Genomic DNA, 72089 nt, shown 5'->3' on the forward strand with positions numbered 1-72089 from the left:
TTTCTGAATCTCGTTCACTCTGAAGACAGGTGCTGTGTACAGCAATGCAGCCCCTGCCTGGGATTTCACATGCCTGCACTGCAAGATGATGAATGCCTGTGTGCCAATAAGCTTTGTGTCTGTTTGCTTTCTAACCTAGGACTCCTGCAGTGGATAAACACTGGAGTGGCACAAGTCGTTCTGCTTGAAGTCCATGAACAGTCCTGAACTCTTGTGTTTGCTATCAAATCCCCACTTCATTAATTTCCTGCTCCCTCCTTGTATTACTAGGATTCCTCTACTCTTTGGCTCCTTTTTTTTTTTTTTTGTTGTTGTTGTTATTATCCTTACTTTTAAAACAAGTCAGAATATTTCTCAATACAATGTTGTCTTTGAACCTCCAATCATCACAACTAATCGCTTAATTGTGGGTTAGTTTGGGATACCAAGCATTCCAAATAAGCTTTTCCAGGTACCAGGCAATCAAAGCTGCCAGATTTCCCAAACGCACTTGGCTCTGTGCAGAGAATCCAAGTGGGTTTGGCAAGTCAGCTGCTCCTACCACCTACACACGCACACCTACAGGTGTTTTATTCGCTGAGCAACTCTTTCTTCTCCCCCTCGTCCCACCTGCCACGGCTGCTTGGCCTGGAGGGGAATCTCTAGTTCGGTAGTTCAAAGGAAAGCTCATTCATCCTGCACCAAAAACCGTGGCTGGGGCACAGCTGACCTGTTCTGACTTGTCAGGAACGTCCCAGGACTGAGCTCCCAAAGGAAAGGAAACGTAGAAGTCCTTCTGCTGTCATGCCAAACAGTTTCTGGCACTGAAGGGCTCCAGCTTTGCTTTATTTCCTTTATCTACACCTATGAAGAAAACTGAATGAAAACAAAAGTTAGTATTTCTGGAGGACCAAAAAAACCATCTTTTTTCTTCCAGTCTCCCAGCTACCGTAAAGCAGCAATCAGGTGTGAAAATGTTATTTTCTGAAGATCTGCTGACACTATTTACTGATTTGGTGCACAGAGATGATTTAGCCTGATAAAGTTGCATTTATTTTTTCACCTAACAGTGCAGTGCTCATTTCAGGAAGAAAAAGGTGTTTTTCAAAAGGAGCAGGGCAAAAATTGTAGAAAAAAATATACTGAATATTGCATTTCTTCAGAGACCACAAAGAGTAAAAAGGCTGCATAAGTGAGGCAAATTCAACGTTTCAGATGGTAGTTAGACAAAGTGCAACTCAAGGAAAAGGTGATGTCCAGATCCCAAAGTCACTTGTGCCGTTTTCCCTATAAGGTGCAGGTATTATTCTAAGTTTAGGCACATCCTATACGAAACAAACAGAAGAAAATCAGTCTTGCGTTCTGCCATCTCGCTCACTCTGGCTTTGAACTAAATGCAATCGAAACTAAGGGTCACAGCCAATTTAACTTTGTTGCAAGGCTGCAGTGCGGGCTTGTGCCTGGCATACCCTGATCTTTCGCTGTTTTCCACAAAGGGCACTTTCCTACAGCTTCTTTACTGACCTGTGGGATAAACGGAGGCCCATGGACAATGATGAATCCGACTGAAGCAAGATTGGGTTTCACAAATCCTCATCTCACCTCCTGCCTTATCTGTGATTGGTATTTGTAAAAGGCTTTGAACTTTCTCTTACCTGAACAGAAACACTTACCGTGCCCCCCCTGGATGTAAGCAGTTGAAACCGTCTCCTGGAGGGCTCTAAGCTAGAAAATGTGAAGAAACTCAACTTGCTTATCATTTTTGTTTTGCTATATTAAACATGAGTATAGTCATACACTTATTTCAGATTTAATATTAATGTTGGTTTTTCTGGTCAACCAGCTAAGTTTGTTCTGTTCTGGCTCAGATCAGGCTGTGACTTTCCAAAGTGACTGACCAAGTTTTTTTCAATAGTTTGTTTCCATAATGACTCAAATGATAACTACAGGTCCATGTAACATGAAAACTTCAGGGAGGAATGAGGAAGGGCTCGTGCACCCAAAACAGTATGAGGTAGTGGTGTCAAAGTATGAGCTATTTGGCTAGTTTGACTCACCTGTATATCTATGAATTCCCTTCCATGAAGAATGTGAAGTACAAAGACTTTAATTTGTGATAAACAGTTGCACAAAGAAATTGGCTATGGAAATATCCAAAATAATTGAGCCCCAGCCCCCTTCTTCATTTTTTTTATTACTATTATCTCTAATTACAGACATGAAATTCAGGTAATAAGTGGGTTACGTTTTCTGCTAAGAAAACGATGTGTATAATTATAGGCACATGTTCAACTGAGATACTGTGGCATCCAGTGCTTCCACAAAGATGATAATTGTCAACCTTTGCTCTGTAATTAAGTCTAAATGGGAATCCTAATCGTTTTCCAAATGAGCAAACAGTAAGCTTATCATGATTGGCTCTGTTATGGCAATGAATGAAACTGATTTACTCTATGGGTTAATTAAGTTTTATGAAAGCCCATGCCCCCCCATCCTCAAAACTCATATTGTCAGCAAATATTTGAGCTAATTAGTCCTGTATTGTTTCAGTGCTGTGTGATAGCATAACCTACACTATTCTATTAGCAGCCCCAGTTTTCTGCAACCTCCATTCCAGGTTCTCCCTTTGGAGGGGCTACCTTGCCTTTGATGCACCTGTCTTGGGTTCATGGCCTTCTTTTCCCTTTGAAGCTTATGGTTTCAGCACTACTCATGCACAAAAGAGGACACTGTGCACATACGGCACTCAGCTTGCCTTACGAATGCTCTTTATGCCGAATTATGACCTAACATAATCAGTGCAAGTGGTCTTGTCTCACAGACTTTCTCTTCGCTACTGTTCATATGGGATATCTCTTAGTACAAAATGCCAAGACAGTCCAGCAGGCCAAGCATGGACCACACGTAGAGGTCCTTCGTATTGCTGAATTCCATGCAGCATCCAAGGAAAACTACAATTAAACTACATGGGCCAACCAGAAACAACATTACTAGCTTTTACTGTCTTTGATTCCCACACTCAACACAGCATAATCATCCACCACAGCTAAAGAGACCATTTGAATTCAGCTTGATTTGCTCAATTCCCACAAAAACAATGACTGTATTTGTCATGTATGCAGGAGAAGAGTCAGGAAACTGTCCCACATCACTTAACAGTCTAGTGTCCAAAGAAAGTCACACACATTTCTGGAAGGCCCAGAAATGGTTTCAGGTAGTGCCTACTAGGAGCTGCTAAAGGTATGGATGGAGAAAGGGGGACATTTTGGATCTACTTATCAATATCAATCAATATCAATCAGCACAGATATGCTAAGCCAGTACAGATATGTTAACCTATTGCAGGTGAAGCCCAGGTTCACTTCCCCACTACCTCTATTCTCTCTCTACTTTCTCTCCTGGGTTGTTTGCTTAGATGAACATATTTATTTGTCCTTTCATGAATAACTTGGGCTGCAGAATAAATGCAGAGAAAATGCTTACAATGTACTTGCCCAAATATAATGATTTGTGCAATTCTGTGGAAACAGATCACAGAGCTGCAAACATATATGTGCTTCCTGTGGCGAGAACACCTGAAAGGCAATGAAATTCCATTACCTGAAACAAGCCCATAAACGGCATTACAGAGCAGCCACTTGTCAGTGCTAGATGCTATTTGTGGGAAGCCACTAATTGCAGCTTTCATGAAACGGTTTGATTCCCTTCCAGGCTGATGCACAGCATATTCCAAATGGGTGATTTAGAAGCTGCCCTAGCCGCAGGGGAAAGCTGCCGTTTTGTGACTCCGTAAGGAGGACATTCCAATGGAGCAAGACACCGGCCACTTCTTGTCAGCTACTGTCCACCTTCCACGTTGCACAATGTCTGCTCCTTCATCGTAGCCATCCTAAAGATCAGGGACCCACTGGAGCGGGAATGGCACCACACACAACAATGGGCAGACAGTGCCTTTAGCAGATTCCTGGCAGGATGCTATTACATCTAGCTAGGAAAACTAGGAAGAGAGACTTGGATCAAAATCCATTTACCTAAACAGAGACATGTAATGCCATTTGAGGCATACTATTCTAGGGCTCAGGGACCTAGCAGATACAAAGTAGAACCTACAAGAGATCTCCTCTTCTCTCCTGTAATGGCAGCTGGAGGCCAGATGCCCAAATAATTTGTGAAGTCTGTGGATAGGAAACAGAGTCATGTGACTTTCTCATGGTCATAGAGGCAATGGGCAGAAATGGAATCACAGGCAATTCCGCCTGAATGTGGTGGGGAATTTCTTCACTGTGAGAATGACAGCGCACTGGAACAGGTGCCCAGAGAGGCTGTGGAGTCTCCTTCTCTGGAGATATTCAAGGCCTTGTCTAACATGCTCTAGGTGACCCTACTGAGCAGGGAGGTTGGACTAGATGATCTCCAGAGGTCCCTTCCAACCTTACTGATTCTGTGATTCTATGGTGATGCAATGAGCCCACAGCAGAAGTAGTAGTTCTTCCAAGTCTAACTCTTTAGCATAATACCTTTCTTCCTAATTATCTGTCTTACTATGTAACATGATCTCCCATATAGAAAAATTAGGGAAACACAATTTAAGTCAAAATTCTCATCTTCATTCTGAATCCAATCATACATGCTTCATTTCTGACCCTAGGATTGCTTCATATCTCTGCCCAATGATTCTATACGGATGACACAACAGGACATGCTTGATTGGCAGGTGGTAAAATTGGCATGCAGCACTGTGATTGTCTAGTCCTTCCAGAGCACACAGAGAGGACAATCTGCTGATGTTTGGATAGTTTGCATGTTCTTATCTCAATGGAACTTGTTCACACAAGCAGGGTTTGATTTTATGTTATCCTAAGCATTGCCCTATACTTGTCCTAGTAGCTGAAAACAAGCTATTTTAGCTAGAGGCTCCAATATCTTCACTGTTTTTTTAATAAAAATAAACTGATCGGAGAATTGAAAAAAGAAAGAAAGAAAGAAAAATGCAAGCAAAAAAACAGAACAGTATTTTCAGTGGCTCATGAGCTGGAAAATCTACATTTTTTAATACAGAAAAAGAAAGATTAAGGCCACTCAGCAGCTGACAAAGCAAGCACTTATTAAAACAAAATATTTAACGTTCACAGCCATTCAGTGGTTGGAAAAGCATATTCTATTGGCCCTGTTTAATAATGTTTAGAGCCACCCAGTTCCTTAAAATATATTCCAATAAATAACATCCATGTTCAACCCACCTATAGTGAATTAGATTGCCCACTGCTTTTTGAGGGAAAGGGGTTAAAAAACTTAAGGATTCCACTATTTTGAGCCCTAGGGAAGTTAGGAAAAGGTAGCTGGTGTGAAAAGAGGGAAGGAAAATGTTCAGAGTGCTGTAGAAATAAGCTAAGCTCTCTATTATTCTTCCCAGTAAGGAGTATCTGGCATCCAGAGCCTCCCCAGATATGCCCAGATATCAGCAACTGCAGAATGAATATAGATTTTCTATTGCTAAGAAAAAGAGAGGAGACTGTGCCACTGCAATTATCCTCTACATCTTCACAAGTGGAAGGCTCTGGAGATGGTAACTGGAAAAGGAAGCTGGGGCAGACAAAGATCCACGCATCCTGTAACATACAGTATTCTTCTTTAGCTCAAAAATCTAATTGTCTTAACATAACACCATAGATTTATTCAAAAGCTCATTATATTAACACCAAAGATGATATTTGCTGGAGAATGGTCCTATTTCTACTCATCTGCCACTCAGAAATGGCCCATCCATGTTGAAAAACAGTCTTAATTTTGCTTCATCTAAAACAAAAAGTGCTCAAAGCCTAGTCCAGGGAGAGCTGAGGTGTTGTGAATTAGTCCTCTGTGCTACTCAGTAACATGGCTGCCTGGAATTTGAAATAGCACTGCGATTTGTTGTCAATATTTCACATTCCTCTAATTTTCATATATGGGAAGTAAGCGTTTGGAGTCATCTCACCCTGTTGGTGGGGATTCAGAGAGTCATACTGAATCCCTCTGTGCATTTGGAACCTTTCCAGAAACTCATGTAGTACCTGCAAAGCAATTCGTCTTTGCAAAAATATTTTGCCATTCAAAGCCACTAAGAGGCAGGGGAAAGCAAGTCCTGAAAATATATGTTGTGTTTAGGGCTGATTCATAGCTGTACACACTGAGGATTTAAAGTGTAATGCAGTAATCCTTCCCAGAGAAAGTAGTTCCTAGGCTGCTGCTAAGAGTATCCTTTCTACCCAGCAGAAACAAGAGAAATCAATGTATGTTAATCAAGGTATCAGATATAAGAGAAATCCATCAACAAATAGAAATAGGACCAGTCTGCAGGCATGGTGCCAGGCATCTGGCCAAGACTTCATGCAAATAAAGATATAGCATGCTACAGCGAAGGCTTGCAGCACAACAACAAGATGACATTCAACTGCAGTGTTTCAGATCATGTTTGCAGAACTCTGCTCTACTCATCTGGCCCTACATCAATGACCAAGGCAGAGCTGAGACTGTAATTAAGATGATGACAGCAATTGCTCTGAACATTTAACTTCAGCTGATTCAAAGGAACAACTAACATTTCTTGGGTAAAACTGGAGGTTTTGGCTGTTTTTTTTTTCAGAGAATACTCATTTGCGATGTCTCTGCTGGCAGACAATGACCTCCAGCTGAGGGAAAGTCTACATTAATGATATACTAACCCGAATGCTTGCAATGATAAAACTTCAGCCTTCATCTTTAGTGAAATAGTTTTCTATTCAGAGAGAAAAAGTGCTGCCACCATGCTGAAATGCTGGCTTTGCGTTCCTAGCTAAAAGGTAGGTGAAGCTTTGACCAAAGGTGGGATCTGCCAAGGGAGATCAGGTAACACGGATCTAGAGGCCACTTTAGATGCTGTCTGTGGCCTGTAATTGTGTTCTGAAGTATCCTCCAGAAGTATGGAAATCTTCATGCCAGGATTTGGAGTCCTGGAGCTTGGAGCAGAGGGACATCAGGATATAAGCAAGCTTTTTAATCATATGAGAAGATGAATGGAGCTTTTAGAGTGCAACATGCTGGATAATCATAGGTGGAACGATACCAGTCACAAAGCCTAACCCATTTATTAATAGATTGTTTACAGAATCTGTATCTACACCACATGGTTTAATGTAGAGGCACAATACCATGAAAGCTAGCAGACTGCAAAGGTAAGGCAGAATATACGCACAGGATGAGGCTCTGCACCGTAACACGTAAAAGAGTCTCTCCTGAGACAGTAACCTCAGTTTTCTGGTGCAGAGGGAAGATCTTAAGACAACAGGTCCCAGCACTTATGCAGTAGCACGTGGATGCCTGCTTGGTGCCTCATTGCCTCTGCACTGGATGCCTCCATTACTACTTCTACACGGTTATCAGGGTCTCGTGGTTGCAAAGCCATCACACAGAGAGTTCACATCACACCTCTTACCAGCTGCAAACAGCAGAAACCTTCATCAGATACACTACAAATCATTTGTTACTTCCAGACCTGGGTGGCTGGTGTCCCCCGTCGTGTCCTCCTCCCTCACCCCACCTCCACATCATCTGACCTTCTGCCAAAGGATGACATTACTCTGTCTTGGTGGGCTCTGGCCTGTTTCCAGCTCAGCTCACAGTTACTGAATATTCACAGCATGACTAAAAGAAAGAACCATCCCATGCCGCTGACACAGGGCATCTAGCCGCCAGATGGCACTCAGCCAGCTAGTAAACTTGGGTTTCAATTTCACTCAATAAAGACAATTACAATATCTGTGCACCATGCACACTCTGCCTCAGATGCACTGCATCCTCTGTCAGGGAGAAAGCTCTCAGTGACAACATTATAAAGGGGCCATTCTCCCTCCTCAGCATTCAGAGATTGCATTTCTAGGCTGCCTTCTAACTCCTACACCTGCCTTTGTTGCCCATTCTTTTCTGCCATCCTCAAAATACTGATGTCACCTTAAAAAACAGGAGTGCTTTCAACTGCTGAGATCCCTTGCATTCAACTTTTCAAATCTTCTTGGGTACCATGGAATCAAGAAACTCCTTCCTTCCCTTCTAAATTGTTTTTAATTACAGCTGAGATGAAATATGGTCTGATCTTAAAGCATCAGGCTGAGAAGGCTGCAAAAGACAAGCGTGATGAAGATACTGGTTGCTGGAGATCAGCCTAAAAGACGGATCCTAGGAAAAAAAAAATATCATGAAGGACGGAAGATAGCAGTTCAAAGTGACACATCTGTTGCTGCTCCCTGTAACATTCAAGCACTCTAAGAATTTAGTGGTTGCTTCACATTGGACTTTTCCCCATTTTATGCAAACATCCTGACAAAATCCTGCAGCTTAGCGTCCCCAGCAGCTCCTACCACCTGCTCTTTCTAGCCTCCAGCCCTGGGTTTGTCCAAGCTCTGACAGACACTGTGCAGATGAGAGCAGGCTACGAGAATCTTGGGGAGGAAGCACATGTCTTTCTGTATATCGAAAAGGAGGATACCCCGGATCCAGTTTTGTCCTCTTAAGATCGTATGAAACAGGCTCAGAAACACATGCACTGTTTACGCGTGAGGAGGTATTGGGAACCACCTTAAGCCCCGTGACAGGTTGCACAACAGCTGCAGCAATATTAATGCTTTAACTAAGTTAGTATCTTTATTGGTACTAAGTAGTTTTCCATATATTTGCTCTTCCACAGTGGTACTATAGGACATTTACCCACTAGGAATGCTATATGCTAAACAATAAAAGGACCTGATTCTGTTCTCTCCCACACCAATTTTTCAGTCATGAGTCCCACTGAATTTACCGGGATTTATAGTGCAAACAAAGCAGAAGAGAAACAAAACTGCAGATGTGAGGAGCAGAGATGTTAAATTTCAGCACTGAGGAAGGCAGGTAGCATAGAGTGCAGAGCTCTTCAGAGACACCCCAGCATGCTCCTAATGTCTCCTACTCTAGGAAGTTTTCTGGGATGAGAGCTGATGAGTAAATTCTATGAAACAAGTTGAGAAATGTAGAACTGGTGCCAAGAGATGCCAAACAGAGTAAAGCGAAGCTTACACAGTTAAGAGAAATGGAAGGAAATGGAGATGCAGAGACATGGCTACTAATGCAAAAATTGCGCCTCTGGTCTGCACTGGTCTGCGCTTGTCCTGAGCTCCAGAGAGCATTAAAAAGGGTGGAGAAAGGGAAATAGAGTCTCTGCCTGGTGGCAGGTCATTAGAAACGAGTAGGATCCACCTTCTCCTGAGGAACAAGAAAGTAATCAAAACAAAATCAGTAATTAATCCTCTTGCTTCATAGCACAGGCTTGAAATACAATTACTACCATTTCTTTTAGGATTATTATGATTTTTTCATGGGTTCTTCATTTAACAGTTTAAGAGAAAAATAGAAGATCTGTCCATGAAGATAGGCTGAAATGTTTGGTTTCAAAGCCTTTGCCAGCGGAGCTAAGCTGCAGAGATAGAGCTTTCCCTGACAGTGCTGCATTAGCTCTGATCTTTGCAAAAAAACAACAGAAGGGACAGAACTTGCCCAGAGACATTCATGGCAATGGCTTATTCAGCTGTGTTTGTCCTCAAACCGTATCAAGGTCCTCAGCTCCCTGGGGGAGTCAAAATCAAAACTTTTGGGGGAGGGAAAGGGAAATGGGAGAGGGGAATCTTTCAGGAATTTGGGCACAGCTGCTGCTCCAAATTTACTGCCTCACATCTGAAAAAGCCCATGTAAGGCAAAACAGAACAATTGTGCCTTAAAAATATACACCAAGCGTAGCTCGAAGAGCAGCTGTTGAAGTGGACACATTTATAATTGCATTTTAACAGTCCAAAAGCAATGCAACTGCAGCTTCTCCACCATGGCACAGTGTCTTAATGGGATGACTGTAGGTTGGCTGAAGTGGTTTTGGAGCAAAGAGGCCTTTCTCTCTCATTCTCATTTAAATTGGACCAGCAGTGGTGAATTAAATAAGGCAGAGTCCTATGGTGTTAGCTTTTCGTCATAAACCATTTTGGGCACACCTAGGTTTGTGTTCTGAAAAAGATTTAAAAACTATCCAGAAAAAACAAATTAGGTATTTTTGTAAGAACAGGATTGCTATCAGTTGAAGATATCTGAATGGCTCTAGTAACAATACTAGCTAATTTCAGAAAACATTCATTAATTAAAAATGAGGAAATTTTCAAGCTCAAATTACAAGGAACATATTGAGAACTTTATAAACCAGGCTTGGAAGGTGAAGAGGGAAATAATGAGACATTACTTGAACATCAAGATAAAGTATTGAAAATACGTTGCTTTGCTTTTGGGTAAAAGCCAAAAACCTTTGCAGTGAATAGACCAGGCCTTGTATTGGAAAATAGAGGCCTTCAAATCTGCAAGCACTATTGCAGTGCAACAGGGGTTCAAAAGAACATGAGAAGTTTTTATACATATATATATATGTGTGTGTGTGTGTGTGTATACACGTATGTATTTTTTTTTCCTGTGAACAGCTCTACTTTTCTCCTGCTCTGGGAAATAACATGGTTGGACTCCTTGGAACAGCCATTTTCTACCATCCTCGTCATCTGTTTTCCAAATTACCCAGATGTTAAGTGATTACTTCTTACGATTTCAGCACAAGAGCATCTGGAATTTTCAACAACTCATATCATTTCAGATTTCCCTTCCACCTCCTTTGCATCCTGTCTTCCTCTCTTCTCTCTCCAAACTAATTTCTTCCCTAAACATTCTGACACTCTGGAACTTATGAGATCTCGCAAGTTCTCAATTCGGAGGGTACAGGCATGCACAGCAGAGCAAAGGGCAACGTGTATTCTGCCATCACCCTCGCTATTTTCAGAATCTTATCCTCCTAGTAAAAACTCAAAGGAAAAGGAAACACCATCTGAGCTGCTCACAAAATGACTGATTCTGTATGAGAATTTCTCACAAACCGCATACGACCAGTGCTGAGCCTCCCACTGAAATAAGGACATTGCTGTCCTTTCCTTCCACTGCAGGATCTCCATCGCAATAGCCAAATCCCATGACCTGGCTTTGGAAGGGTGTTTCACTGCTGTCTCACCTGGGGCATATTCCAAAGGTGAATCAATGCCCAAGTAAAAAGCTGACAGGCCCAAAGTGCTCTGTGGTGGAATATTAACCGATAAATGCCTGATCTGAAAGTTAACATGAAACAGCAAGATGGGAAGCATAAAAGCATATGTGACTATAAAAGATCATCCAAAGGAGAGACTGACTGAATATATTAAAGGAATGAAATGTGATGTCCCGGTTTACAGCGTGATGCAATTTATAGACATGTGAATAAACAGAATCTCAAGGCTTTAAATGCAAGCAAGTTATTCTGCTGTTTTGCAACAAAATATTACGTATTCTTTAATCTGCCACCTACTGCCTGTGCTGTGCAATGTGCATCCTAAATGAGGTATCCCTCGCTTTAATTGTGCTTGGTTTCTCTCTCTCTCCAAACCATCAAACTGCTCTGCTCCTCTTGCACACCCTAAAATGATTCATCAGAGGTCAGCTCTGCATTCTCATCTGCAGTGTGGCAATAAAACGGGATTGTGATTTCTCATTTGGTTTTCATGCACGGGTTCCTGGATGGAATACACCAGGGACTCAAAACAAGTTTTATTTGTCTGCCTCCAGGTCTTTTGTGGTGATTGCTTACTCTGTAAAGGTTACAACTGTCAGCACTGTGCTGCTTTAATGTACAAAGACTGCCCCTAAGAGCAGCACGTGCAGGCAACACATAGATGTTTGCATCTCTCTAGCTGTCACAACATCCCTTCCTCCTGATACAGCTAAGGCTAAAAGGGACTCTATCTGGCTAGTCAATCTTTATTCCTGTGAATAAACAGTGATGGATTTTATGGCCTGAGTTGTCTCCTTCCGGTGTGAATGAACAAGGTGGTGTGAGGTACCTAGTAGGAGCAGCAGGTTCAGTGTTACAGGGTTGGGGCCCCTCCCGCAACATGTGCAGGTGTTCACTTGTCGGTCTGCTGAGAAATCTGGCATTTTTGAACCTCTCTGTCTGAGTATGACTGAGAAGGGAAGGTTTGAAAGGAGATGAGTTCAGCCCCTCAGAGTCTGAGACACGTGCAAGGGTCTGGGAGTGCTATCGTATTTTAACTATATCTAACACCAGACACTTCAGCTATACCATCACCATCCCGCGCCGAGGAAGGTGACCCTGCTCAGAGCCAGCACTGGTAGATAATCTGCACAAAATGCTGTACTAGTGCAGCTACACTACTTTTAGGACCTCTGCATGGTAGATGTACTGACTTGCTTCAAACTAGCCTTAGCATCTGTAGCGCAGCATTGGACTGTACTGTGCAGAAAGTCCTTAATGAAAAGGTCTCAGGTCAGCAGTCAGAGGATAGTCTTTTACCATGGACCACTGTAGCCTATAGGTTCATAACCATAAGCTCGTAAGCAACTAAAATGAAATAATAGCAGAGCCCAGCAAGAATCCCGCAATGGAGACTGACTTTGGAAGTATCAGTCAAGCTGACCCATTTAAATCAGACCATGCTGAGTTTGGAAGATAAATTCAGGACTGAAGTTGTGCTGCTTTCTAAAGTACCATGGCTGCTGAACTGGCACCACTGAGATCACTCAATGATACGTTGTATTTTTGTTCCACCTGGATTTTGAACACTCAGCAGCTCCCAGGCTCCACCGCCCTTCCTCACAAGCACATCTATCATGACTGGCATTGATGGATTAGCCAAGGAGTGAACGGACATGAACTAATGAGCACCATTCAGTCAAGACAGACGCATGCTAAAAGGGCAGCATAATAGGAGCTTTCATTTCACAGGATGCATCTGTGCTGGAGAAGCTGTCCGACCACAGCTTTGCCAACTCACCAGCCTCTGATCTGTTTGGGATGCAGAATATTGTACAGCATGTGTCAGCAACTATAAGTGTAAGGAATGTCCTTACCCCTCCTGCATGGCCTCCGCATGGCCCATGGAGCCATAATAGAGTAGCAGCTACTGCAGCTGAGATATCAAACCCTCCCTCCACCCCCCCCCCCCCACACACAGACAGTATGATGGGGTCACGGCATACAGTGAATAGTAGCAAAATACCTTCTGGAATTGACACCTGAACCACAGCTGGGTGGGAGCTATGGTAAGGGCTGCGCAAAGACAGGGCAAAAAAGGCTTCTGTCCCAAAGATAGTCTAAGATGAAGAGAGAACAGGTGGGTAGAGACAGCCTGTAGGCTCACTGGGGAGACTGAGATCCGTAGGATACTCAAATTCTCTCAAAACCAACAGCAGACAGGTGAGTTGACAAGCCTCCAACATAGCAGTCTCCGCAAGGGCAGATCTTTGCCACAGCCTAAGAAGAACTGATTCTCTGATAAGCCCAAAAAAGCTTGGAGTAAGCCAAGGACTGGATATTGACGGACAACGATATTCCATTATCAATGCAGCTATGCCCTAAGACCAAGCTCCCAGTGACCATTCTCAGACTTGACTTACTCCAGTCTTGCCTCACTTCTCATTTTCTATCTTCTCTTCTTGTCCTGTCTTTCTGACAGGTTTTCTGACTTTCATGCTGGCCTCTGTCCCTGCTTCTTCTTTAGACTTTCAGTTCTGAAGAAGCTTTGGTTTCTTCAATTCCTGGCTCATGTTGACTCTCATGCTCTCCTCTCCTCTGAATTCCTTATTCCAAGCTGAATCTATCAGTATATCAGCTATGTTTCCTTTATATAAGATTCTCCAATCCAGAACCTTCCACAGACATTAAATTAAATATTCCTCAGCAACTTCCACACCATCCTCCACAAACCTGCATTCATGGATCAACAGTCTCCCCATGCTACGGTAGAAATCTCCATGCACAAAAATTTCTCTGGACTCAAGTTACCCAGAAATCTCAGAAGCAGTTATTTTTATCTGTGAAAAGCGACAGTCTCTCTCTTCATAGGATGCTCTCCAGAATATTATATTTAACACCCTGGAGTCTTCAGCAACTGTTTCCCATTTGTAGCATCTTCTTTTCCACATGACATGTCTGACCAAAACCCTGATGCAAATACTGTGGAATTGCATATCTTTATGAGTACACACTGTTACATTCTCTTTTGAAGATAACTGGCAGCATACTACATGCAAAGAACAGCTGGAAGTAGAGAAGCAAGAGAGAGAGCAGATGAAGCTGTGAGTAAATACCATAGAGATTTTGTAGTTTTCTGGGAATTTCCCAGCTAATAGCCATACTACACAAATAACAGCAACTTATCTTTAAATTTTATTTACTTACTTATTTAGACCCAAATATCAATTGGCAAAAAGCTACTAGGAGCAAATGGGGATATAACCAATGCAGATTTGATGGCTGGTTGGTTTTTGTCAGAAAGGTACATTTCACACCCATCAAGTATTTAATTAATACTCCTATGGCTTTAGGAATCCACCACAGAGTTTCTCTTCCCAGAGGTTCTGTCTGGGAAAGGCAGCGCCACATAGCACATTGCAGCACATATCTTCCCCAGTGCAACATCTGGCAACAGAATGGTAATTGATGTTGTATAAAAAATAGATCATCTGTGTTCTATTTTCCACCCTCCTCAGGAGGGAACCTTTTAATTGGCTGATAATATCTCCCCTTTAGTCTGTCCTCTGAGAGGATTATATAAATCAAGCATCTAAAAGGTCAAGGGAGTCTCAAGAGAGGTTCCACAAAAAAGAGAAAGTTAATGCCACAGTCGTCTTACTGCCTTCCCCCAAGATACCCAGAAGAACTGCCAACTGTTTGGACTGGTGGGTCCAAACCCATCCCTCCCCTGGCCACAAAGTTCCCATTGGGAGAGACTTCTCACTAATGAACATTTGCTTCTGTCTCACTAGGAAAACCCCAGTGAGCGGCACTGTCCAGGCCACTGAATGAATTTGCAGGGGAGCGGAGCATGAGGATTTTAACATCCACTCTGAGCTACAGCTCACATGACAGCTACCCCCTCTTTGTGGTGAGGGCCATGCTATTTGAAGGGGACTCTCTTGATTTTGTCCTCCTGGCTGATTCACGAGGGACTGCTCTAAGCTACCACTTACCTGTGCCTAAAATGTTGCATAAGAGTTTTACTGAGTGTGTATTTCCTTTGAGCAGTAGGGATCCTGCAGGACCTCACATGAATTTGAAAGTTCTCTTTACCCATGACACACCTATTGCTTTCTGCCACGCCAGAGGTCCATTTCCAGCTGTTGCAGCAAACACGGCTGATCCTCCCCATGTTCTCCCTGTTCGCACAAGCCGGAGCATTTTCTGAGCAAGCACCCCATCAAACATGCTATGTGCTGCATGGCCCTGACGCCTTGCTTGCTGCTGGAGCTGCACTGTAGCAGAGGGATCTAATTAATGCCACAGTGGAAGCTGGTGCCCAAAGGCTGCAAAAGAGGCGAGACTGCCATTTGCAGCATGTCACGATTTCTGCCCGGGTAGGCACCGGCCATGCCATTTGCTATCCTCACCGTTAGAACTGTCAAAAGAACGCAGCAGCCTGGCAGCAATTCACTGCATCGCATTAAATGCTTCAATCTTTTCACTGTTCCACAGTTTGGCCATTCTGGTTTTCTCTGGTTTGCAAATTCATTATGCCAGGGAAAGGGAGAAGGCACGGTCGTCTTCATAAGGGAAGAGAGAGCTGCATGCAAGTGTGGTTTGCTGACCAGCTACTCAAAGGCACAGATCTGAGTATGCACATTAGTAAGGATAATATGGAACAAAATTAATCAGGAGAAGTAAAAGAACATTAGTAACTGCCGTGCTGCAGCATAACTGCACTTCCCGTCATGCAGCTCCAGCCTGAAGGCAGAAGGCAAACTAGCATCCTGCCTGGAGACCAGGTTGTTTCACTACCTCAAATTAGCATCCACACAGGTCCAGGGAACTGTTTACCTAAATAAATAAATCCAAAGTTTGAAGGAGGTAGTTTGCAACCAGCTGCAGCTGACCATGTGACTATTCACTGTGGGTTAATGAGAGAGCCCAGGAGTCAGATCAGTCTTTGCTTCAAAAGGGAAATAAAAGAACGCGAAAAACAAACAAAAAACAAAACAAAACAAAACAAAAGGGCATCTATATGCCTCCATTTCCTGCACTGATGAAGTTGCTTCCAATACTTGCAATTACCCTCTTCTTGAGAAAGGAATTAATTAGCATCACAATGTATCTTCAAAGTTCCAAGAAGAATAAAGGGATCTGGCACAATGTGGGATTCCTGACATGGAAATCAGCCCATCATCTAAACAGCAGGGGCAATTTTATAGGCACATTAGTGAAATACAGGGGGGTGCAGTTCTATCTGCTGCTGGAAGAATTTTGATGAACAAATCAAAATCCCTATCATGTCTAAAAATGCTTGTAGGACAGCTAGTGGTCAAGGAGAATCATTAATCGCTGCACATGGAGAGATGGATCCAGCTGCACTGAAAGCAATGGGAATGTTGTTACTAAGCTAAGGGGGATGCAGATCAGCCACCAAACCTCTGCTTCAAATGCTGCAAATTTCCAGCATTCTCAGCACTAATTCAGGAGCATCTGAGGTGCCGTTGCTAGAAAGACCAATTCAGGTTGAATACAACTATCCACCTTCTCAGCCACTGAACAAACTTCAATCTGCTTTAAATTAGGCAAAGATCATTCATTTATATATTCAGACAATCTCAGCCATCAGCACTACAAATAAAATATTATATTCTTTATGTCTTATTTATTAAGTCATCTTGATAACGTATCTGCCGGCATTCTGTAGACACACCAAAAAAGGCACCCCTGTGTGGACACAGGTAGGAGAAACGAAGGACGACATAACAACAGATGAAAGCACTTCATCATAGATCTGCTGTTTGCAAAATTCGGAAGAGTAATAAACTGACGGGTAGCAAGAGTCACAATCTGCCACACATCTAAACGCCACCATAGTCGTAGCAGCACACTGTAAATCATGGCAGAAGACGACTCGAAGGTGGGATCTGAAGGACAAATAGCCATTGCTTCATCGGCCTCTGACACACAGGCAAGCTACAGCTGTGGTGGGCTGCATCGTTTGGAAAATGATAAGCCAGGTAACGTCAAACCAGAACCGTAAGCCTTACACTCCTCTAACTTGAATTGAAAAGCCTAAAATAAAGTAGATATTGGAAATAAAGAGCAGGTTTTTTGTGTTCTTAAAAACGGCAGCTGGCATCTGCCAGTGTGTTTAATATCCTTCCTTAAGGGTTATTGCTAACATTAAACAAGAGTGCAGATGATTCTCTTTCGATACTTAAAAGAAAGGACGGTGGGAAAGGAAGGAGTGACTTGAAATGCAATTATGTTTTGCAGTCGAGGGTGAGTAGGCAGGTGCAAGTGGTTACTGAGAAACCTGCAGCTTTGGAAAGAGCCATTTGAAATGGCTGCACTTGTTATCTTCAATCTGTTTACAGAGAAGTTAAATGAAAGAAAAGATGTCTGTCAGGCCAAGTGTAACAGTTTGTTCATGCTTTTCTGCCCTTTCAGCGTTGATGCAATGATGGCAGCAGCGATAAAGGAGGAGTACCCACAGGGTGTGAAACCTATCTGATTGGCACCAGGACACGTTGTGGTGGGCACACTGTCAAGCTGGCCACCGCATTAATGTTATTTTTACAGCTTGTGACTCAGTTTGTGCAAGCGCTACGAAGCTGCTCCTGGCTACAGGGACATACACTTGACTAGAGAGGGATTCAGTCTGGATTTTGTGCCAGTCACTGTAGCTGCATCTTAAAAAGGGCAGCCTTGGGAGCAGAGCTCCCAAACCTATCTGCCTGGTTTGCAAAGAAACATCTAGCAGCTAGGGGCATCCTAAGATATGGGGGCTACCGAGTTCAAATCAGATCCCATTAAAAAGGGAGGTTGTGGCATCCTGCTGCCAGTTTAGCTGCTTGTACACAGGCAGCTCAGCACTTCGGAAGGATGGACTCAGAGCAGAAGGAGTCGGGAAGCAGCACTGTTAGTTGTATGCCCAGAATACGCCTGAAAAAGAAGAGTCATGAGCCTCACTTTGCTATATCATCTACTCCAGTTTTTTATAGTTTATCATACAGCACTAAAAGACAGTAATAGGAAAATTCTGCATTAGTTACTATCAAACAAAAATTGGTAGCGAGTGAAATGTGCGATTTTTTTTTCCTTTTTAGATCAAAAACTGTGGTCTGGCCAGACTTCCTAGATTCTCATGCAGATTTCCAGAACAAGACCGACGATGCTCATTTCTGCAAAAATGTGGGCTGACTCAACAAATTTAGTATTGTCACATATAAAAACATAGCGAGAAAAAAGGTATTTATAGGATATAGCTTTTTCACCAATTCACAAGCTTTCCTTTGTAGCTAATGCAGACTGTTAAAATCTAGTTCATAATCCACAAGCCATGTTTTTCCCTTTCAAAAGAAAATGCCAAAGCAATAGAGACAAAGTGTAAGAAAGTGGGCAATAGCAGGTCCAAGTCAAAAGCCTCTGTGCACACAGCTTGGTTGATACTTCTCACTGCAGGAAGAGAAAAACTTTCTATTCCTATTGCATTTCCTTCTGCCCCACGTGCATAAATTACTCATACCATAACCTATCTTGGAGAAGTAATAGGAAAAAAAAACCAAAAAACACAGGATTTTTTTAACATTTTTATAATAGTCAAGGTCAGCTTTAGGGGGTGAGGAAATTTGGTTGAAAGTCCTGGCAAGGCTGTATTCTATCAGAGCTGCTATGTGTATCCATGAACTATATCATGTTCACAGGGCACTGACAGCAAAAGTCAAGTAGGAAAAAAAAAAATCTTGACTCCTAACCTAATACAAAATGCCAGCCATGTAGCAGGAAAGCAAATGAATACTTAGAAAGAGTTGGCATAGAGAGAGTAAAATTCCTGTTATATCTGCAGACTGCTAAATATCACAGTGGACATTTGCTCAATGACATGATTACTGGACAACATCACTCAGAAAATAAAACCTAGAAAGTAGAATTGAATACTGGATGAAATAAGGAAAATTAGACTATTCCATATCCCTACCAGGCTTAGAAGATCAAAGTCAAGCAAAGGAAACTTCAGACAAGGTTGTCATTCATTGCAGCGTTTAATCCATTGCTAAAAGAGTATTTGAAAGATTATTTACTACTTGGAAGAAAAACAACAACTGTAAACATTTGGCATAAGGAGAAGAGGAAAAGGGCTCCCAGGAGAGCTGTTCCTAAAGAAATAAATCCAATAGTACTTCCTGAGAAAAGTAGAGATGTTTGAAATTTAGATCACTGTTCAAATTTCTCCCAGATTTTTGGGATGGTCTTCTCATCAGATTTGATTTTGGGCTTTCTTTGGTAGAAAACAGGTCAAAAGTGAAAAATGCATAGAGAAGAAAAGACACCTCTATTTCTCAGACCTTCTAAGTAAGATTTGTTTAAGGTTGCTTAACAATTCAGACATTCCTGCCACGCACACATGCAAAACGAAACCCACCAGCCATGCTAACCCCAAATCCTATTTATTCTTTTTCACGCTCTTTTGTCCTTCACGTTCCAGCTGGAACCAGCAATGGCCACAGAAAGTAGCCAGGAGAATTGCTGATGCCTTGGTGTTTCTGGAGCAAGGGCTATGAGAAATCTCAGTAGGAACCCTGCACTGCTAAGATTTGTCACCCCTTTTTGAAAACGCAATGTGAAGAACTCAGATAAGGCTCCAAATACATCTGTCCTTTGGGGTGAGCACTTGCAGCAAGAGCACTTGCAGCTGCACAGACCAAGGCCAAAGATTCCCACTGACACAGACAGAAAATGGATAGGGTCCACACCTATGTTTCCTCCCTTCTCCTTTGATGAAATGATGTCTTGTGGTGTCTTAATAAACAAATGATACAAAACACTGCCAAACCTATTACGGTTGATTCTAGAGCTAAGATTTGTGGCTAGCCAGAACCCAAATCCAAACCCACTCCTTGCTCCATCCCAACTGCAAAGCTTGAATCTACATTTTATGTCCCCATTTTTTCTAACGTCGCTTCTTATACAGAGCCTGAAACTAAACTAGCAAACATCCTCACAGTAAGTTTGGTTTCCTTCTTGCCCTGACAGCCGGGAACGGTGAAGCAGAGCACAGAGGGTTGTTTGTCTTTTGCAACCTGTCTTCAGTTCTATAGATCAATCTGTGAAATTAAATTCAAGGCGTGAATAGCCCAGCCACCCAACCTCTCCAAAATCAATTTAGCCCATGCTGTCCGTGCCCTCCACAATATTTATGCCAAAGAGCATAAAAAAAATGCTGCTTCTTCAATATACTCTGACATTCAGCAGGAAAAGAAATGAAGGCAAAGGAGAGGGGGGAGACAGGAAAACAGTCAGTTCCCAGAATGAAAAGAACAGACGTGCGTGTCGAGCGGTTTTGTCTGGGACCAGGTGGTGGGAGGATGCTGCAGTTAAGACGACGCACAGCATTTCTTTCTGCCAGAAGTGCCTGCATAATTGCAATTAGATTGTGCCATGCTGGGCCCCTGCAAGCTTTGCCAAGGCAAAACTCCCTCAGAGGTTAAATTATTTAGCGTGGTGGGAGTGAGGAGTAGAAAATCTGGTTCCAAGTTACTTGCTGAAGGGTATTTCGACAAAGTCAGTCTGAAGGGAAATCAGAATAAATAAAACCCTTGCCCAGATTTTTCTCGAGGTTCAGATACTAACCTCACCTTGGAAGGATATGGACAACCTAGGCAATCAGAGCATCGATGACTTTAATAAGGTTAATTGTAACAGGCATTTTGAAGCTCTGCCCTGCAGGAGCCACATGTCAGGCTCTCTAGGGAGCCCAGAGCCAGCGGTGCAAGGATGCAGGTTAGCACCTGGAAACCAAAGCTGCCACTCGTAGAACAAGGATATGGGACAAATCTTCGCAGTGCCTGCTCTAAATTCACAAATCTGAGACAACATTCAGCACAATATCCAAGGAGGACGGAGAGAGATATTTTTGTTGTATTTCTCATTTACCCACCTACGACTCATCAGCTTTTACCAGGGAGAAGAAATGTCAAAAGCAGTTTCTTTCCCAACCCAGGCAAGAGGCTGAATAAATTCCCTCCTTAGCTTGGTGGCACCGTTATCTGCCTTTTCTCTCTTACCCTCCATTTGCCATCTGGGATATTACAATTCACTTGGATTTTTCAACTATTTCCCCTTTGTTCACCTCTCTTTTGTATTTCCTTTTCTGCAAATACTCCAGCAAATCAGCTCACTGGCAGGAACAAAGGCATCTAAGGCTAATGTTGCTAATCCTGTAGGAAAATGGTTTTCAAATTTATCATCAGGTAAAGAGCTGGGAAATATTTTTCAGACTATATCCACTTTTGCTGATACAGGTCATCAAAAACATTTTACAAGTTTGGGCTGATTAATGTGAAATCGTTTTGGTTAAAAAATGGGAAGGGGTGGAAATAACGTGTCTTTGACATTCAGAGAACAGAATAGTTTTGGCTTTCAGCAGCGCACAGTTTTACATTTACTTCAGTTTTATATAGCAAGTTTTTAAAACCCCAGAAATAACTTAAATATTAATTTGGTCTAAAAAAAAAATCTCTTTTTTATCTGACTTTCATTTTTCTTAAATAACACAAAAACTATTTCTGGTTGAAAGGAGTTATTCTTCCTGTTCTCGTAACAGTTATACGTCATTAATGGCTCATGCAAGGTACATTTTGCCAGTGAGGTAACAGAAATAAACCACGTGATTGGCAAAGACAACTCTAATTAGAAAGACTTCCAACAAATTGACCACAGATGAGATAAAGGCAGGATAAGTAAAAGTGCTTAATAAATTACTTGCCATGAATTATCTACCAGCTCAGACAAACTGACAGTAACAGACCTAGGCAGCATATTCTGTGACCTTTCATTTTAGATCCTGATTTCTCAGTGAAACGATCAGCAGAAATCCTGCTTCGCTCACTAGGGGAAGGCACGAGAAATTTAACTTCTAGCGGGGGCGTTCTGTGCATCAGAGAAGACCTTTGTGTCTCCAGACGCAATCGCAGTCTCCTTGCCTTGTACCTTAAAATTTGCATTCCTGAGAAGATTAGTGCAGTCCCTAGTGGGTCCAGGTTTAGGTCCTGGGCAGCCAGGACCACAGTGAGTACAGCCAAGGCCACAGCCCGCATGTCATCAGGGATGCACATGGGACAGAAGGGAACACCATCTCTTCAGATCATCGCTTGCTGTCATGGCTCTGGCTTGAAAACAAGAAAGGAGAAACATTTTGCCCTGGACTTATCTGGCAGGCAGTTGGGGAGAGTTTCTCCAAAATGATATCCTGGGATAAAGTGTCTTCCTCCAACCTAGGCAGCTTGCATCTTCCTCATGCTTCCCATGAGGGCAGGGTCCATCAGCGCACAGAGCCTCCCCGGGGCTGGGGCACATGACGGGCAGGGAAGGAGCAGCAGCAGCACGGCCTCGACGTGCTGCGCCTGGAGGGAAGGGCTCTGCAACCTCGCCTCCCGCTAGTCTCTACTGCATCCAACTGCCAGCTACCTGCGTCTCTTAATTGTCTGGGGATTTTGGAAAGTATTTTATCAATTTCCAATGCAGCATATAAAAATAAATAAATAAATAAAATCTCTTAAAATTATTGGGAGTCAATTCAGAGAACGACACGTATTGATGTGTCCTTCCAGGCAGACAAAGGCCTGCAGACTGCTGTCAACTGAAAGCACAGCTGAAGTGCAGAATAAGACAGGGGAAGAGTCTTAAAGACTGTTTCCAGGTCTTTGGTTTTCATTTTGCCGAGAACATTTTCTGCACTGGACAGGGGTGCATATAGCATGTTAAGCAAAGCCTCCTAACAGTTATCTAAAGGGATTATATCAGACAGCATAATAAATCATTTCAAATAAAAGTATGAGATGATATCCAGAGACTTCAAGTTTCAATCTAATTAGACTTCTGGGAGCAGGGCTGGAGCTGCTGGATGAGCAGGCAAGGTGTGCAGATCCAGCGTGTTATCTCATGTCCTGCACCTGAGGCACATGAAGACCTCCCATGCTTTTTGAGTATTAGTTTGATGCGGCTGCTGGTAGAACTGGTGATGGTGGTGGCCTCCACGGGAAGGGAGGGAATGGGATAAGCATGCTACCTACCATAAAGTCAGCATACAGCAGAACAAAACCCACTTTGTAATAAGGTTACAGCACCAGGAAGCTTGTACTTCTTCTGGTGACATGTCAAGGCCCATGACATCATGCCTTGGTGTCATGGCCCCACATCATTTTATCATGAGGTAATCAGGTCAGCCCCAGAGAAAGGGCCCTTTAAATCACACGGTAAGTGTCAGGGGCTGTTTCTGATCAAATGACAGCCGTATAAAGAAGGTGCCATTCACAACCTCCAGAATCCTTCTGTCATACAACAGCAGATCTTGGAGGGAAGGGAAAAAAAAAAGAAAGAAAGAAATCAACACCCAGGTGTTTGTAGTTTGTCCTTGCTTGGAGGCAGCCAGATGCTTTAGTGTTTCAGAAAGAAAACAGGAGATGGGGGAAGGGGAGGAGAAAGAAACACCCTCTGGTTTTCACAAGGAGACTGACAGAAACCAGAGGCCACATTAGATGTTAAGAAATTATCCTGCAATATGCCAGGCACACCAGCCCAGCTCCTTATTCCACAGCCGGCAGCTCTGGGCTGAGATACCGCTTTGTACGCATCTGACACACACGCAGACTGCAATATTTTGCAGTAACAACCAGGCTACACAGTGCTCTCCCGTACTGCACAGAACACTTCCTAAGGGTCCACCACCGACAGCACTATGATTTAAGACCAGGGTGAATGTGACCCACAAGGCTAGTTAAAGCACTAAAATAAATTGTCAGAGGCAGCTATGGAATCATCATCATTGGCAATTTTTAATGGCAGGTTCGACATGCTGCCTCCAAGCAGAGGGGTGGAGTATAGAACCTTGCAAAGACCCTTCCAATGTGGTTTTTTTTAATGATTTCATGGTTTAGGGAAGCAGTATTGAGACTCCTGAGCCCCATTCCATATGTTTGCTGCTGACTGATCAGGGAAAAAAAAAAGAACATTAAAATAACCTTTAGACATGGTTTATTTCTATTAATGTTGGCCTATTAAAAGGCCTTCAAATCCCATTTCAGAGGCCTTCCTCCTACACTGCTGCCAACATCCAGTGGCAGGAGGCTCTGCCTCCACTAAGGGAGATTTTTACAGTTGTTGAGGTTTGTGTTGCTTACGGCAACCTTGCGGATTACAGCCTTGTCTGGAGCAAGCAGCCTGGCAAGGGGCTTTGTACGCTTTCTGCCACGTAGACCTGTAAAAGGAACTATGTCCTGATCCACAATCTCTTCCCGCAGCTATTGCCATCTTGGGAATCTCCTCTTCAAAATCTACCGGACACAGAGACAAATCCTGGAAAGCGCTCTTGCCACCTCGCACACAGATTTGATGGTCACCTCAAAGCTTTTCTTCCTGGAGGTAAGTGACTAGGTAACAACCTCAATTGGTAAATTAAAAATGATATTTTTTTTTTTTACCTGTGATTAGAACATCCCCTCCAGACTTCAAAGCCAAAGGCAAACAGCAAGCTGACAGATGTTTGACTTTTTAATCATCTCAGAACTTTTAAGTCACTCTCCTGAGTTTTGCCGGGTGTGTGTACGAGATTTGAAGGCGACCTCAGTCTGGCAGAACTGAACGTGCCAGCTCGGAGCCGGACGGTGCAAGATCCAGAGCGTTTCCCGTGAGGATGCTAGGCCAAGTCACTCAGCTGGTGGGGCCTCACGCTGCCACCGGGGGCACTCGGTGCCTCACGGGGCTGAGTCTGCAGCCCATCAGTTACACCATTTTTACGCAAATGAAGATAATGACATGACAAGCAAAATCAATTTTCATATGGTCTCTAAGCTGAGATTTCTTTCCAGAGGTTAAAGACACAGGGCAATACCCTTCAATGAAGCTAAACAATTTATAGCAGCTGAGGATCCATCCTTCAGAGCTTAGCTGCTAAGAGCAGGGAGAAATTAATTTCTGAATCCAGCGCATGTTCAGCCAGGCTTAAAGTAAATGGGGATTATTATTCTTTTCAGGTGAAAAGCAGATTATAACAATAAATATACACTGTAGGTTTAAAAGAAAGGCTCCAGGGAGACAGCTGGATTCAGAAATAAATTAGTCAGAAAGCAACTTCTGAAAGCACTGAATATTCTTCGTCATTTCCCAATCGATTCTCAACCCCGAAAGCCAGAAAACAGCCAACACTTCTAATAGCTGCTTTTGGAAGTGCAGTCTGCCCAGCAGCATGATTTGTTAGGCCTGCTTGAGTTCCTGGCAGTCGCTACAGATGAATCAGTGGTTTCTTTTTTAGCATCTTCTGTGACAACAGTAATGCAGCGAGGAGAAAAGTTGCTTTCCTGAAATCTTGCTTTGCAAGATTCTGCAGACACTAAAATCCAAAATCCAAGAAGGCCCTAAAGTAGGGAGTAGGTCCTAATAATACCTGCGTAGCAGGTCAATGTCCCCCTTGCTAACATATTTATAAGCCGCCTTTTTTCTACTACTTTTTTTCAGCTGAGTGCTGAGATTCTCAGGCACTGGCCAAATGAATAATGTCATTACTTTACTTCAGATCACTGCAGTTTTAACTCTCTGGTCTCCCTTGCCTGAAAAATAACTGCAGAATGGCTGTATAAGTACAGGCTGACCCAAGGGAGGAAGAGGACCTGGGAATCAGACTGTGAACTGCCTCCCTTTCTGCTCCACATTTTTAATTAAACCGCTGATTTCTCTCCCCCATCTAAAATGGGCAAGCTGTGTCTTGCTATTAAACAGAATGTCATTCCAGGAAAAAAAAAAAAAAAAAAAAAAAAACACTTGTGTAAGATTGGTGCCATGCTGAAAGAGGTTCTCAGAAAAAGGCTTTTTTGGACAGTCTCCTTGTTTCCTCTATTGGAGCTGGTGGACTGGTCCATGGATTTGCCCTGGTAGTGCTGTTCTTTCTCTATCACACCCTACTTAGTACACATGTTCTCTAGTGTGGGGCACCAAGCCAGCAGTCTTCACGTTGCTCAGCCTTCCTGGAGGCTGGTCCACTAATAGCTGCACAATTTGTAGCGTTAAGGCAGCTCATGGTGCAGCACCCAAAAATGTTGATCTGAGACCTCTACGTGTGAATGTTTCCATTTATCTCTTGGGAAGCAGTTCAGGTCAATCCAAACAATCAATCCTCAATCATTCCTAAAAGGCTAATGAAATCTGGCAAGGAAAAGGAAGAAGGGAAAAACAAAACAAAGCCCTTGCCAGTGCACAGGGGAGTTTTCTAGCTCTCTGCATTAGGAGACAAAAGCCTCTCACATGCTCAGCTCAGCTTGACACTATTGACAGCTAAACCCTCATAGCAGATTCCTCTCAGCATGAATTCCTGTCCATGAAGTGGGCTTTATCCCCTATAAACAGCAAACAACACACTAAGTTAGGAAAGGAGTCATTTCAACTCCTGAAGACAGACATTTGAGTATAGGCTTTACCTTCCAATAAACACAAGCAAGGTCCTTTACAAATAGACCATCTGGAGAGTTTTTTTTTTTTTTTAAAAAAAAAAAAAAAAAAAAAAAAAAAAAAAAAAAAAAGCCAAAGCACTAAACACGGCCTTCTTTTCGCCAGTACCACCACTCAACCAGACAGAGTAAAAGGCTGTTTCCCTAGGGCTGGGTATGGATGGTTGAATTAGTGCTTTATAGACAGGTGAAGTACTTGATCAAGCCTCAGGTTTCTCAAGGTGAGGGTAAAAAGGTTGTGCAATAATAGCATGCATCACCACCATTGCTCATGGATAAGTAGGACTGACCAAGCATGTATGTAGAAGCAGCAGCTAACCATTTTTTTCTCTTTAAAATTCTTTGGGGTTTAACTCTTTCTGCAAGGAATCAATAACATTTTCGTATCTTGATGCTTTCTTTAGTTCACCTCTAAAAAATAAAATAAAATAAAATAAAAGAGAAGATTTATCCCCCACACGACTGCTGCATTTGTTTCCGGGGAGTTTGGCCTGAGGGAAATTTGGCCTAGTGCACTTTAAAATTCAAGGGATGGGAAAGTCTCCTCTGATCCTTCTTCATGCACTGAATATGACTCACTTTTGATGTCTCTGAAACCTTTTCTAGTTCCCATCATGAAGAAGTCATGTTAGGTGCTGCCTCCCTGGCCCTAAAAGTCCTTCATGGAGTAAGAGGTTCACACAGTATGTTTCCCCACAGTATCTTAACTTTTAAAACCGAAAATAGAAACCACAGATACTGTGGGACTGACTCCCAAAAGTAATTGTACTTCATCTGACTGGTGCTTTGGTCATTCAGTGCTTCACAGCTGGAGACAAAAGCACTTTGGTGGGATGAACCCAGCCTGATGCCATGGACAGCTGAACCTTTGACTAGCCCCGACTGACGTAAGAGAAGTTTTGGCTTCTCTGTCATTCTGGCCTTTCTTTACATTTCACCTGGGATCTGGGATACTGACAATATTTAAGGTTTCTGAGAGTGAAAACATCTTTGTTTAATTTAGTCTTTGGCTTATGACCAACTGCACTGGCTTATGCTGACCAAAATGTTTCTCTGTACTGCACAAATATATGCGGAGAGGCAGAGGAAGAGCGTGTGCCTCTGCATGCACAGCGAGGTGCCCAGCTCTACTGCCCCGGTCATGTTGATGAGGTGAGTTGGGAACTGGAGAGGCTGTCCTCCAACAGAAAGGAAAAAAATCAGTCCCACTCAGACCTGTTTGAGACAGGATCTTGTCCTCCTTCCCTGCCTTCTTTACTCCCCAGTTTGTCCTATTTCTCCCTCAAGGCACAAGGGGTGAGAGGTGGAAGGGGGGATACTTTTTAGGTATCCAGAACAGTATCTTAGGGTGTGATTCAAGTACCATGTTCAAAATCATAGCAAGAGTTTTGAACCAGGACTAGAAAGGTAAAAACACTACCCCTTCCCTTCATGGGGGACTCCGAGTCATAGGGATCTTGGCAATCCAGACTGTCACTTCTTCACAGACTCTTTGATCTCAGATGCTCACACATCCTCCAGCAGCTTTTCTTCAAGCCACTGTGTTCAAGAGGCTCGGGAAGACTCAGTCACTGAGCCCTTCAACAGAGCTTTGCACAGCGCTTATTTATGTTCCTAAAGGAACATAAGTGAAAGCACAAGTTACAGGAAAGGAGATTCAGAAATGAAAAGGAAGCAACATGACCTGCATCTTGAGCAACTAGCCCGCCCTCCATTGCCTTGCCAGGAAAAGCCGCAGTGAAATCAGTAATGCTCATTCAGCTGAGACTAGCACTTCAGGGCAGAGTGGAGAACAAACTGATCCTTCCTTGAGGAATGACTTTCCTGTGCCTTTCCCTTCCCAACAGTAAAACAGCTTGTGCTTGTTAATGATACCCCTTCTGAACTCAAATGTCCTCCTTTCCCTGCATCATTTGGTGTTCCAGCTGATACTTGGAGAGGATTTCTGCAGACAGGACTCTCCCTGCAAGGTAAGTGCCAGCTACAAGTCGAATGAAATGAGGCATTTTTCCTTTGCCTTCTGGTATATCAGAAGACACCATAGTCCAAGACTCAGTTTCAGTGCTGGAACCATTCTACTGCTCCTAGTCAGGAGCCTTTGATCTCCAGCAGAAAGATTAGAGAACAGTAACAGTAGTAGTAACAGTTCTGAACAGTAGAAAAACATGAGGCCTCAGTGAATCAGCTCAAGGATTTTCCTCTTAACTAGACTAGATAGCAAAGATGGAAAATACAGAGATTAAACTGCATCAAGAACAAACACTGTTCAGTTGTCTGCTTTAGATTTTTACAATGTCTTATTAGGAGCTGATTGACAAAGAAGAAAAGAAATAATAGGAATAATAAATCCATAGCCTGAGTAACAGGAAGAAGGCAAGAATGTGAGGATTTTACAGACCGATGAATTGAAGTGAACACAAACTTCACAGCTCTGACCTTTTAAAGCGTCAGTCATACTGGGAGCATTGGCATGGAACAGTGATTTTGATTTGTGCTATGATCAGAAACACCGAGAGACTCCATTCTGCACTTTGTCACCCCTCTTGCCAGCGCAATTTTGGAAAGCCAGGGATCTGTTCTGCTTCAAGGTAAGAGTGAACGCCTGCCCTCGCTCCCTTTGGTCACTCAGTGAATCCGCATGATGTCTTCAGGTGGTGTACAAAGTGGATGTGACTTTTCCAGCTGCTCCCTATCCTAATCCCAATCTCCCAGGTGTGAGTGAGTATGGCTAGTGTGGGGGATTATTGGCAGGACTACTGCCTTCTGTCAGTCTGCTCCTTATTACAGCCCCTTCAGAAATACCCATCAGTTTAGCAGCCTTTCTGTCATACATAAGCATAACTATTTTCTCTTAAGACCATCTACTTGACCACCTAATGACAAGGACTCACTGGGCCAAGTGCTGTCCAGCTAACCTGCAAAGCTGCCCTCTGCTTGACACCAGAGGTCATTTCTGATGTTTGGAAGAGATTTCATGCTGCCCAAAGTCCGAGGGAGTTTTCCATGAGATCACTCCCTCCAAAATTATCTTCCTCAATGACAGACAGGGCTTGAACAGGCTTGGATATATATTCTTGTCCAAGCCTGAATCTGCACAGTTAAAATCCACAATATGATGTCGATGCTCTCAAGAATCAACCTACACAATGACGCATGGAGCTATCCCAGGTATGACAACAGTAAAAGAGAAACATAACAGAAGTGATATGGTGAAGATAACTTGAGCCCTGGAGTCTTTGGAGGCCTGCCTGTCTTCTTTTGCTTGGCTACAAAAGAATATCACTTTCTACATCAAATTTTTACAAGGATTCAGGAAGAAATTAAATAATATAAGGGAAGAAACTTCAGAAGGTACAACCTCCAGCCCAGAAAGTCACCTATTCTTACACGTCTTTCCTAGCAGCCGTTTGCAAGATCTTGGCATCTTGGCAGAAATTGACATTTAGCCTGTGAATTTATTCTAACCTAGTATGACTGGTTTTAGCTGAAAATACTTTAGATTATTCTCCTGTATGGGTCCAGAAGCAGAAGCTCTATAAAATGGTAGGGAAAGCCGGTATTTCTAACCCTGCAAACAATCAATATGCCTTGGAAACACACAATGAGAGCAGATCTGCAGTCTGATTTTGCCAGTTCATGAACTATGACTCATTTACATAAGCATTGGTTCATTTGGGAAAGCTTTTCTAGGCTGAACAGCAGCTCTGTACCTTCTGAAGCAAGCTAACTCATGATTCCTTTTGATAAGGAAGGCATAGAAAAGTGAAAAGCAGGGTATCTGTGTATAGATTAAACAACATGATTGCTTTCTATTAATATAATATAGCAGAAAGGGAGGGAGTGGGGAGCACAGAAGTACTAGCAAAGGATAATGGCTATTAAGCTAACAGGGAAAGCTGGTACAAGAACATATGAATTATAACTGGCCACAAACTGAAGAGCGGGAATTAGATTAGAGAACACCTCATCATTAGAGCACAAGAGTCTGGAATGGCCATTTGAACAGGCCAGCTTGGACCTTGTGGTCCTAAATTCCCAAGCAACGTATTAAAGCAAGATGGTGTTCTAAAGGATTAAACCACTGATGAGTAGTTTATGAGCTTGCCTGCTTGGGTGTAACTATCATCTGAGGAGGGCAGGGAGAGCTTTTGCAAAGAGCTCATTACATTGAGGGTTACTTTATCAAGAACACAGAAAAAATACCTCCTCCCCAGTCCTACCATCTCTGTCTCAGTTGGCACAAGCCTTCCTCTTGTATCTATATTAAGATGTTGCCAAGATAATAAATGATGAATTAATTTCTCTGAGGACTTTACACATTTATCAGTCTGTAAGATTAATCTTAAATTCAAACTCAAATTTAAGCAAAGGGACTGGCAATGCCTGGAGAACTCTGGAAACATATCATTCAGAACCCTGTTTCAGATCTTTACAGACTTTATGAAGATACACGTCATTTCAAAAGGTCTGAAAGATTCGTTTTTGAAGTGCCGCACAGTGGTCTTTATCTCATAGATTTTCTGTGATCTCTTTCAGATTGCCTAAAAAATGAAATAAAATTGCTCTATTACAGCCTTCCATGGCTCCAAAACTCCCTCTTCCAACCCTTGCCAATAGGACCACATGATTTTCCCCACAGCACTACAAGTAATCTCTTTCTAAATTAAAAGGCAGGTGTGAAACAAAGTTTTCCCCCTTTTTCTGTGCTCTTCAAGTATGAATAAAGAGAAATTCCTGAGCACAAGTAGATAATCCATGAATAATTCATCAGCCCCATGTTATCTTCCAGATGTACAGACCCAGGTGCCGATTCCTGTGCCTTTGAGTCTCCTGAGGGGCTTGGATACGATTGAGATAGACTTCTCTTCTGCTAGGTCTTGTTCCAGCTCTTAGACCTGTGCTAGCAGCATTCTCAGACTGCAAGAAAACTCCCTGATGAATTACAGCTTCCCTTCTTCTTTGTTCTTTTTTCATTGGTTTTGTCCAATATGCCTACACAAAATCACCCCTCACTTCACAATTCTTGCAGAAAGGAATAAAACAGAGAGAAAGGTTTTATATTTGCCCACAGAAACATGTATTTCATCATAGCTGTGTGTTGCCCCAGGTTTAGCTAGGTGGACACATGGTTATTGGACAGAGGAGCATTACCAGATTCTGCTTTGCATTAGTCAGGTCAAAAAAAGTCCAGACTCCTAATTTTATGCAGAGATGTTGGTTTGCATTAAAGGAATGGCAAAACAACACTGATAAAGTATTCCTTCGATTTTTAAGCTGCCTAATATAATAGAGAATATTAATCAAAGCACAAGAGAGACTCTCATGCTTCCCCAGTCACATATGTCATTAGAATTACTCTCCAGCTTTAGAAACTTTCTTCCAAGTTGTATCTTGAATAGCAGTTACTAAATTAGGCTAAAAGTTTTCCATCTATTCTATTTTTCTCCCCAGAAAATAGAGTATTTTAAGTTTAACTCAGAATGATTCTTCTTTTTTTGGAAACAATTTTTGTTTCATTTTCATCCGGGACAAGAGAGAGATTTCTTTTGTATTCAGCCAGCAATATTCAAGTTTGAGTCCTTTTTCACAGTGCCCAAAACTGCGGAAATTTTCAAGGTCTGTTTTTTGCAATGAAATTTTTCTCCGAAGAAAGTTACAACTGCTTCAGCTAGCTCTCAGAGGGAAAGTTTTCAAGTACCAAAAGGGCTCTGTTCACACCTAGCACAGCCAAAGTCAGTCGCCCAAAGATCTCCCTTTGTCACAAAGCTCGAATAGCCAACGGAGACCAGCTTCACCGCTGCAGTGGGGCAGTGCCACGGGGAGGACATGGTACGGTGAGAAAAGCGTAACACAACACAGAGCTCTCAGCTGAACCTTCCTCCAAAACGTCGTTGTGCAATTACAGTCAATCATGTAGTGACTTTTAGGTTACAACGAGAAATTGCTATTGACTTCCAGCTAGAGCAGGATTGGTAATATTGCCTTCCACCCTTTTCAGTGCTTCGAGCATATTGACTAAAAAGATGCTGTTGCCCTGAGTCACAATGTTACATAAACATATTCACTAGAGGGAGCATCTTATTGTTCACTCTTACTTAAATTTTATTCGTTTTTCTTGCTTGAGGACTTGCATTGAAAAAAAAAAAAAAAAAAACTTACTCTATCAAACTTACTCTATCATCCAAGAGAGCAGTGGGACTGCAGAGACAGAAAGCAGAGCAGCTGGTCATGCACAAGGGCCATCAGCCGCAAAAAGAAAAATTGGGGACAGATACAGAAAAATATTTCTCTTCATACTTATTTGTAGTCTTCTTTTGACAGTACCAGGAAAACTAGCATGTGCACAAGAAGTCAGTTGCGTTTGTGACCTTCCCATTGACTCTATCTTGCTAATAACAGCACTCACACCACTACCAAATACTTAGAAGGTTTTAATTTTCTCCTCAGTCTGTGTGGAGGGCTTGCGAGGTCATCAGCTTTCATACAGGAAAAAAAAATCTGAATTCAGCAGGAGGGAATTTTATGATTGACTTCTTTTGAGATCATGCCAGTTAAGGGAAGATAGATCTTGTTTTAAGATGTGTTTATTTGCAGTTCTTCACCTACACACACGTTCAGTTATAAATGCGGGTATCGTAAACAGGGCTCTGTGCATGCCTGTTTCTGTAGGAAGAAACTGAGCAGAAAGGAAATGACAACTTACTCTCTAAAGCCTCCACTATGCTTATAAAATGACTCTTCCAACTGTGAAATAATCCTTCAACTACTGGATACCATAGATAAAAATTTTGGGTGGAAACACATTACCAGAATGCATTTAAGTGTTAGTTTCTGTGTGATGTTAACACCAGCCAACTACCTTTTACTCATTCAGCTTGAACCAGTTTGATGGGTACAGATATCAGGGTGCCTCCACCAACCTGAGCCACCTGTGGTTCTCAATGTGGTTGTCCCCATCGCCCTGTGAGCAAGGGCAGCTTCTAACTTTTGTGCTCAACGTTTGACACCTGGGTACTTGGGCTTATTAGTGGAAAAATTTTGTACTGGATGAGTCAGCCCTACTGAGTGCTTGGGTATATTTAGGTGTATTACACCATGGCCTAAGCCTGCTTGATTAAGACTATATAGCTGCTTATCCGGCCTGGGTATCACTTGGCTGTGAAAGCAGAGATGTTTTTAAGGCTAGCTGTTTGGGTGACTCTTAGGAAAAATAGCTAGAGGTACAAGTAACCAGGCCAATACATAACTCATTCGGCACACTGCAAGTTTTATATAGTATAAAGAGAATTGTTATTTGAGAAAATCAGCAGGACGTCAACAGGTATTCATGGTCTGCCCTCCTTGTGCACTTCTGTAAATCCCATGAGAGCCCCCAGCTGCAATTTTAGGCATCTAATTGCTATAGACACTCCTGGATGACTGTATGAGAATCACATAAAGATATATTTTCCATCCCTCCCTGGATGGGAAATGAAGCAAACACCTGAGCAGCTGAATCAGAAGGTAATAGTAACATGCAAACATTTCTGTGAGTCCATTTTAAAACTCCCTATACCAGCCAGTAAATACAGAATACATTGTGCCTTGCAGTTTTACTAATTTATAGCTATGATATTGTGATTATTAGGTCATCAACATTTTGAAGTGGGATTTAAAGCAAGAGAATTTGAACACAGGAAGGAGAAAGGAAGGAAAGGAAAGGAAAAAATAGAACAAGATAGCACTTCAAAAAGAATGACACCCCAGACAAAGAATATGATATATCTATCACCATCAAATGGGTGATACATCATTTTACAATTAATTTTGAGAGCTAAATACATTCAGTATTGATTCCAATTAGCTCTGATGCCCAATTTACTCTCCATTACTTCCTCACTCCTTGATAAAAAGTCGTGAAGTACATGGATAGTGACTAAGGTAATTTTTTCCTTCATGTGTGTCTGCTACATGTGTTTCTCAAGCTAGGCCCTTGCGCCTTGCAGTTTCAAAAGATTTGGACCAAACCATTCAGAGCTGTAAATCTCCAGTGTTTCACCAACTTCTAGAAAGCACGAGCATCTTTCACCTATTTTCTGCCTCACAGCACTAAACCAAATTGTTAGGCAACTCCTGGTGCTAATTAACTAATAATGTAATTAACAATGATTCAGATGTCTGAATTTTGTATGCAGACTTGTGTTTAAAGAGAAATTGCTTTGGAGTAAAGGGATCCTAATTTGAATTTCTATCTTCTTCAGCTCTTCGCAAAGATGAACCCCAAGGCCCACATCTCACTGCATCCGAATGAACTTTCCCTTTTGAGTACAACAGGGAAGTAAAGCAGATGAGGAAACCCAACAGAAGTTTCCACGTTAGTGGTTCAAGTGCTTAGATGGTTGCTGTTTTCCCAAGACCATCGTTCTCATTATAAACAGTTGACTCAGAAACATTACAACAGATTTCAAACAAAGCGTTCCCTCCCCATCCCCTGCTGCTCTCTTCCCAATACACAGAAATGCTTAAAGCAAACCAGATGTGCTGCACAAGGATATTCTGTGATAAAATCCTCAGACGGTTCTCACTCTCCCAGTCTGTACTCCAGCGTTAGAAGTGGCCAGTTCATTTCCCTAAGCTATTATGCAAAATAGTCTGACAGACTAAGGTGCTGGAGAGATGATTTTCCTTCTCTAATGTGACTTTCACACTCTCCCGATGATATACAACTTTAATAAAAAACATTAGAAGAAAGTTCAGCTAAGTTGGGCATGTGGCACACAACTCAGTCCAATTCTCCCCTCAGGCACTAATTCAAAACATATCCAAAAATGCTGATAATCATCCAGTGTGCTGAGAGCCTGGGGAAAACGCACAGAAGTTCATGTGCTGGAAGGTCATGAACAGGCAATGCCATTTTGGGTAAGAATTCCCAAGCAAACTTCATCTCCAGCACAAAGGTGAGATGCATTTGACTCAGCTGATAAGAAGGCATGAGATAATACCAGTTGGGTCTTCGGTGGAACTCTTCATCCTTTAAACTCTTAGGTAAGCATTCTTTCTGCTGTATTTTATAACTGGGGGAATCCTGAGTGACCTGAGAGATGAAAAGGTCCCTGATACAGCGCAGGGTCAGACACGCTAAACCTCAATCAATGCGTTGTTAGGCACTAACAGATTCAAAACACTGCTGCAAGCCTACCACAAGCTCCTCAGAGGCTTGACCAACCTCCAGCAGGAGCTAAAACTAGCACATGGCTTTTCGCAGACCTCTAGAAAGACCAAGAAGCAGGAGTAGTATATTACAGTTATGCCCTGTCTTCCCCCGAGTACTTCAAGTGCAGGTTCCTCAAGGGGGGCAGTAGGGTATCAGAGGGGATGGAGAAGAGGAGAGGAGAGGGAAGGTAGAAAAGGGAGCATAAGCAAGCAAGCACACACAGTATCTTGTTAAGCCCAAATTATCTGAACTGCCCTTTGGTAAAAGCTACCATTTCCTGGACTCTTCCCTTCCACCACTCCATTATCCAGCTTTAATATTGTTAAATTCTTCATGGATCTCTCTACTCAGTTATAAAAGCCTTTAAGACAAAAGGCTGGGATCGGCATGCTGTCTGCAAGGTTTCTCATTCCCCCCATTACAGCCCCATCTTTAAAATTCACTCATGCAGAAGGCTCCCATTTGTCAGTGTGATTCAAATCGCTCATCAGAATTCAGCCAAATGGTGTTTGCAAAGCGCCATCCCTCCTTTGGGTCATTATTATGTAAGGAAATAAACTGGAAAGAAAGAAAGAAAAAGACCTAGGTGGACGGTCACACAATGGGAAAGCCGGGAAGACAGCAGTGACTCCAGGGTTGCTGTGTGCTTCACGTTTGTCTTGAACACTTCATCTTCTTCCCTGTCTGAACCCAAAGCTCCCATTAATAGACAAAAGCTTAAAAGCTTCCCCACAGGGATAAAAGGAGGAAGGAAACTGTTCCATAAGAGGGAGGCAGACTTTAGCTCCAGCAGTACTAGAAATTCATCATTTTTATGACAGTTACAGGCGTTATAGTGAAGTATGCTGAGGATGTACCACAATCAAATTTCAATTTGGACTTTTGTTATTTGTGGAATTGTAGTCCTAGCCTCAAACAGGACTGCGTTGTGCTAGGCATTATGTAAACACAGGCTGAAAAGATGATCTTTGTCCCTAAGTCTAAGACAAGAGAGAGCAAGTGGACACAGGTGGATGGAGCAAAGACAAATATGAAATCATACTGCTTATCAGTGTAGGCTGCATCTGTGCCATCAAGGCACAGAGCTTGGGACATTCTCTGGCTATCAGATAATAAAAGTCACCCTTATTTTAAGGCACACAACTCTGATAAATTAAGTTGGATGAAGTTATAGATGTTCAAGCTGAGGGGTACAGAGGGTTAAGATCCCAAAGGAATCTTACGCTGTTTCTAGTAACAGTATTTGTCTTTGCTTCACATCCCATTGGATTAAGCAACAAAATATGGAACTAAGACAATTTCCAAGATATTAATTACAATATTTTATTCAATTTTAAAAACATATTTGGTTTGGAATTAAGACTCTGCAGAAAAAAAATCCAAGTTCAGCTAGAGTTCATTTACCCTCCAGAAAAGTATCTGTTCTCCAGAGTCCCTTTCAAAGTGTCACATGAAAACTCTTGACATTTAGGAGGAAAGATATTTAGGGACATAAATGGCATTACTCGCTCACTTCAAAACTGAGAACTCCCAGGTGTGGAGAGTGGCAGCAGATGCTCTCTATTCTTTTTTGTACAGTATCTGTCCCAGGGGGCCATAACAGAGCTTGGAGAGAGGAGGATGGATAAGAACAGAGATGGAGAAGAAGAAATGAGGACACAAGATTAGTGAACGCACCCACCATGGACTGTCTGTCTGTCTCATGGCAGTTCACCAGCCAGCTGCCCAAATCATATTTAAAACCTCAAGCATGACAAACTAGAAATCATGACATTATCTTTGGTATTTGAAAGAGCCAGGGAGCTAAATAAGGATGAAAAATTCACAAGGGGGGAAAAAAGAGTAACAAGCCAAGAGATGTTAATTGTTCCATATATTTGGATCTGCCTTCCAGTACAAAGGGTACAGAAGAGAACCAGCTGATCAAAGGGCCTGCATTTCACACCTTGGGTTTGCTTCCTCAAAAAGCTGAGGAAAGGAGAAAGCGGGCTGACAGCAAAGCTGTCTTATCTCTCTCTCTCTCTCTTCACTTCTCCCTGCCTCCCCCCCACCACCATCCTGAGGCTATGTGGGGACATTTGTATCCAAAAATATACAGGCACATAAAAAAAAAATCCTGAGGATCCAATATCATTCATCAAAGAGACAGCCCATACTCCCCATACTCGTTCTGATGACAATGGTGCTAATCTTATCCCCTGGCTGCTGCCCAGAAGTGACATCATGCTTAGAAATGTGTATTTGTTTTAGAGGCTATTTACTGCAGGAGAAGGGGAGAGATACGAATCCAGGAAATTAACTGGATTTGTGGACACCGCAGAGAGAGGATCTTCAGTCTATTGCAGTCCTGTGTCTATCACACTGCTCTGTGTCACTTTTAAGACCCATCAGTGCAGGGAGCGCTCAGGTCCTTTGAGCGAAAGACCTTTTTAAGCCCTTTCAGCTTCCAAGTATATGGGAGGTTAATACATGCACATGAGCAAGACAACATTTCTCAAGTAGGGAGCAGAGTATCAGCTGGCTACAGTTCCCTTTCCAACGGGTCACAGGTACCGAAGCAATCTCATCTAACAGCAAAGAGATCACCTCTTCTAGTCACCCTTTATTCCATAACTGACTTCTTTTCTTCAGCATGAACTCTGGAATGGTTTAAAGGCAATGGGACCTGCTCTTTAAGCATTCCTATGGAAAGGATAAGTGGTTAACTGGAGAGACATCAGTCTTCATGAACTTCAGTCTAAATTAAGAACACTCCCATCAGAAACCCCCAAAGCAGACAAGCTTATTCATACAAAACAAAGACAGATTCCTAGTAGGCAAATTACTTCAGCACCTCACCAGGTTATTCTATGCCACTATAAACTCTTCATGCTAAATCTAGGCCCCTCATCCATATCTGTGTTGGAGGCAGTTTCATCAAGTCAGCTGTTAGAATCACAGCCAGCTCCAGTTTGCCTCATTTCAGAGCACCTGGGTCCTTGCTGAGGCTGACTTGGGGCTTTCCAAGCAGTCCACTCAGGGCAGGAACTGAATACCTGATGACTTGACACCTTGCTCCAGGGACAGGGGACTTGTGGGACACGCTATCCCACCCACACTCTCCACACTAATGCAATCACAACACAGCGCATCCAGAGAGAATGAGAAAACGCAGTCAGTTCAAAAAAATGGATTTTTTAAGGTTGGTTGTGCTGCTGTCAAACAAAGTATGATGGGTAATCTGTGGCTTCAAGGGCCATCAACCAGGAAATGGGGTTTGCATTATTCATCCTGAAATAAATATACAGGGATTAAGCAATCAAAAACTTCATTGAAAATCACAGTTCTAAATATGCATTTCATGTAGATTTTAATCAGTTCACTGCTTCCTAATTACTACCATGTGAGAATAGAGGAACCTTAACGATAAAATAAATTAATCACCATTACATAATGATTTAAGCTCAAATATGTTTGCAATCAATATGTATTCAGAAAACGCAAAATAATGACCTGATTAGATCTCAAGCAAACACACATTTAAGAACCCTAACTGATGACATTAATGTTAATACCCCTCCTCTCTTGCAATCAGGCCCATATCTTGTGGCAGGAGGCAACTCTGATGGCTAAAGCACATGATCAGGGCACAAGAAAAGCACTATTTTTTTTTCCTGATGCTATCCTAACTCTCTTCTCAGCTTGACTATTTCATTCCTTCATCCTCTCCATGTGAACAATAAAAATAAATAAGTAAATAAATAATAAAAAGAACATACACCAAGGCATGCTAATGATTTCTCACTCCTCCAACCCAGGTTCTTGCACCTTGCTTTGCTAGTTCACTGAAGAAACAGCTATCAGGACTCAACATATTGGACTCTTTCCTACTTCAGGAGGCTGCCAGAGCAGATATTCCCGTAACAAGGCTCACCTTGGTTCTGAGATCTGAGACAGCTTATAAAGTGCTGTGAGACCCTTCAGAGTGATTCTAGCTGAAACCGCACACTTTGTGCTGTACTCCCTGCAAACAGACTATGAGGGAGAATCTCAGCCCTTGAGATCTTGCAGCTAATCAGAAAAAAAAAATAAGGAAGGAAAGGAAAAAAAAAAAAGTTGATGAGAAACAAAGGCAAGGAGAACAGGACACACCAGCACCAAAAAGAGCCCATCACCTTACCCCCAAATTCACCAGGCTGCTGCTCCTCAGTACCTCCATCAGTACTCGAAACATCAGGACACAGCTGAAGACAAAAATTAACCTTGATGATTTCCTAATACTAATCATAGAGGGACAAAGTGCTGGGTTTTATTCTTTTGGGAAAGGTATTTTTCTTTAGAAGCAGCATTTTCCACTACGAATATCATTAGAAAAGCAGAATGAAAGGATGGAAGTCAGCGAGCCAACTTCTTCAGTTATAACCCCGGGAAGATTAATAGCTAGGCTCATTGTCCTAGGCTCCACAAAGAGAAATGGGCTGGATAAGCTCTGACTTATTGCCTTATCCTCCCATTGCCTTTCAGAACAATTTTTCCTGGCTTTGTCCAAATAGACTGATATGACATGGAAAAATTACTTTTTTCTTTGAACGTTTTGTGTAAGATTCTTCAAATCTGGCTTAAAAGCAGAGTAGAGGGGAAAAAAAAAATCCATCCTTCAAAGAATAGAAGTCAATCCCTGAATCCAGCCTGTTCTGGGTACACAGGCTGTAGAAGGTTACAGACGGCCAGCATAATATACAAAATCTCCCTACAACACTAATCTGTGCCTAGCAATTCAATGAGATAAAAATTTGATAACACGTTGGCTGGCTGTGATTGCCCAGGGAAAAACATCTCCTTCATAATAATCTTATTATAGGCTAGTAGAGCTATTTTTGTGCCTATTCTTTGTGCAGAACAATTTATTTTTATGGCTAGTAAAAGGAAATAAATTTCTCGGAAATGGCTCCTCAGTGAATTGGGGTCTGTGTAGCTCATTTTACGTTTATAGATAAGCAAAAGGTCAATTGAATGTTATGTCTTTTATTGCACGGCCTGCTAAGTCCTCACATAACAGGAAGAAATAATACAAACGTTCTGCCGTTCCCCTCCAGGAGTCTTGTTTGAGGGGAGCCTTCTGTTTTGTGAGGTCGCTCTAAGGCACAGAAGATCAATCACTTGTCATGGGGCATTTGTCTGTCTTGTGAGATTTAATAGAGAGCATGAGATTGGAGACAGTAGATACCGCTATTGCGGAGAGCACCTGGGAAGAAACTCACGGGGATCCTCCGGCGTTTTTACCGGTTCTCATCATGTACAGATACACCCAGCAATATTAACTTACTAGATACTTCTCAGTGACTTCAACAGAGTTACCATCAGCAACATGACCAGGAGAAGGTGTAACGCACAGAAATATATATATAATGCATACAGTATATATATTAGATATAAAGCTTAGATTCCTATAGCACCCCTGTTCCAGTTTTATCTAAGACTCACCCTACTGAATTATACCTCACTCCTTTCCCATTTTGCCTTTCTTTGCATTGCACCTTGCAGAACAGGGGCCATGATCTCAGCTGACCTTTAAGAGAAAGTATTAGTGTGAAAACAGTTGATACAGCGACTGTGGCTGCAAAACGGCACAGCATGTTGCTGTTCTTGTGAAAAACATTTTCAGGGAAGAGTGGCTCCTGAGAACACCAAGCAGCACATTCCTGACATTTCCAGCACGTTCGCAGGGCATAATGCCACGCAGAGGGCAGCGAGTGCTGGAGCCTGGTATTTCTCAACAGTACTACATCTTCTTTGTGGACATAAAATAAAAAGTACACCCTAAACAGACCCAAACAGTTTCTTACTGCACACGCCCAGCTCTCCTCCGCTTTCATCCTATCTTCCTTCTAGCAATCTTTCTTGCTAGCCCTCTTCTCTGCCACAGGCTGCCTCCAGGACATCCTTTAGGCTGTCTCCCCTCTTCTGCTTAGAGATCCCTCACCCATGTGATAGAGGAGCAGGGCATAGCCCATTAGCTAATGGGCCCATTAGCACTCACCGAATCCCCTGGCCCAGAGTTTGTCCAAACCCGGTCAGAGAAGCGGCACAGACATAAATAGGTCTCATATTTTTGGAAATTAGTAAACCCATCAGTTCCTGCTTTTCTTTCTGATACTGTTGTAGTATTGGAAGAGCATGACTCAGCCATCTCTTTCAGAGAAAGTTTTGCCAGTTTGATAAATGCAACAGTTCTTTTGGTAACAACAACACTGTTGGAGGAAGACAAGCCTTGTACTTCCACCTTTGGTCTTACAGATTTGACCTGCATGCTCTCAGATCTATAGGGATGCAGAGAAAGCAAATGAACCATGACTAGGCCCTCCATTTTGGAGCAAGTTATACCCTAAGCTCACTTTTGATGTAGTTAAATATTGCAATAAGGTACTCAAAGGTGGTCAGAAAGAGTATTATTCCAATAGCTCTTTAGCACTAATTCTGTGCTAGAACTTCCATTGCATCTGTGTGTATATAGACAGCATAGTTCAGTATCTACACCCTGCCCACTCTCCTTTCTCATTTAGTGTTTGATATCTGAATTATGTGCAAGTTATGCTGCTAAAATGAGCTCTTAGAAACAACCTTTTCCTCATCCACTGAAACAGCTACAATTCCCTGACATAACTCATCTAATCACCACCTCAATGAGCAGGGCTTAATCTAAACGCATGTACTGAGCAACTGCCACATGTACTCTTCATTTGTCTTACACGGCTTTACATTAAAACCTAGCATGGATCTTTGATACATTATAGATGACAATATCAGACTGTACATGGTGTAAATTAGGACCAACTACTCAAAGGACATTATAATTATCTCCTCACAGATACATAGCTTTAATTAAGCTATTGCCATCTTGAGGGATTAACAATCAGATCCTAGCCCATATATGGCAAGGACACGAAATGCAAAGCCCTGATTATTTTGGCACCCTCAGAGCTCTTGAGCTGTAAAAATTAAAATGCCTTGGAAGGAAGAGCATGCTATAGCTGAAAGAATGTATTACCTGCCAATGCAGCTGACTGGATATTCACTGCAGTCAAGAAACAGAACAGAGACAAGCCTGAAATTTTTTTAGCAGGAGGAGCACGGAGTTCATCATTGACTTGGCTAAGTTGAGTGAATTTCACACAAGAAGGAACTGGAAGTTCATATCCCCCCCACCCTCCTTGTCTCTTGCTTTCTAAGATAGTTTCTAAGTGACAGAATTTAGTTTGTCAAATCTTTTTTTTTTCCTAGACATACTACATTCTGCTGTTGAATTACCAAGAAGCATTCATCTCCTTATAGGATAATAATGGTTGATATCTAATGGGTTTGTTTTTCCATGTTTCCCCACTGAGGGAAGAACTCTGGCCAAAATCTCCCCCTGCACCTATAGAAGAGCAGCAGAGTGCATTACAACTCTCCAGTTCTGCTCTTAGAATAATGACCACAACTTGCTGTAACAGGCATCTGGAACACACAGACTTGGGCCATTCTTGGATGCTTTAGCTGAATTTCAGCTAAAAGCCAAGCCTGAAAAGTCTCCAAAAGTTTTTAAAGAAGGCTGTATCCATGCTCAAATCTTTTCACTTGACTCCTTGCCACTGGAGCCATTGTATTTCCAATGGCATGGGACACAGCAGGAGCCCAGATGGTATTTAGACTGCACATTAGCCTGGTAAAGTGACCACATAAACTTAGTATACTATCTTGAATGAGGTGAATATTTGGGGAGTTTTTTCAACTTTAGAGCCCTATTTCCTGTAGGCTCATCGCAATTCAGTTTTCATGGCAACCTATAAGACTCAGAGAGACCATAGTGTTCTGCAAAGGAATTCAGAAACAGGCTCAAAAAAGCAAGAGTTAGGAATAACAAGACATGAACTCAGCCTCAGAGAGATCTCAAAGCCCTGTCCAACTGGGTGTCATTTGAGAAAGGCTCTGATATAGCCTGGATTTTAGCTCAGCCCTTAACAAGCAGACTAGCTCCTTGCAGCTCAGCCTGTGCATGAGATCACTCACTGCCCCACTCCACTCCTATCTGTTTTTCCCCATTCTTCAGAAGTGACAAAGTCAATAAACAGGGTTTTTCCTTTTTTCTTTTTCTTTTTTTTTCCCCCCAAGGTTTAATTTCATGAGACTGCAGCAGACGCATAGAATGTGATAGGAAATGTAATGCAAATATTATGGAAATACCATTCATTAATTCCATGAACTTACTGTGCATAAAAGTCCATAAGAACTACCAACATCAATGCAGTGGACTAAGGAAACTCAAGAGATCTCAAAAAATTAAAGACAGCTCAGGCAATACAGCCAGCTACTACTACAAGATTGAACAAAGAGATACTCATCAGTACTCAACCCAGGACATTTTCAAATGGAAGCAACAGGCTAACTACCTCTTCTCTTGTGAAGCTATTCCAAGCCTATGCTATTAATTCATTGGGAATCATTTTCCAAAACCAGTGTTTTTAATTTTTGCTCATCATCTTCATTTTTTTTCCCTCCACTTTCCTAGATAATTGGCTGCTAAATTATTCAGGCTGTGATGCATACAGAAGTTTCAGAACAAACTATTCCCATCCTCCCCCGAAGCCTACAAAATAAAAGAGGAAGGATGAAGGATGCTCACAGACCAAGCAAGATTTCTTCAAAACTGATTTGCGTAACACTTCAAGTAGATTTCCAGAGAAGTCATTTTACCTCATTGAAAATAGACCTAATATTCTTGGCAGAGGTGACAGACTCTGTTATTCCAAGGTTCGTAACGACCACCCAAACGTTACAGATTCACTTTTACCTAGAAGAATAGCTTTAAAAGGACAGGGGAAAAAAACAGGGGAAAAGAAGGGGGGGGCAAATAGATTTCACCTCCTCTCTCAGCATCACCAGCACCTAAGGCATAGAGCCATAGAATATTGTTTAACACCAAGTCTAAGAGTACCACCCCAAAATGCTGAGCGTGGATCCCTGCGTAACTTGCCCCCAAAAGCCCATCATCAAGTCTGAGTAGCCTAACTCTTGCCTATACCAAAGCCCCTCCTAAATTAAGGATTCCAGTTATTTACTTGCCATGCCCCTGAGTTGTCTTGTTTGATTAGTGCACCAGACTCAACAAAAATATCAGGTATCTCAGACGTATGTTGAGCATGCTAATTCTGGCAGGCCTGAAGGAAGAGGACATCTATCTCAGTTTTAATACATGGTCTCCGAAGTCTCGGCCTTTGCTGAAAGTTAGGAAAGCAGCTTTCTATTCCACCTCCAACCTTCAGGTTTTAAGCTCCCAGCTCCTCCCTCTCCAGGAAGCCCACACAGGAGGGAAGCAGAAGCTGTCAGCTGATTAAACCTGCTGCCAAGCCTGACCAGCTAACTCAGGGACTTCCCTCCGTGGTGCTCCATCAGCCACTGAACCATCTTAATCATGTTTAGCAGCCTGAAGCCCCACCATCCTCCCTACAAGCACAGCGAGGTACATATTCCCTCTTCAAGCACGAGAGCGCCTTTCTTTTATAAGATGAAACCTCAGAGCCTTCTGCCTGTGCCACTACATTCAGATTTGGCCTGTTCCCTCTCTGCGTTGCTCCCTAAACTTCCCTGACAGGTGTTTCACTGGCTGCATCCCCCCTACCCAAGAAACTCCCAAGTGCATTCCCCTTGGCTTGATTCTCCTCTTTTATGGAGACCCCAGTGTCCTTAATGGGACCTTAGTCACATACTGCTTAGTCACACATGTAATGCCTTTTGCTTGGAGATGAGCTGGCTTTGGAACAGAGGTAACAGGGAACCGATCTTCTTAAAGATCTGCCCCAGTCTGTGGTGGCTCTGGGCCTGAAGGCAAGTACTCCTCACCCTTTTCCCCCATATTGAATAGCTAACGAAGTCCACTCGATCACTCACAACAAACAGAAGTGCACGTGCTCTCAGAACATTGCTCGAGGCTGGTTTCTGTTAGAGCTTTTTGGTTCCTTCAGTATAATAAAGGGAAAATAAGACAGCCTTTCATGAGGATGCTGTTTGGAGTGGAGGTGAGACAAAAGCTGAACAGTGAATACGATGCACCTGGAAAAAAAAAAAAAGCTCACTTATTTTGCATACTTAGGCATGCCACAAATTATTAGGACTGGTTTCCAAGGATATTGGAATCTCATTTCCCATAGTCTCCTCTGAAGATCCCAGCCCAAAACATACTACATTTCTGCAAGAGAAGGATCATTATAACAGGGGATACTGTGTTTGCCTGTGAACAAGACAGTCTTGCCAGTGTAAAAGTATATTAAAAGCTGCTCAGCTAAATAATCCCAGTACAGTGTAAGCAACGCATGCCTCTTGGCATTTTGAAAAAAAAAAATGATGGCAAGAGGTAAACAATTTCTTAGTCTTCGGACTAAGACAATGTCTTAGGAAGAGACAAGTAGTAGTGCAGAAGAGCGTGCAAACAGGAAACAAAAACAACTATAGAAAAGAAAGACATTTCCTAACTGTGAATTTCCATGGCCAGCAGAGTTATGTAAATAATGCTGTTCTGATGATCAGCTGTCTCTGTAGCATTGTTAGAAATTAAATGCAACTCCGTGATGCTAATGACTTCTGTTAACTTTCTGTTAATTTACAGTAGCACCAAGACTTGAAAGCTCTCTCACATCAGAGACAAGATGCAACTCTCATCACTGTAAGAACTGGGAATAGACTCCTCCCAGAATAAATGGAGGAGGAGAAAAAACCTGTCCTAAAAATGGTCAGCTCCGCATTGTTCAATACATACATGAATTCAGAAAGGCAACAAATTGGTATCTATTTTTTTTAATTTTCATTTGTAATAAATGCAATATAGAAATCTTTCTTGCCTCACGTAGTATTTTTAATTCCATAAGAGAAGAAACATTAAAAAGGAGGGAAACTGAAGACAAAGCCGTGTTATTTTGAAAAAAAACAGCTATTACACAGATTGCCAAGACTGAGGTCAGCAAATACTATGCATAAACAAGCCGAATACACTTCTACCTTCTGTAAGCAGACATCTGGACACACATCACAGACTTTAGCATCGCCAGATGTGCAGAATTCCATAAACTTAGTGCAGGGTTGGGGATTATTTAAGCTCATTTTCTTTACTTAAAAAGTAGACAAGACGGTTCTGAAAGGTTTCTGAACTAAGGGTTTGTCAAATGCCCAGCATAAATCAAACTTGACAGGGCAATGTGGAGTGGTGATTTCACCCTGCCCACCAGCACTGACTTCTACTCTGATCAATATAAATTTTCAAATGTTCAGAGTAAATGCAAGTAAAATTGTTCCAGTACCATAAACATTCCTTTCATTGTTCCCTCCTCCCCCTTTTGCCCCAGATGCTATTTGGATGGGGCTCTTCAAGCCCTGCTCGGTTTGACACACTGTTTCCCCAAGCAGGCCGTCAGTGTTTGATTAATGGTTCAGATCATGCACACATTTGCCAGAGACATGAAATACTCTGTTCAGCTCTCACTTTGCAAGGCACATACTCTCTCTGATAAGTCGCTTGCAATCCCACAGTGTATTTTCACGCCTCGCTTTCCACGAGACCTGTGAAATTTCTCCCCAGCAGTCAAGCCGCAAGCTGAGGCTTTTCATGGCAGGTGGCCCAACTTTGTTGTTGTTTAAACTGCGTGATGATGTGGATGGAACCACATTGGTCACGTAGGGTACATGAGCGTTATATACATTTAAAAATTTTGTTCTCATGGTTATGGGGTTTCTCTCAAAATTGCACATGCACAATATATGTCTGTGTGTCTAGAACTGCATTTACGCACAGAAAAACAAACAATTGATGTACAAGAAATATCTGGGCTATGTATTTTTATTGCTGCTCAGACTCCAGGGATTTTTGCTTAGGACTTTTCCTTTAGGTAGGAATCTAATAAATGAGGTTAATCAGAATTCTTGAAAACAACAGTTCAGATGGCAGGTAAAGATGTGGATGCTTTCTGAACTTATATTGAGCAGTAACCTAGTTGAGGTTGTCATGAGATACTCCCCTCTCTTGGCCAAGTTAGAATTATAGGGCATAGATAGACCCCCCCCCTTTTTTTTTTTTTTTTTTTAAGGATGCTATAAAGATTCTACTCTTCGCTACATGTAGTTATCTAAAGTATCTCCTATTCCAGGAGTTCAGACAACTTAGTGAGTAAGTTCACTTGGAATAAGCTTTGGAGCTTTTATCAAAACTGTTTGGCATGATATAAAAGCAACTGAAGTGGAAACTCCTCAATTAAAGTTCCAAATGATGAGTACATTAAAACCACTTTAGACCAGACCTTCACCGGGCTGTTGCTGGTAAAGCAGTCACAAAGGGAGGGCCAGTAATAGACATTCATTGGTGATCACTTTATGGCTGTGGAGGGCAAGATTACAGCAAAGAAAAAAGAAAGGAGCCACTGATTTTTTCCTTTTCTTCCTCTTTGATGTCTCTCACAGCTTTAAGGGAAGCAAAAATCTCAAGACCTAATCCTCTGTGCTATAAAGCCAGTTCAAGTGTGAGCATTTTAAAGACAGTGGAGTCACAAACATTTAAAACTAATAAAACTGAGCACAGCTCACACTGTTCAGAAGAGTCTAATTAAATTCCATTCCATGCTCAGTAGCAAACATTAAGTCTCTTGTTGTTCTTTAGCTTTTACTAATTCTTAAGTCTCCTAGGAGCCATCCAAGACAAACACAAGCAGGACCTGATGTCACTGATTCATAAAATAAAGCAGAAGCCAGTGAAAATGGGTACGTGTTATTTACTTCTTTATGATGTACAATGAAGGCTCAGAACATCATGAGTACATTTTACTCACCATTTTAGAAGTAAATAAGAATATAAATGTTTTTGAAAGCTATTTTAGTGGAATACAAGAAGGGTTATTACTGGTTTTCTACAATAAGAAACCTAAAGGTAATTAGATTAATTTATCAGGCAGCAGATTTAACATATATAAGAAGAATGAATTTCCACACAAGTCTTCCCTAAACCGTGGAGCTCACTGACACAGGACATTTTACAGGGCAAAGCACTGAGGTTTGCAACTTTTGGTACTTCACTATAGAACAATTCAGACACTGCTTATTTTCCAAAATGATCCACTGCAGTTTGCATCAGTACTTTGATAGCCTGAACCAATTGAGCCATCTCTGAAAAAAACGATGGGAATGGAATGAGTTTCCAGTTCTCCCCTACCTTTTCCACCCTCCAGTTCTGGAAACTCACCTAGACTAAACGTTTACAGGGTAGAAGAGTTGTCAGACACTTACCCTTCCCATCTGGCGATAATCTGCATCCTCCAAAGCAACCTTTGCTTTAGGAGTTTAGGAGGAAATCCTAAAAATAAACAACAATTTCACCTGGCTTTGAGACCCCATGAGAATTTCTCTGTTACCTGGTTTCATCTTGAAACCATAAATCTTCCCAGATTTGCACCGAGGTTTAGGATTTTGCTAGGACAAACTGAGACCTAACATTTTTCACACCAGCTTCATGTGATCAAGAGCAATGATGAGTTTTTCAGAAGAGAAAAGAGACCTGAAAATCCTAAATTCAGAGAAGAGTTATAGCTTAAATCTGTCTACATATGAACTGCTTCTATTCACCTTCCTTCCTAGGAAGCAGGCTAAGACAAATTAGTGCATGCTCAAGGGCACAGCATGGCAGAAATCTGGACACAGACATATATCCTGGAAGGTAGATTCAAACTCTGGGTGACTTATAATGGGAATGAAAGTGTTACATTGGCTACCAAATCTAAAAGAATTAAAGATTTAATTCTTTAAAGAAAGTTTTTAAATAATAAAATTCTCACAGGAAGGTCAAAACCCTGAAATGACCTCAACAATTTTCCTGTATGTGCCATTTTATTATTCACTAGCATCTGCACTTCCGAGTTCCTTCTGGAGTCCAAACTAGAATACTATAGACCTTTCATAGGGGGTCACTCTTGCTTTGCTAGATGCCTAGTGGTAGCAACATGAGACCCCTTAGAGACACTTATTCTTAAAGAGCTGTTTAGAAAATTAAAACCCAAAGTTTATAGCCTCTTCTTAAGCAAACTGCTGCTTTATAATCTGCCTATCACTCATAGCTACTAGAGTTTACGTGTACTCATTATCAGAAAACCAGCACTGTGAGGAAAAAACACACACTTCAAGTGAGGGTTATTAACATTCACATTCACATCACTTGACATTTGTGCAGAAATGTTGTCCTAAGCTAATAGAACATGATGAAGCTTAACCTTACAATTTTGTGCTTTTAGCAAGTGAACAAGTTTAATGCTTTTAAACCCTTATCAATCCCTGCCTTTAAAACATAATCTCCATCAAATGCTGCTGTAAACATCCTACAAGTGATCTCGAAAGCAATCAGAATATGCAGAGTCCATTTTGGAGACACAACAACTTGTTTTTGTAGTCTCAAAGAAAAGCAGACATCTAAACCAGAAGAGGATTAACTGAGAATGCCTGAGGAGAGGAATTCCACAGTCACCTCCTACTAACCAATTTCTTTGAGAACGTGATATGCTGCAGATTTACACCACTGAAATGAACACCCCATCCTAGATACTTCGAAGGAGAAAGAGCAGTCAGCTGCATAGGTATCAAAGGAAGAATTTTAAGGTGTTTTTCAGGAAACAGGAGCCTCAGAGGGTTAGAAAGCAAACGGAAGTATTTCCCATACAGATTCCTAACTTGCTTATTGAGCAGATTCATATCAATGAAACTTGTCTCCCAGGTTCTGGTAACTCACACAAAATGAATTCAAGAGGTCTCCATCCAGTTTGTTTCTCAGTCGCCAGTAATTAGGCCTACAAACTCTGCTGGCATCTGCTCGTTATCATCCTCAGCAGAAGGAGTAACTGCTGAAATATTTTGGAGCAGTAGGAAAATTGTTCTCCCTCTAGCCTTCACCTCTTCAAGCCTCCATTTATCTTGGAAGGAGGAAAAAGAACTAAAGGTAGAACTTTCTTTTATGTAACTGTCAGCCCACACTTTCTGCTATAGCAAAACCATCAAGAAAACAAAATATAGGCTGTTCTAGTCCTTGTGGATATTAAAGTGTCGATTGTCTTGTGCATTTAATAAAACAAGTTGCTCTATCATAAATACTGTGCCTGAAATTTCTTTCCTAAGATGGACAAAATGGCATCGCAGTCATAAAATAATATGCGAAGATCATGGCAAGGATGTTCTCCATTTTCTTATGGAGCAGGGAAGCATTAAGAAAAATTAACACAGACATTTTAGGGCCATGCTTATCATTTTAAGATGTAGCAGTATATTCTGTTTGTTGTTCTTTAGATGTGGAGTATCATAAATATCATATCTTCTCTCTCCTGTTTAATCACTGAAAAACTGATAGATGGATAGGCATGGGATTTCTGTCATCCTTCGTGGTTTTTTAAGCCAGAACAAACAATTACAGATATCTGTGCTGATCTCTTTCAGAATAGGAGCCAGCAAACTGTAAACAGTAATTTCTCTGTCAAAGTCACAACTTTTGCTCAAGTCAGTGCATCTTTTGCACAGAGAAGGGAAGACCCGCAGTGCACGTACGTTCGTTGTTAGAAATAGCAATGTCCGAATTCAGCCAGGTTTACCTTCCAACCGCTGGATCTTGTTACACGTGCTACTTCCCCTCTCTAGATTAATGGAGCTGTCTACTACCTATTAGTGGATCAAATCACCTCTTAACCTCCTCTTCAATAAACTTAATAGACTGAAGGAGAGGGTCGTTTAGCTTTCTCAAAAGGATGAGGAAGAATATTAGCTCTTCTGCACTCCCAGAATAGGGTGTATGTAGGTGATGTGCTTGGTGACAGTTTCTACTAGTCCCCAGAGGCAATTTATTTAATACAAGTTGGTTGAAAATTAAAAAAGGTGTGTGGGGGGGGTAAAGAAAATTTAAAGTACCCCAATACGGATTCCTTCCTTTCCTAAGCATTCCGAATTAGTTGGCCTCTGATATGACATTGTCTCTTACATTTCCAGGGCTTGAAAGGTTATTCCAGCAAAGGCAGAGAGATGATGTCCTGTTCAAGGCATTTCTCATGCATTTTAAAAAGCAAAAAAGAATAGCAATGCACAGGTGCCATAAAAACAAGAAAAGTGTCTCTATCTTTCCAGGCCATTCCAGTAACTTGTAAAACTATGTCAAGCAATAGGCAATTATTCCATGCACATCATAATAAAGAGGCAATGTTTACGATCCAAAGAGCCTGAAGCAACAGTATCATTTCAGACTCTAGGGGATCAATCTCTGCTCCCTCGCTTGCTGAAATCCCAAACAGTTGGCTGGACTATAAGCCACCTGGGGCTCAGCTGTGCATAAATCTAGTGGTTGCTATTGTGTATTTAGACAAACACATTCAAAAAAAAACTTCAGACCATCTAATGTGAAATCACCTTTCAAAGCAAAGATTACCACAAAGCTTTATCAGTTAGGAGAGCCTACATATTTCATCGTTCTTTTGGATATTGATGAAACCAAGAGGATAGGCTGGTTTCCAAGTATTTTCTCAATTATATTCTATTATTGGCACCACTAAGACCAATTGGCAACTTCAGAACTAACCTCACAGTTTACTTATAAGATTTTGCCACCATTGTGTAAACACAGCTGAGAACCATTATCAAAATTAATAATCAAGTTCCTGATACGTGACTATACGTACAGCTTTCATTGCTTTAACGTCTTAGTCTTCTCTTACTATTCACTGAGCCCCAGAATATTTATCCCAGTAAACATGTTCCCTCAAGTATTTGCAGCAAGTAAAGGGCATGAAGGTTGGGGAAACAGTTTCATTTTTAAAAGAACAAGGAGAAAAAAAATCTGCCTGCTTGCCAAACACTCATCTCACTGTTCAATCTTCCTTCTGCTTCTCCCAAATTATTCACTATGTCTTTTGACTTCTTTGTTACAAGAGAATCTCAAAAGTAGTAGCATCATTGAGAGTAGGAGGGGAGACATGCATTAGGTGAAAAAAGTTCCAGCACCTTAAATTGTTTCACGATAGGATTAATGAGTATGTCCTACTCAAAGATGAGATTCATCATTATTACCTTTAATAACCCCGTTTCCTCAGAAGAGCCCACAGCACCGAGGATGAGGATATGAGCCAGCAGCTTGAATTATTCATGCAGGCTGTTGGAAAACAATCATCCATTCTGGCATTAATGGTCTGTAAAGACTTGCTTTTGACAAAACCATTTAACACTAGCAATAAATAAATAAATTAATGGTGGTAGGTAGTGGCGGGGGCAAGCATAACGATGCTGTGCCGATGTAACGTACCCTGGAAAATACTGTTTTCTTAGATTGCGCATCACAGGCTCTTCATCAGGTCTTTGTCTCACACACCCTCTCTAGGAACAAATACATATGCAATCTGGCTCTGAAACGGTGAAATATTGGAAGGTAGCTTTGGTTCAGAGCTGGGTGAACAGCAAATATTGAAGAGGAAAATGCATGTAGAGAAAAAGGAGAATATTCTAGGTAATAACGTTTTCTGAGTAAAGGAGAAGGAATGGGAATGCTAGAATGGTTTCTGTAAATCATCCTCCTAAAACAGGAAAGAGACTGGAGATGCTGAATGACAGCAAATCTTCCAGCTTCAACTGCATCAGTCTTGCTAGGTTTCTGTGGCTCGATTCTACACGTAAAAATGGTATTTGTTCTCTCCCTCCTAGAATGGGGATAATTATGCTTGCATATCACAATAAGGACTCGAGAATTTAAAGTCTGTGTAAAGACTTTGAGAACGTTAAGTGAAGATTCTTTCATTATGTACTTAGCCAGACTAGATAGCTGAATTGTAGCTGTCAAATCCAGTTCAATGCAATATATAGAAGATGAGATTTTGACAGGGTGGTGTTCTGCAGTGCTTTCTTCTGTCGTATTCCAGCCTATCTTGGAAAGTATGCTTTCTGAACAAAATAATACTTTGCAATGACATTTCAGCCTTTGAGTTTCTCAGCTGTAGTTAAATCTGACATTATTTCCTAATTTCCATTTTCAGCTGCACAAAACATTCTGCAATTGGGAGGCAAGATCACCACAGGATAAAAAATAAATAAATAAAACAAAACATTTGCTTGACTAAAAAGCAAAGCTCCACTTAACATACTGTTCATGTCACATTATTTCCACAAAGACTTCTTTTGTGGAAAGAAAAAGTATCAGAAATATTTGTGTTATTTGTTTAATGATAAAATCATTGGCATGAGACTTGTTCAGATATTTATCAGCTAAACTTTTCCCTGGTTTAGGAACCAAAAGTCAGAGTCTTTCAGAGGCCACCCTGGTCATCCCTACCCCAGAGCAGGAGTGATCGTAACTGTCATTCCACAGAGCCATTTGTCCATCCTGCTCTTAGAGACCTCCAGTGACAAAGGCCCTAGATTCTCCCCAGTTTATCATTCCTCATGTTCGCCTTCCCCAGATTATCTCTACCTGGTCCCATTTTTCAGCAAGCCTGGAACCAGCGTTTCAGCTGAAAGCATACCCAGGCTGAGCAGCAAAGAACTGCATCATCATCCTAAAGGTTGATATATCCATCCCATTTCAGGTTTGCCTTGTTTAAAACCATCCCATCCACGAGCATAATAATTAACACCAAGAATACACGATAGCATTTTTCTCAGGTCAGTTGTACCACTGACTAAATTATAAATGCCCTGGACTTCTACATCCAACTCCAACAGACCTGGATCCAGTAGAGCCTTCCAGCGCAGGCTCCTGTTCATCACCATCCAGCAAAGCAATTGAACACATGCTAAATTTCAAGTGCATACCTAAAAATTGCTGGTTATGGTGGGACCAAAGCATGTATTGTGTTTTGATGAACCAAAACCAAGCAGTTATGCACAGATCCAACTGTAAACATGTAAGCCAGCAGGATTATTCATGTTCTAAAGTCATACACCTGTTAAATGCTTTATTGGACTGAGGGCATAATTAGCACAAAAAGTAGCTATATATATTTAATTACGAGTAGGACTAATGACTAAAAATTATTTTAAAAATAGCAGGATATTTCCAGAGGCCAACTGTGAACTAGTCATACTCCCAAGATCCAATTTTATATCCTCTTTGAATCTGAAGAGAGACAAAAACAAATGCTGTGTTTTTCAGTTCCACAAAAATCATACTTGAATCAAATTATCTTTTGTATTTATCAGCTAAATAATCCTGTCAACTGTCCAACAACTGCAGCAGCCCCAGGAGCTTTTGTAAACTAGCTGATGAATGATTGGTTAAATAAATCTGTTACAATTATTCTGGTAATGAAAAACAAAAACGACAGCATGCCTTCTCCAACACAAGTTAAATCCTATTTGCTGCTTTTTTGGTAATGGGAGATACTGTATTTCTTTAATAGTGAGGATTTATTCGTGCGGGTGATTGCAGAGCCCAAAATAGCTACAGAATCTTTTTCTGAGAAAGGATCTTAAAAAGCCAATATTCATATTGCTGGGACTTATCATAATGTAACATTTCACTTAATGAAACATAAGAATGACTCAAGCATCCTTGAATTTATAGACTCTTTGTACGTTAAGAAACAGACATGAGCTCAGACTTTGACCATAATGAATAGGAGAAAGAGCATGAACAAACAGCTATTTATATGAGGGCAGTGTCTCCGCAAAAAAGCTACAAGGTCTTTGGGTCAAACTCTCAAGAAGCTGATGTAAATACTTCTTTGCATTTTATTAGATTTTTTTTTTTCAAAAAAAAAAAAGTGTCAAAACAGAGCAATGAAACTCATCTCTTCAATAATCCATGGTAACATGTCTCAGCTATTTGTCTGGAAGAGACAGAAAAAGTAGGATGTCTTTAAACTTGCTGTAACAACTCTTTGATAGGATCTAAGCTTAAGAACTAGCTAGTCACCACAAGAAAGTCAAAACCAAGTGCATTCCTACAAATTCAGTATCATAAAATCAGTACCCGGTCATCGGGGCAATGAAGCTCATGTCAGGAAGGGCTGTTTCTCCTCCATCGTCTGGGCTGGATGTCTTGATGTAATTTTTTAATTGTTGAAAAAGAGCAAGGAAAGAAAGAAACCACTTGGGCTGTTGTATGGAGGTGGGTTTTTCCTCATGGAACGGTACATATAAGTGCCCATTTTTTGTGGAATGAAAAGAATAAGTTGTTTGGGCAATTTTTGTGTGTGTGTGCCTTGACTGCTCCAATCTAATTTCCACTGCCATCTTTGTGGTCCTCTGAATCCAGAGGAAAATATAGTCAAGACTGTCTAGGCATATTCTGATGAACACTTTGATTCAGCACTTGCAGCTTGTATTTTGTGTGCTCTGAAAGTGTTTCTCCAGGTTCTGCTGTGTTTGAACAAACAGTGAAAAATAGGCTTCATGGGCCAGACAGGCTTCATTTTAAAATTGAAATCTTTTTATCAGGAAGAGAAAGAGCACTCCTAGAGTTTATAAAATTTGTGCAATAGGAATACAGAAATAAGACATAAGCAACAATTGTTTATTAACTATTGATAAGGGATAGGAAAAATTCCAAACTCCCTATATGAGTAAACAGTCACAGCAAACCTTTGGTAAGCAGGAGAGATTGTCAAATTTGCTCAAAGAAAACATTTGTCTGACAATTGTGGATAGGAAGCAAGCCCAAAAAACTCATGATCTGATCATGGACAATTCATGGAGCAAGAAATCCCTGGATGAATACCAATATCGTCTCAGATAAACATTACTTCCTCATGAACTAAGTAATCTGATCTGTAAAACATCTAGGAAGATTTTAGCTAGCAACCTCACAGTCCTTGAGGAACACATATATATGATTATTTTAAAATAAATCAGACGTTTCTTTATAAATGGACATTTACTTGTATCCAACTCCACAATACCATGGACAGAGCATATATTTTTAAGAAAATGGGGGAGGGGGGTGTTGGAGGGGTGTTGGTCAAAGTCTGAATGACCTAGGCAGTTCTTTCAACACTGTCTGAATTCTGGAAATGTTACTATCATTGGTAAATTTTGAAGCAGTGATATTTTACCATCAGCAAGTCCTGGTCTCAATTAAGCACAGGATAAATTGCTACCGACTTCACTATGGCTAGAACCGATGGGGATTTCTAAGCTGTAGACACAAAAATCCCGAGCTATAAAGAAGAACCAGCAGTTATCAAAGGAGATTCATAGGTAAGATAGACTGAAGCCTCTAAAATTTGTTGTTACAAAGGCTAAGGATCTGACTGAAGTACAACCTCAAAAGGGAGCACATTATCACATGACCTACAGAAGTGTATTTATGTAAAAAAAAAAAATGGAGACTCTTCAAGCAACAAAAAGAACTTAAATTTGAAGACACAGATGCATGGATTTTGTGTGTGTTTTTTTTTGTTTTTGTTTTTTTTTTTTTTGTCTTCCAAAGATGATCAAGGTCAGTGTGCTAGAGCTGGAGAGCTAAATCAAATGCAAATTAAAACATGAACACATAGAACATCATAATATTCCATAAGGTAACTTTGGAAAGGGTATAAGTGAATTAGAGAGTTGAAGACATCATTCATTTTCAAACGATAATGTAAAGTTATGTGGGAAGGAAACGCTTGTGCATTTGCAAAGCACAGAGTAGGCTTAGAATAAGAAACTAGATAGATGATTTAGTAGGTGACACATTCCTTCCTTGAGGTGACTGAATTTCCCTAAGAAACGAACCATTTTTTACACCTGCATATCAGAGCTAGGACACCTTACAGAATGAAATACCCTCTCTGGAAGTTTATCTTTGTTATTACATATGGAAGATTTAAGTCTTAATTATCTGCATAAATAGGACTATCTTCCAAGCAACTGCAGCTTTGTTTCGAGAATAGCATCCCAAGGAAATGGAAAAACAATCTCTATCCGGTCAGGGAGAATAACGTGCCCTCCAGTGACCTCGTGCTGACACACAGTCCATTCAGGAAGGGGGAAAAAAAAAAAAAATCAAAGCACAGCTGTTCCCTCAACAGGAAAGAAGTACCAGTGAGAGGCAAAATGGTGGTGGTATAAAATGATATTTCAAAGAGCTTGGTACTGAATTTCCCCACTATTCTTAAGCAGAGACAAAATGAGCTTGAGGAAAAAAAAAAAAGGATTAGAAAAAAATCTTTCAGAGATAACTTAATGGCACCTGCTAGTAAACAGGTGGAAAATGAGTTTTGTGTGTACATTTGTTTTATGATTGAAGTGAAGGATACAGATCTGTTTCCAATCAGTTTGCAATCTCAGCTCTCTCACTCTCAGTAATCCCACGTATAAAACAGACACCCAATTTCTTAACAATCCTTTATAATATCAGCTGAGAGTGGTGTAACAGAACGGGCAAGAAATAAGTAGTTTTTTTGTATGCATTTTGAGAGCAAAGACACTCATCAATTTTAAAGGCTGTGAGCTTGAACTGCCCATCACTGGCAGTTTGGCTGTTTGGGAATTTTTCCGGTCTATTGAAACAGCAGCTACGCTCAGGTAGCTGTTGGCATCATTGCAGAGAGGACGTTATTCCCCCTTTCGGATGGAACTGAGCACTTCGAGGACGAGCTGCTACATCGCGGCCCCCGCAGCGTAAGCGAGCGGCCGCTCGTTCCCTAGTGGCAGCAGTCCTCGAGTAAGCCACAGTCTCTTTGCTCAGTCACATTGCAAATTTGGTCCTTGTTGGAATGGGTGATTACATAATCTCATGCTAATTCTTGCAGTAACTCCCTTGCACACAGCTTTCATATTTCTGGTTAATTAGAAGAAAATGTAATCCATTCCTAGAGACACATTGCTCTTACATTTCCTTTTCTTTAATAAGGATTTTGCAATTAAACTTCCTTGGCGAACTGCCCAGCTCAGTGACCTTCTGTCTTTTACCTGTAGGATAATAAGCAACAGGAAGGGAGCACAAATAGCTATCAGTATTATGGCCTGCATTTAAATATTTGGAGGAAATTGGAGCTTGTTAGAGCAGGCCTGGCCTTCATGAACCCTCCACTGCTGCTGTCCCCAGCCTTCTGCTATTTAACATGTATCATGAACAACATCACCTCTTCTTCTCTCCTCTGCCACTCAGCCATAATTTAATTGCCCACATCAGAGTGCATTAAACATTGCAGGTTTGTATGATTTGCTAATAATCTTGTTTCAGAAGTGTCAGCTTTCCAGTTTAACAGACTTGCTGCTTCTCCTGGACCTTCTGTCAGCATCAAACCTTTTCCATTTTTCTTATAAGCTCCACCAGAAATACAAAACACATACTACACATGAGCCTCAGAGTCAATGATTTTCCAGTCTTCCTTCCCTCCTTTGCTCTCACCTGACAGGCTGGGGACCAGGAAAGAGATTTTTTAAGTGAGGTGTGAGAGAAAGGATTAAAATATATGGGCCAGTACAAAAACAGTAGATTCAGCAATAATTAACATATCTGCATCTATTTAAATACAGAGACCACGCACCCTCCAGGCATCTTGGGAGATTACTGCAAGAAAGCCAACCAGAACCTCAGCACAGAAGTAGTTTGCCTCTAAGCTTCCTGAAGGAATGAACTTCTCATCTGTGAATCTGAAAGTACTTTACAAATATTAATAAATCTTCACATCACTCCTGAAAGATAAGTCAGCACTGTTTTCCTCATTTTGCAACTGAAAAACTGAAGTACAGAAAAGTTCAGTGACCACTAAACATCACATGATATCTTAAAGTTGGAAAAGAATATAGACAGGAGGCATGGTAGCTATGGCAGTAGTCCTGCCTAATAACTAGATGCTACAAAGATGTGCATACTGGGGGACCAATTGGCCACTGCATTAACCTAACTTCATCCTGGTGCAATTGATGATTTTTGGTGCAACACAGGAATGAAGTAAGCATTGCCTCGTGTTTCTTAACATCTGACCTTATTCCTCAAAGGCGGTGCTGGAAGAGACCTACAGATATCAGATCAACTCTCAACCATCTGTTTCCATTGCTCAGCGTGAAACCAAATTATAACCAAGAGCAGCAGTTATTGATCAGTTTAAAATATTTCACCGAGAAAGCATCATTTCCAGCTGGGCCATCCTGAGAGATTTGCAAGCTGGACTGCAGCAATCAATCATGGCTGTGCCGTGCAAAGCCCAAAAACTCCTTTAAAGCACTGGAAGTCTTAGAGATGGGCAAAACTATTCAGAAGAAAAAGAAACACTGACTTATCTTCACACTTTTCCACTCGGAACCCACTCGGTGTCCACAGAAATAACCTATCTTTTTTCCTTTCTGTTATAAGACTGAAGTGACCTCCAAACTTCCAGTTTCTCCTTAGACCAAGAGAGAATTTTTACTAACATTGTGGTAACATCTCATGTATTAAATCAAGGTTCAGGCTCTGAATGCACACAGCCGAAGGACTTGGAAGAGAGCTTACAAAGTTAAAAACTGTCAAGAGACAGGAATGGCATGAAGGTTAATTGCTATTTGCAAAGCACTCTCAGGTCTCCTTAGATAAAAGGTTTTCTGTCTCCATTAAAAAACTTCGAAGCAAACTACAACCAGTGAGTAATCAGTGTCCAGTATGTCAAAATACTGAAGACAACCTGTTCCTAAGTCTTGTCAGGTCAGAAGCATTTTGAAAAATAACAGCACAATTTGGTCTGCATAATGGCTAGATGAGGTCAAAATGGGACCAGAAAATCCTGCATGCTGATCTTTCAACAGAAAGCCTCAGTAAAACCAGTAAATTCAGTCTAGGCTTTGAAGAGCCCAGGTAAAAGCCCATCATATGAAAAGACATGCACTAACATACAACCTAACTAGCGTGGAGCTTCATCCTTTATCCATAAATTCAAAGGACAATACCAGGGAAAAGCAAACAAGCATGAAGGGGGAAAAAAAAGAAAAAAGTTTTGCAAACCTGATAGTTTCCTAAATCCCATCCCTTCCTCTGCTTTGCAGATTTACCATAATTAGCTTAGCAGAGAGGTAAATGTGGCTGCTGATTTTATTCGTTTAGTTATTCTAAGGAGGCCAGTGAATTTTAAAAGCATTTAGGTCTCTAATCATTTTATCTTAAGGAGGGATTAATACCAAAGAGGCAGGTAGTAGCTTAAACAGCGGCAAAAGATAGAACTCTTGTTTTCCGTTTTCACTTGACTGCACTCCCAAGACATCCTCTGTACCATGCCTACTTCACACAAGGAACGTGGGACTTGCCACAGTGGATAAATTCAGCAGCTCCAGTATCTTTTTCTCCAGTAGTGACAATATCAACTGCTTTGGAGAAAAATTCAAGAAACAGACAGGTACATAAGAAAAGCTTCTAATTTACATTCATCAGTTAGATATCAGTTTGTGACTGTGCATTGAGGATTTATAGCGATATTACTAGCATATCCTGAGACAGTCCTGTGAACTTCCTACAAAGAGTTTTTGAACTCTGCTAACCTTTGCTAATACTCTCTGGCAGTGAGTTACTTGAGCTAATTCGCTATTGTAGGGAATAATATTAGGACACACACATGCTGGGATTGTCCACTCCAGAAGATATCATATGGGATTCATGATGAGATCATGTCTGGCATTTTGAAAGGCAAAATTAAGGCATTAAATAGAGATGATCAAAGGTGATACCAGTTAATACTAGCAATAGCGCTAGACAGCCCAGCTCTGCAGCCACAGTCACTGGAACATGCTTCTCTGCCTGACTACAATAAGATGGGGAATCTTGTGCTACAGATTTCCAGTGGAGCGATGATGCCAGAGAAGATAAATTGCAAGCAAAATCAGATGGCAGCGCTATTTAAACCATCCTTTAGGAGGAGAGCTTTAAAGCAAGGCAAGAGGTAGAAAGTGCACGAGGAAGAGGAAGAAAGAGTTATGCAGCTACTTCTTATTCATCAAATCATAAAATCAGTCGGAGTGTTCATATAGATGTTCGTACAGAGGATGTTTTAATCCTCTGAATATCAGACACTTATCTAGACAGATGTAAAATTCTGGGTCAAGTCCCAGAAATTTTGGCTTAGTTATTATTCCATCTTGAGGTACAATTTATTATACTGTCTTTTGGAAGAAACCTTAACAATAAAAAGTGCTGTTCTTTTTCAGCTACAGAAAACATTTATTTTTTTAAATGTAAACATTACATAATACAGCTATGGGAACTTGTGAGGAACTTCAAGCAGCCACTGTCTGTTCCGTACCCTGCCGTCACGGATTTGCCATGCCCCAGCAGTGGGGGTCTAATCGTCCCTACAGGACAGATTCCCCACAGTGGATGGATGCATGCTGCTTGGGCTGTGGGAATGAAGAGCACTGTTACACACAAAGCCGTTTGTGTCCAAGCTCCCTGTTAAATCTACCTCCCCCTTTCCCCCCATTCAGGAGTATTGCAAAGTGGTGGCTACGGACAGTAGAAGAGAAACAAACTTGGAGAGTGAACGGCAGAGGTGACCAGAAATGAGAGGAACAAGAAATGAACCAACTGTTTGAAGCAAAACAACATCTTCCCAGGGTGGAGCAGCTAAACAGCTAGCATAACTCAGGAGTAGGGGAACATTGCTCAATCTAGACCAGTGTCGGTAATTAAATTAAAAACCTTTTAGTTATAAGAGGTTGTCATCTGCACTGTTTGTGCATTCCAAGAAGAAGCAGCCATAGATCAAGATAATCCTCTTGCTTGCTTGTGTTTTCAGTCTGTTCATTTTTCCAGCGTCAGCAAGTTCTGTATTATTTGCAAGCCAAAAAAGGACAGCAGTTTGATCTTAGTTCACCCAATATGTGCTTGTGATGGGACATGTGGCTTCCATGCACTAATTCATTCCATCCAGGAGCAGAATCTGAGAGCCTACAACAGTCTTGCAACCTTGCTCCAAGAGGTTTGAGATTATTAATAAACCTGGGGAGTGCTTTAAACAAAAACAAACAGGTACAGACTGCTCTGGGGACTAGGTAGCTATGCTTATTAACTGTTAAAGATCCATGAAAGTTTTTTCTTTGAATCAGAACTTGGGAGAGAAGCTCTTTTTATTGGTGTATGCAGGAATCTAAGTCAAATGCATACCCAGGGATAGGATTGTAAAAAATCTGTACACTCTCTAATACACTGAAAAGCTGAAAAACGTGACATATTTGTAGATTATTTACTAATGGTAGAACAGAAGCTATTTTAGGCACATGTCTTTAGACACCATTAATAGAATAATTTACTCTCCAGAGTGCCCTTTCAGGAAACAGTAGAAACTAAGTAAACCCCATATATCATTTAGAAACAGGAACAATTCTCATAGTTTTAGGAAAGAAACAATTTCCTTTCTCACAACTTTGTCACCATATGGTCAACGAGGAAGCAATGTAACAGGATCTGATAAGACTGAATTATTATTATAGCAAACTTCAAGAGCCAGACCAAGGCATTTAAATACATTAGTTACTGAGTTAGGATAAACCATTTGCCATCTTATCAACTAGCAAAACGAGGAGGAAAGACTACACAACGGAACTAATGTATAAGGGGCCTCACTGAACTGATGGCAATGAAGAGGCAAAACATAAGCATCCAGTTGCTTCTTAGGTTAGTATTTAGCAAGTGGCTCCTTCCTAGTTATCTTTTTTATTCCTCTAGTAGTCTAATCTAAAAGAAAAGCAGAAAGCAAACATGATGTAATATATATACACAGGATTGACAGAATACATGATGCAGCCAGATTACAGTTTGTTCAGGTTCAGCTAACCAACCTCCCACAGCAGCCCTGGCAGCAGAGTAGGTGGACCTGGGGCTTTGACAACATAATGAGGTCTTCATTTTCATTTGATCTTTATATAGCATTGAGTTAAATAGGTCTAATAATGAATGCAAGATGGAATTCATGTTCTGGCTTTCTACTCAGAGATGACTCATTTAATTCTTCAAAACTAGGAACTTCGTAGGATTTTGGTTGGCTTCCTGTCCTCCAGGGATGAACTTCACCCAGAGAAAACAGACTCATATTCCTATGTACAACAGCATAGGAAATCATTTCTTTCACTTGGGGGATACAACTCCTTTTCCCACCCAGCTTCATCTTCACACCATTGCTATTGAGGCTGGAACCATATGTACATATCCCAATGTTACAGTCTAAGGACATATGGAAACATATTATGGAGATTCAAGGTCATTTTGAATCAGCAGAAAGGCATTAGAAAAAATACACTTCCAACTGGTCCCGTGCATCTTCTACAACTTATCCCCCAATTGATTTAGAAATTTGTCAACAGATTAAGAAAACATTACAGCTTGGACTGAGGGTGTTTTTTTATTTATTTTATTTATTTATTTTTATGTGGAAATGCTGGCCTAGCCTCCACTGCAACACTCTTAAAGCCATTGCAAGTCTCCTTGGAGACTGCAGGGAAATCACTGGTGATGCGTAAACTGCCTAAAGACCCAGAAAAACAAGTCAGTATATTCACATTTTGACAAACGATGTCAAAATAACATCATTTGCAGAGGAACTACTGCCCAATTGCTGTTAAAGATTAATCCTGAAAGAGCATAAACCACCTAACTGCTGCTAATTAGTCTTGTCCTCCCTTTGTCTCTACTAATCTCTCAAGTTGTATTTCCACTTCTGTCATCAGATTCTGGTCTTTCCAGTCTCTTGTGTCTTTTCCAATATCTTGCAAAGACTAGTGTCAAACATCTTGCTCTCAGCTCACTGGAAGAATCTGTATTGCAAACAAAATCAACAGCCTCTTTAGCTGTTGCATCCCCTGCCTACTCAACCAGTCTCCTGTTAGGCCAGAACCTACAAGCTAGTGCAGAGAGGCTGAAGCTGCTTCTATAAGCTTCAGATTCAGAGCTACTTCATTCTACAACCCTCTCTTCCTGCAGAAGAAATTTGGACACCACACTTAGCACGAAAACATAAGCCAAGTTAATTTGTAAAAAACATCCTGGACAGAGCATTCAGCAAGTTGTTCCTGTAGAGGTAAGTCCTGCCTACAAGGTGCTGCGCAACTTCAAGATGGTCTCCTAATGTTATCGCACTTTATGTAAGCAAGAAGTATTTCATTTGGACAAGGGGTGTTCAGGAGCCACATTCCTCCTATGAATGAGTTCAAGATAATTTACTTATGTAGTGATTTTTAAGAAATTCGAACTTCCTTTATTTAAAGGAAAAGGGAGAAAATAAATAAAAACCACAGTCCAGATGGAAACAAAGTCTGTTCCTTCTTCATTAGCCAAGCCACAGACAAGTTATAATTCACATCTCCCTTGAGCCTCATCATTACCCAAATTTGGAAAACAAGCATAAGGGCTAGGGAGTAGTGGGGGGGGGGGGGGGGTGAAGGGTGGGAAGGGGGGAAGCTTTCCAACGTATTACATACTCAATTTCTTTTCCTTTAATTGTATCCGAAATAAATGAAAAACTTCTTGTGGTCCAAGTCATGGGATTTGTTAATCAGCAGGGTAGAGCTGGGCTTGCAAAACTGAAGTCCCTGGGGAAATGGCTTCACTACTGAAAGAAACAAGTGACTCAGAGCCCCATCCTCAGGCTGTCTTCTTTTCTTAAATGGTTTCATTGAAAGCAGTGATCAGCAATGCCGAGGAGAACTGGTCTAAAAGTCTCTTTTTGCGCTACAGCAATAGCACAAGTTGGTGCCTTCAGCAATAGGGTTTCCACTGATATCTGAGGCCTTAAGCTTCTTTCCGGTCATATTAAGGACTTTGTTTTACACATTTCTGATAGCGAACTCCCAGAACTTAAAGGTAACTTTAAATTCTACTCTTATAAAGTGGAGTTACAGTATATACCTCTTATTTATGGGAGGAAAAGGTAAAAAAAAAAGAACTAGAATCACAAGGTGCGTCCCTCTTTTTGCAATTAAGGGAGCTTTTTTGACAATTAGACTGTTACAGGTAGAATTATATCTGATTTGCTTGACGAGTCTCATTTTTAATGCAATTAGGCAGACAAGGTTTGACAGATTAGACTATCAAAAAGCCAAAGAGAATTTGCATATATTATAAAATAATTGGAATGGCAGGGTAAAATAAGAACCAACCTGACCTAAGCTTTCACTCAAATAGAAATGTGTGAATAATTGATTTTCCACATTCCTGGCTGAACAGGAGAGTTAAAGTTCATCAGCAAGAACAGATTTGCTTTTTCTAATCTCTTAAAAAAAAGTTTTAAAATAAAAAAAAGAACATACAGTTCTAAATGAAATATCCATTTGAAACATCACACTGAAACATTTTATTTAGATGCGGTAAGGTAAAACATTTGCAGCCACACTAAGCCAGCAAAACGTTCATTTTTAGGAAGAAGGGACAAGGTTGGACTGAAATCTCACACGTCTACTTTGAAGCACAGTTTGAAATGCTGTCATTTTTCCCCCCAGCAGAAAAAGAGCATTTGTTTAAACTATCGTTTTTCAGTATGAAGCCGTTTTAATGACACTCTTGTTGAGAGAGTATTATCAAGGGCAAGATTTCCAGTCAATTCCAGAAAAGAGGAAGAACTTGGAAACACATCTAATACAGCTAGAAGCAATCACTTCAACCTGTGTTTCTCATATCAAGCGAAAATACCTCCCGTCTTTTGGCCATTCCTGGACATGGCACTCCCTTTTTCATTCAGAAACTCTGAAAATTCCTAATGACTTCAGAATTGGAGAAAAGCGTGGCACTCTTCAAATTCTCGTAGTATGAAAAATATCCAATTGAATTTGTGGGCATACTTTTGTTTTCTCAACTGCAGTTTCCCTAATTACATTGGAACATAGGTCCCCAAAATATCAAAAAAGAACCAATACCAGCAAGTCCTACTTCAGTGAGAGCCAAAAAGCTACTAGGAGGGTTTTTTTTGTTTGTTTGTTGTTTTTCCCCCTCCCTCCCAAGGAAAATCTGTCTTTGTAGCTTTTACCAGAGCTGATGTCAACCAAATGTACCAAAAGGAAGCACCTGACTCCATTTGCAACACTTAGCTGGACTTGAGATTCTACATTTCACCTACTTGTTATTCCAAAGCATAAACAGCAGGTAAATCCAGCTTTTCTGAACTATTTCCACTTTAACTCTTAACTGACTCCGGAAACTAAGCTGAAGCATATTTTGTTCTACTCGTGCAATTTAACTCTTAACAGAGGTCGCAGTAGCTCATACTATTAAATAATGCAGGCTAGACAATGCTGACTTAATAAAACTTACATGTCATTTTGCGTTGGAATTGATTTTCCTACTTGAGGGCCACTTCAGCTTGCAAATCAAAAGCGTCTTCTGTTGCTTCTTTCAAAAGGATGCTGCCTTTGCCCAGACTTCCTTCAGAAAGGGAGATTGATAGGACCAGGCTTCTGTTGGGTCAGTGTTTAATGGCCTCCTCTCAGGGGTGTGAATTATTCATAAGAGCTGGAGCACCTCATGTTTTCTGATTAACGTGTATAACGGAGCACCTCATGTTTTCTGATTAACGTGTATAACGGAGGCTATGTCATAGCTGTAGTATCCAACTATTTTCCTGAATTTTTCAGGCCAGTCTTCTTTCTTCCTCCCTCTTTCCTATGCCTTCCCCACCCAGAAATAGAGTTATTTTGATGATAGGTATGTTGTATGCCAAGTCATCCTTAGAACAAGGTGAATGATTATGACTTATTTCATTTGGACCTCACTAATAATTACATCTTTCCATTTTCTAGCATACTTCATCCAAGGCTCCTTAAATAATAACTCATATGTTTACACCTGAATTGTAAACTTACTGAGATCACCAGACCATATGACAGCAGAGCTGAGAATACAGTCACTGTTCTTCTAATGAAAAAGTCCTTACTTCCATTCAGCCCATCTGTAGATTTTCACTGGTTTGGTTCTCCAGGCTCTACACATAAGAGTGTAAAGATGGACTTTTGTTTAAAGTTTTGGAAACAAGATGTGTGTTTTCTTTCAAGATCTGTCAGGCCTGCCTTCTTATGACCTTGACAAAGACACTTACTGGATACCTTCATTTCCTATGGAATGAGGATAAACTGTAAAAATTGCAAGAAGTCCTTTGTGATTCACAGGTAGAAGGACCTTGTGCAAAGCACAGGACACATGCTTCTCATCTCTCTTGGTTCTTTTCCTCTGAACTTCTGCTTTGCCCGTTGTGACAGCAAAGCTCTAGCACTATTCAAGGTCTCTAGACGAACTTTTCACAACTCATATAGAAGTCAGCGATTGGTTTGACTAAAGAAATAAGTCAGGTCCCAAAATAGCAAGAACTTTGCAAGAGAAAGGAAAGTACTCTAGAATTAATTGTCTTCTACCATGTACTCATAAAAGGCAGCTCAGATCTAGCCTTATCCATGGACATTCCCACCAAGCACCACGATCAGTTCTCCAGTACCTTCCATTATGCAGTGACATTTCTCACTACAGTAAGTGGCTACAGAAAAAACAGAAAAATAAGAAAATAAGCATACAAGCAAGTGGAGAACTCTGAATTAGCTAGGATACATACTGCCTTGCACTACTCAACTTGGGAAAATACAGAGTGGCCTAGGTGTTTCCTAGAAATTGGGGGAAACAAAAGGTGAGGTACTTTGCAGACAAAGCCCACAAATGTGAGATGGGATGGGGCCCTGCTCTTATAAAAAGTCAAGTCTTGCACAGGTGCTAAATTCTTGTGACTCTTCGGTTAGCAGTTACGCAAACAAGATGAAGAGAAGGAACCTTCCTCAGGGCAATGAAGTGCAGGCTGAAACTCCTTGTTTCTTTTCCCAGCTCTGCTATAGACATTAATATTATGAATTTGGAAGAGAAAATCTTGACCTTCTGAGAAAGTGGGCTTTGGGCTACAGCATATCCTATCAAAGCCAAAGATTCAGATGTTACAAGTAAGGTTTGTTAGAGACGACACTTAAATGCCACCTTCTGCTCCTTCAAGGTCTTATTCACTGCTATATTAACTCCAAACTCATTTAAACAGAGGCAAGGATAAAGATAATGACTAAAACAAAATCAATATTTATTGCTATTAATTATAACAATGACATTATGTAATTGGAAAAAGCAAATTACTGAAGACAGAGAAAGAACTTATGATCAGTTCTGATGATCAACATTGAATTCTTAATTGATGGATCAATTATGTATGTAACTGCAGCCACTTAAATTGGTTTCTGCAGAGTTGAATTTTCTCAGCTTCAGTCCAAATTATATATACAATATATTTTGCCCCAATAACTATGAGATAAACGCTTGGAGGCTTTAAAGTTCCACAGCCATTAGTATTCTCCAAACATTATAATAAGGATTAATAAGGGACAATGACAACAGGTTTGGATCAGGACTTTGTCTATAAACTAGTAATAAGGAAAGCCAAAAAGTGATACAAAATATTATTTTTGTCACAGAAGTCCTTTTAGTAACTGTATTAAGAGCTAGCAATAGAAAGGAACAAAGGTTTTAGTACTAGAAGGGCAAGTAATTATATCTAGTAGATATAAATTGTCCATAGCTTTGGATATTTTCCCCTTCCCAGCTGTGTTAAAAGTCGGCTGTCTTTAGGTGAGCTGTGATGTCTTAATACCTCTCCCCATCTAAGAGGGGAACATTTCAATTACACATTCCTTTTTTTTTTTTTTCCCCTATTTGTTTTTGAAAACTGGGAAGAGGGAGAGGAAACAACAACAATCAAGCTATATGTGTGACCAAGTCTATCTACTAATGCAACTTTTTTAGTGCTATCCCATTATTTCAGGTGTGGAGGTACTTCTTTCTTGTTCTCCGCTGCATTTGCTTTAGTAATCTCCCCTTAATTCAAATTTTTCTAGCAGGAGGTTTATATTTGATGGAGTCAACCTATCAGCAAACTAAATACTTTAAAAAAATAATTAAAAATTAATTAAAATGTAAAGTGACAGATATTTTTGTAATTAGAAATGCTATAAGAAATTTCTAAAAGGGCAGAGGCGATCTATTGGGAAGAGATAAAACAGTACAAAGTACGAAGGATAGATTTGGCATGAAGGAACAAGAATAGTACGTATAGTGAGGCAAAGATACCAAGGCGGGGGGGGGGGGAGGAAAATGAAAATACAGAAAGACAGATGGTAATGAAACATCCCAAATGGAAGAAAAGAGCATGAAAAAAAGAACCCCAAACAAAGTGAGAAAATAAGTCAGAACAAAAAAGAGCTTCAAGATCAGAAGAAATTCTCATAGGGTGACAAGAAAGGGTCTCCCAACAGATGAAAAGGAGTCCAGAATTATACTGAAGACTTTAAAAAAAAAAAAATCAGATGGACTTTGAAATTACCTGATAGATACCATTATACATAATACAGCTAAATCTAGGGAATCAGATGCCATGATCCCCAGTTTTCAAACAGTGAGGCTGACAGAAGAGTAGAGAAGAGACACACACACACACCCCTCAGACTGAAGCAACTGCAGGTGACTACAAACAAATCTCCCCAACTTCAGTGGCCTCCTTCCAACTCTGCTCTTTCCAACAAATCTCTTGCTGCAACCATAAGGAAGTCATACAGGCTTCATACACAGGCATCCCCATGAGGAAAAGGGTTTGCAATACTGGGGCCTATTTTAATGCAGAGAACAAATCTGTGAAGGTGACTGCAGGCTAGGCACTGACTGAGACCAAGACCCCACAGGGTGGAGGTGGTAACGGGTTGAGGCTGGGGTCAGACTGCGGCTCTCTTAGGGTTGTTTAGAAGTTCAAAAACAGGAATCACACACTCATAGATCAGGCTATGCACTGCAAACAGGTTTTCATGAGCACTCTGCAGGCCAGGGAGGAAGATGAGGAACGTGTGGGTATTAGAGGGAGATTGTTGGTTTCTCTGCTTTATAGCAGGAAAAAAAAAGACTTCCCAAGAGGAAGATCTGTTGTTGTAACTGAAAGATTGTGGGCCACTATCTTCAGCTAGAAGAGAGTGAAAAAGTTTCTTTTTTTTTTTTCCCCCTTGAATTGCAGATCCCTGCTGGTACACTTTCAGCGCACAGCCAGTGTCTCAGTGCAACAGGAAAACTGCATCACACTGTATTCTCTCTTCAGAGGGCAGAGATCTTCTTGTCATCTATTATTCACATCACAGCTTGCTGCAACGATTCCAGGAAGACCTTAAGAGAGCCCTGTCCTACTCTCAGGAAAAGAAAGAATATAACTTCCCCATATGAGGAGTCAGGAAACTGGAAAGCCAGCCAGCACCTCCTCCCTGTACACACTGTGTCTTAGAACAGCATTGTCCAAAGAGGACAATACTCATACAAGTAAATCAGACCAGAATAAGCATTTTTGAATTTAACTATGTCTTATGTCATCAAATAGGAAGAATCACATCATTTCTTATAGTATTAATCACTGTAGAACAAGGCACGAGCTGTTTTCTTTTCTATGCCACCAGACAGGAATTCAGGCACGAGGAAACTCATGTGGACATCTCCCCATAGAGACGATACGTTAGCCAGTAAAATGATTTTGTCAGCCTTGCTCTGAAGGAAAGGAGTGCTGATGCCACTCGCCAATCAGTGCGGACAAGAGTTTGCTTTAACCGACGTGGCAAAGTGGTGACGTGATCACGGCTGCCCCTCTCACCACGCTGTGTTTCTGACCCTTTCTCAAGAGTTATGGCCTACATCACATGTGACCTTATGTGTATTTATATACAAACACATATATATTTTTTTTTAAAAAAAGTCTGCAGTTGTATTTTGGATGCATTTGAAAGCTCCCAAGGAATCCAAGCCCTGTGCTGCAAGGCACTGCGCAGGCACATTTAGAAATGCACACTGTGGCTTACTTACAGGTTTCATTAGCTGTTAATTAGGGTAGAGTCAGGTTAAGCAGTTTGCCCAGACTGACAAAGGAGCAGACTGACTGAGCAGGGGCAGAATCCAGGCTGCTTCCTGAGTCCTGATTTCGCTTTACATTTCAAAGGAATTTTCATACTTTACTCTCCCTAATACTCACTGTACCCACCTTTCTCTTCATTCCCATTTTACATTTGGTTCCATTTCCACTGAAGTAAAATTCCCTTTGGCTCTGACAGAACACAACTCTAACAGGCTTTATTTGCTATTTCCTTCTATGACTTCAGAATGGTTGGGATTATTTTAAATGCTGCTTTTATTTTATTTGGCTTGCAGTTTTTCAGGAAGGAGGGACAGGGTCCCAATGAGGAGCAGATATCTGTACTTATTTTGCAAGGATGAACTGGCCTATTGATAAAAAACATACTATGGCAAGTAAAAGAAAATATAAAGTAGTCTGATGTGCTACACAACAGCATTAGGCACTTCCAGTTACTACAGAATCTTTCAATCCTGTTTTAGGTGTCACGTTCATTGCTTCTC

The 72089-nt window shown here is 41.2% G+C and overlaps 1 long non-coding RNA gene across 2 annotated transcripts; it reads left to right on the forward strand.

Annotated features, from left to right (window-relative positions):
- Positions 1-28922: 28922 nt before the first annotated feature.
- LOC134144714 (uncharacterized) lies at positions 28923-46534 on the forward strand. 2 transcript variants are annotated; one of them, XR_009959460.1, is made up of 3 exons: positions 28923-29147; positions 34800-35583; positions 46374-46534. It is a non-coding gene; the product is annotated as an uncharacterized LOC134144714 (long non-coding RNA). The 2 variants fall into 2 exon arrangements; XR_009959459.1 differs by lacking the exon at positions 46374-46534 and adding an exon at positions 39550-40691.
- Positions 46535-72089: the final 25555 nt, after the last annotated feature.

This window comes from Rhea pennata, chromosome 10, assembly GCF_028389875.1.
Source record: "Rhea pennata isolate bPtePen1 chromosome 10, bPtePen1.pri, whole genome shotgun sequence".
Lineage (NCBI taxonomy): Eukaryota > Metazoa > Chordata > Aves > Rheiformes > Rheidae > Rhea > Rhea pennata.